We start from the raw sequence: 72089 nt of genomic DNA, 5'->3' as shown, positions 1-72089 counted from the left end.
AACATATACATGTGTAGTTAAGTTGTCAGCACAAATTGCAGATTTGGGAAAGATTACGACTGTTTAGATAAGCTGGATTTAACACCGATTTGAATAGTCTTCTAGTTATATATCGGGATGCCTACTTACTGTGAGAGGAAATCCCGATGTGATGTAAAACTTAGAGGTTTACCATGTTTGTGAAATTCACAAGCAGGAGCCTATGAAAGTCTCCATCTATGCACAGAGACTTGGGACGTCATACACATCTAAGTACGTTTTAAATTACACAACTAGACATATGGTCCTTAACGATTACGAAATATGTACCTGAAATTAAAGGCCCTGGACAGGTGTTTGAGAAGATATTCACAAAATCCGGAATAGGTGAAAGTGCCGTTGATGACTTTCTTTTCACATGTGGCCCACTGTAACAGAGAAGACATAGATGTGCATTAAGCCTTGTAGTGGTGATAATGTTTGCAATATCAGTGACTTTGAACGTATATTTAACGCGGCACTCGGACAATTTCTTCAATTTGACGTTGATTTGTGAATAATTGAGTCAGACAGTCCAGTTATAGGCATCAAGAACATCGATCTGATCATCTGACATGCATCAACAAGGTCAGTGAATGCGACAGGTTATACTGAAGGAAGGACTGAAACTAAATGGACATTACAACATTAAACATTAACATCACTGTAGCCTATTTTGGCAGTTGCTAGAACGTGATGCTTACACTGAGAACAGCTGCCCTTAAGACTCTACCATTCAATCCAAGTTCTGTATTCGGGAAGACCCGTGTAATGGTGTCTTCTGTAGGAGTCTGTGATACCTGTTGCAGTTTTCTCGATTCTTTCTCCCACATCAACGTATAAACCGAGGAGGTGATCTAAGAACAATGAAAAATGGTGTCTTTGAATGCAGAACAGATTTGCCCAGTTTAATCAGTATGTAATACTCTGAATTCTGAGTTGAAAACTGAATACAGAGATTTAAGCAAACTGACCTAAAGTTAAGTCCCAAAAGAGCTGCGAAATTATATAAAATTACATAAATGCATCCCTGATGGTGTTTCCCGGATAATTATGTAACAGTGTAAATACTGAAACAGTCTAAACCAATGTGTAAATGAAGAATGAACCTTCTCTTCCGTGTGATTGATGCCTATATTTCCTAGGGACGTTACAGCCACGTTGTCCAGGAGGATGTCGTCAAGCAACAGGTCACCAGCATTCCCTCCGTCCGTCAACACAACCAGCCATTTAGATATATGTCGGAGTAACGAACCCCATCCATAGCAACGGTCAAGGTGCTGAGCCTATAATGAATCACAGACTTCATCAACTGAGTATTCAGTTTTGATGGCCTATTGTCATTGCCCCACTCTTAAAGTCATTACATGAATGCTAGTGATGGGATGTAAGTACACTCTTCAAAAAAAGTAGGGGAATCTGAACTTTGAAGTCTGGTAGAAAGAAAACCCTTGCATCTTGCATCTTGCATCTCTGCATGGTCAGGGTTTTCAAGGTCAAATCACACACTACTGACTGAAAATTGTAAACCTGAAATTTTCATGTCATACTCCAGTCGCCTAACAAAGAGCATAACTGAACGAACAGCTTTGCTTTCAATGAAATCCATGCGGTGATGCATTCTCAAAACATCCGTTATTATTGTATCAACATTTATTCAATCCTATATACCTCCCAGTTTCGACAATCGTACATGAAAGTACAGTTCCCCTACTTTTTTAAGAGTATATATGATCATAATGGTTGAATGCAGTCAAGAGAGTTTGTCCTGACACAATCATCACATGCGGGCTTTTAACTGATGAGGGAATGAGTTGTTGTTGCTGTTATTGTTGCTGTTGTTGCAGCTGCTGTTATTGTTATTATGGTTGACATTGCTGTTGCAGCCGATGCTGTCACTGTTGTTGGGGCGTTGGTGATCTACCTTATCTGATTCTTTGGTTAACGTTCACGTTTCAACCTAGGTATCAACGCTCAACAGAAACACATACCTGGGCTAGTATCACATTGACCCCATCAACATCCGTGAAAACCAAGAAGTTAAATGCACCCACATTTGTTGGCCTTTTCCCATCTTCTCTAACGATCTTCATCCGATAAGCTATTGTGCTTTGAAAAGCTTCAAAGTTCACCATAGTGGACATTCCTTTTTCTGAAAGGGATCTGGTAATGATATCCATTCTGTAGTCTGGAATACATATCAACAGAATTTAGTTGTAAGACTTCCCATGTAAGTTAGTTCTTAATAATCACTCATATTTGTATGATGGGCATTTTTTATGATAACTTATACTTAAAAGTTGCAGTAAAGCAAGATTTTTATACCCTTGGCTGACGTCTATAAATAATTACTTTATTACATTTTTTAAGAGGATTTACTTCCTCACCTCCTTCCTTTTTCTGGACAACCGTTAATGGGTACATTCCGATGTGCAGCTGGAAGTCGGAGAACACCTCTGAGCGTGCAAAAATAACAGTATATTATGAAATATGATCTGGAGCATCTGCATGTATCCGCAAATGTGTGTAAGAAGGAACTAACAGTATCTGACTTTGACGTTGTAGTGTGTGTATATACATATATGCGTATGTGTGTGTGTGTGTGTGTGTGTGTGTGTGTGTGTGTGTGTGTGTGTGTGTGTGTGTGTGTGTGTGTGTGTGTGTGTGTGTGTGTGAAGACGAAATGGCAAATCCTTTGGCAGTATTGCAAGTACGACAGTAGTAAGAGAGTCAATATGAACAATTCAAACATTACCTCAAGACGAAACATTCAACTAGATGAATTATATATGGATTGAAAATGAACATAAATGAATACGCACTATCAGAACGAACGACGTTCAATCCGAGGTTGACCAGGATGATAAGGAAATGACCCACCATGGTTTCAGCAATCATACCCATGGCGTCACTTAGGCGTTGTTCCTCGGCAATGTCCTTTACAACAATCCAATACCAAGAAGGCAAAGACATCTATCACTGACGTGACACTAATGCATCATACACCTCGCTGTGTCAGCACAGCATATGGAAACATCGATCGGGGATTGCCACAGGCTGGACCACGGTGCTGACCTACAAAAAATGAAAATATCACTGATATCAATCCTGTAGATTTCCATATGGACAGTTTACTTTCCGGGCAGATAACGATTATACATTACACACGTAAAGATCAATAACGTAAACACGATTGGTTTCAATTAAAATGTAATTAAAAATATCCTTTTAGTTTTCAGTTTTTGCTGGGTTTGTGGAACTAATGTATATGTATCATAATGCCAAGAAAGGAATGTTCACCTCAGTTGACAAGTTCTGAGATAAATTTGATTCGTCACTAATTCACTTCATGTTGGCTGTATCATTAAATGAAATTAAAAGCCACACAAACAGTGGAAACGTTGAATACATGCAAGGTAATGGAAACGAATGGATTAAGGCATGTTTTGCATATTTTGCATACGTGAGTAAAGCCGACCGACAATGAGTGCTGCGTAAAACTAAACTAAACTCTAAGTGGCAGCCATTAACACTTAACAATAGCAGTGCTCCGTCAATACAATAGCTGGAACACAACACGTCCCTAAAGTCGTATATACATTTGATCGCGTTATGGCATAGCATGGTTCCAGCGGGTAGACTCTTCACTTTACACTGCACATTACTGGTATTTCCGCTTGACATCGTGTGTTACAGGCATGTGTAATAGCCTTGTGCTCTCCGCTCTACCAATGACCTTACAGAGCACACACGGAATTTGACATCGTGTATAACATGCTAGAGTTGCGTAGCCCTGTGTCATCTGCTGTATCAATGACTCCTCACCTTGTATCACACACACCGGATTACGGAGGTCATTCCATAAGTCTTGTAACTTGCGTACTTTTTGTTTACTCAAACGGTGTAAACGTGTGGCATGTTAAACATTACTTACTGGATTAGGTCACACGTATGATGACAAGTTCCAGACACAACAAGCTGCAACACAATCCCATAACAAGGAGATATGCAAAGTAAACAAAATCCATGATCACATGTGTAAAGTGATAGGTACTGATTATTCCACGGTTTGCCTTTAGTCCGTACAGTTTAAAAGGAGTAGGGAATCCGAGGTTAGGAAGGCATTCAGATGCTAGTGAACCATAACCATATGACAAGGTAACCTCCGTTTTCATACGGCTTCAGTTTCTTATCTTGCTAGAAAGTGTCACCAACCAGTGAAGATCCGGGTAAGATGTGGTCCTCAGGAACCCATGCTTGCAGTGAGAGGGGACTTACGGGACTGGGTGGTCAGGCGCTCATACGTTTCACTTTCACTTTTGCGGCGATGGGGTAGCCTAGTGGTTAAAGTGTTCACTCGTCACGCCTAAGACCCGGTCCAAATGGGTGCAATGTGTGAAACTCATTTCTTGCGTGATTTTGCTGGAATATTGCTAAAAGCGGCGTAAAACTAAATTTATTCACCCACTCTTTCACATTTGAAGCATCGATGTGCTCAGAAAAGAAAACAGTATTCCAATCACGTAGATTGATGCTCATGACGTCATGATGTCTGATCCAGACTCGACCATTGTACTGACCAGCGTCTAACATCTGGACAATTGATTTGGGCGTTAAAGAACAGGACCCAGTGTTCCCACGCTTGGTGTAGAAAACCTGTGTATGTAAGTTGTAATTCTGTCCATGATTACTGAATCGTCGTATTTCTAGCTACCGAGAATTCCTGACAACTTCGATCTTCGCGCGTTGGTATTTAAGCAACGGCTTCCATCAAACTTGCCAAACAATGTCTCGTGTCTGAATCACCGGTTCAAACGATCGCTTAGACTATAACGGGTTGCAATAAATGATTGATAAGGCAAGTTGAAGCGTTTAAATACATTTCGACACTCCTTGTATATCAAACATAAATATTCTAATCATGTCCAGCGATTATTACTTTCACTGCATGAAAGAAGATAGAATTCTAGATAATCGATGGTTAAGTTGATAAAATATCTGACTATTTATGGGCCTGACACACTGTTATCGCACATAAACCGCCTTCATGGTGTAACTGACAGCGTCCCTGTGTAGGGGTCTAGTACGGAAGGTCGAAAGTCCGATCCCATGTCCTTGTCACGTAAACCTACCTAAAACCTAAAAGGCACTTCTTGTTACCCTACCTTGTGGTCAGTACTACGTGTATGAAACAGAGTGCTTTGATATTAGCCGGCATAATGTGTCTGGGTTATGTATCCTAGCAAGTAATGAAAACCAAACGAGAAACCAACACACAAACTGACATCAGTGCATACGTTTCACAACATGACCTTGGCGTGACATTAAGGTTTAGAAACACTTCATACCAGTAAACTGACCGCGCATACAAAAAGTAAACCTCTTTTGATTTTACTCCATTACATAATATGAGAAAGCTAACATCTACGTTCCAGTGACCTTATATATACAATTTAAAGCATCAGGTGTTAGCACACTTGAAGTACAAAAGAGGTACATTCTTACATCATGTGTTCCCTGTCTCATGTCAGTTCACTAACGTTCGATTGGAATACACAAACGTGGGCAAATGTAGCATCTGCTTTATGTGGAATAACACTTTCTACAGAATGCTACAACGTAGATTATGTTTATTTTGTGGGGTTGGGTCCCATTTGGGATTCGAACCCACACTATTAGAGTTGGGCAACTAATCGTCCGCACTAATCGTCCGCACACGGCGTCCACCAAAAAAGAAGTCTGACAACTGGTAGCCACAATCGCACAATCTGTTTACCATTATGAATTAATTGCTTGATATTCTCAAAGCTGGTAAAGACTACACATACTTCTATGATAACATTATTGCATGTGGTGAGTTTCCACCAGTGTGTAACAAATGGTTTGAAAACTTCAATGTGTTTTTTTCTTACCTGGAAAGATATATTTCTTCAGTATAGGTATTGCACCAAGGATGTAAAAGTATTAGAATTCCAATTTACGTATGAAACTAGTGAATGAGGATATTTGCTCCTTCTGTAAAGCTCATAGTGAAAGTTCAACACATGTTTTTTTTCCATAATGTAAGCATATCAAAGAATTGTGGTTGAGCGTGGAATTATACTTGAACTTTTTTTTGAATGAAGAAATAAAAGTGGATTCTTCTGTTGGTTTACCAGCCACATTTAAGTTAATTAATCACTTACACTTGTAACGTAAAAGATATGTATCAGTCTTAGGTAGTCTTAAAAGGACAACCCTTTCAGTTCGTACTGTGATAAAAATTGTTCAGATACGTTTTAAGCCTGTTGTAATCTCCCTTACCTTCCATGATTTCAGTGTCATTCGCTCTCAAATACTTTGACAGTGGTTTGTTAAGCGGTCGCCATAAAAATCGTTTTGAAACGTATACTGTCTTAGTACCTGCGTATGTGAGAAAAGTGTCATTGATTGTTCCTCTGTATCTGAGAACTATTGCTTACACACTACTCATTTGTAACCATTGTCTCTGATTACAACTGTGCTTGTATCACAATTTGCTGGAATACAAAAAAAAAGAAACAAGAAAAGAAACTGAGAGATGCGGCTAATGGCATCATGGTTAATGGCTTCACGTATTCATCGCCCTGCTGATATCGTGTAAATATATTGACTGAATTGATACAACTGCAAGTGTTCTGAATTTTTAAGCAGTGACTTAAACCCTCTACAAGATGCATAGAACAATCCTCACCTTCCACAAATGCCTCGCTGCAGCACATCATATCAAAAGATATATTACCATGACTACAATTTGAACAATGATAATTACGAGGGGATGTCAAAACGTTTTGAGCCTCGCCCTGAAAAAGCAAGATTTTGAAATTCATACTGCTTTATTTTTCAACATAGTCCCCTTCCAACTTCACACACTTCTTCCATCTGGTTTGCCAACTGCTGATTCCTGATCTAAAGAACTCCCCTAAAGAACCCCCCACAGCAGCGATAAGCTCATCATCATCCTGAAAGTTCTGGCCACGGATGTGTTTTTTCAGTCGAGGAAAGAGGTGGAAGTCGCTAGGGGCTAGGTCTGGTGAATAGGGAGGGTGAGGTAAAATTTCTTAACCGCACTCGCGCGTAGTTTCCATTGCAGCTCGACTGGTGTGGACTGACACATTGTCCTGTGAAGAAGAATCCCTCGCCGGATCTTTCCTCGCCACTTCTCTTTAATGGACTATCGTACCTGCTTCAGAAGAATAGCATAGTACTCTCCATTCATTGTCGTACCATGAGGCAAGTAGTCGATGTGGATAACACCTTTACTGTCCCAAGAAATAGTTGCCATAACCTTCTTTGGGGATCTGGTCGATTTGAACTTCTTTGTCCTTGGAGAGGTGACATGTTTCCATTCCAATGACTCCTGCTTGCTCTCAGGGTCATAATGATGAAGCCAGGTTTCATCACAGGTTACAATTCTAAAGTGAAAATCTTCTGGGTTGGCATGGTAACGAGTCAGCATCGCGCCACTGATGTTGACCCGAGAAAGCTTCATGTCATCAGAAAGCATTCTTGGGACCCATCTTGCACACACCTTGGACATGTGGAGACTGTCATGGAGTATGCTGTGAATGGATCCGTATGAGAGCCAGGTTGCATCTTCTAACTCGTGCAGGGTGATACAACAATTTCCCATCACTAGTTGATGCACAGTGTGAATGTTTGCTTGGGTGGTACTGGTTGAGGGTCGTCCTGGACGAGGGTCATCATCTAAGCTCTCTCTTCCTCGCTGAAACTCTTTCACCCAACGTTTGATGGTTGCAGCAGAAGGGGAGGACTCCTTGTAAACAGCAGTGAGTCGCTCTTCAACCTGCTTGGCCGTATTGCCCTCCAGGACAAGAAACTTTATTACTGGTCCATATTCAACCTTGTCCATTTTTCACATTCACTAGGGGGTATATCTCTTCTACAAGGCACTGCCATTGAAGAAATGCATCCAGCTATGTGATCCTACTGGGAATATGTAGCTGGGACACTAATATACGTTAGGTGCCCTGCCCATTACTATTTGTCAAGTATAAATATGCAAGGCTCAAAACAAATTTATATCCCCTCGTATATCGACGGTTACATTCAGTACTTTTTAGCGTGCTTTTACGGCCACATCACTGTCAAACCCAGTGATGCTCCGTAGGTGAACGGTACCGCAATGACAAAAGCAACAGTCAGGGGGTGGGGGGAGGGGGTGTATTTGTTTTGGTTTGTTTTCCTTCTTTAGGGCCGCGATCAGTACCTCGGACAAAACTGCATCGTTCGAAAAGATCTAGACTCGTTGACATGGCAGCAACAAAAATACAAATATACAAGACGGAACAACATTCATTTTGCAAAGTTTTTCCTTGTTTATAAAACCATAGATTACAGGATGGGGATGATTACTAATTGATTGGATTTTTTATGTTTGATGATACAATCAACAATAGTCCAGATATAAGGAGGTCTGTAAATAATCGAGTCTGCACCAGACAATCGGGTGATCAACATCATGAGCATCGATCTATGCAACTGGGACACGACGATGTGTCGTCTAAATCAGCAGACCTGATCACCCGATTCCTTCAGTCGTCTCTCACCGGAAACATGGGTTGCGGAAAACTAGTTGTAATCCAGATCTTCGCGGGTGCGGTCAATAACTAACATGTTATGCAAAATCATATACCTCAGTATGCCTGAAGTACCCTTATAACTGGAGATCACCTCTGCTTTATTTTGTAAACCATGATCAGGTTATTCATGGCATAATACTCGTCTTTGCGGCTGATATTTGCAATAAATGTGTTTGGTTACTTTCCCAGATACTTCAGAAAAATTCCGTCAGCAAACTAAACCAGAAATCAGCTATCTATTAAAACATCAGGAAAAAACGAAAACATTCGTCAGGATGCTTCCGAACGCCGTGTTTATCATCAGCAACCCGACAGCGACAACAGGAGGGTTCAAGCAGCCATCAACCATGGAACAAACTATCTTCGCCCTCTACCTGAGTGTGCAATTCAAGTCTATATCACCATTGCTATCAATCAGTGCTATTTCCACTCACGCACACACACGCTCACATTCCTTGCCGTTCCTTTGTCACTAGTTCCCTGCCAGTGTTTTATTGCCCATAGCGAATTTGGTCCTGGTTTCGTTTTGACAATACTTTATAACCCCCAGGTGAATTCATGTTGCGTTTCAAATAGATCACAATATTTAATTACCAATGACAGAATGGGTAAGAAAACACAAAACAACAATATAGACTGACAAACTTAGTGTGACGTAACACTAAACTAACTAACTACTCGCTCGAGAAATACCACTTTTCAAAGAACTCAAACAGATAAATAGTACCTGAACGACAGTCATGTAGTAATATGTATGTATTTATGTGTGTTCAAAAGCAAACTATAAACGTCTGAAAATTTAGTCAAGGTGAAACACATGCACTAAATGTAAAATGCGTTATAGCGAGTGACGCTTATAGAAATGAATAAGTGACATTATTTCATCAATTGTTCGCGGAAATGAGGCATGATCTGCTCTCTAGGTTGCATCCGTCGCAGACACAATCATATGTTTATAGGCCAGGAGGAGACTGATTTTGTGTGACACTATTTGGACAAACATGGATGACGCACAACCACGTCTGACTCTAAAGCAGAGAAGATACCAGGGTATCAAGAAAATATCGATTAAAAAGCCTTTGCTACCTTTAAAAGGTTTAAATGTGTTTTGTATTTGTTTTAAAAATTATGCAAACATGGTAAAATCTTTCTACATAGACCCAAACAACAGCTGACTATAGAGCTAAACGAATGTAGATTAAGTGCTTTCCGGTAGTATGAATCCATCAGGCAACCAGTAGTATATATGCGTATTCATTAACAGGGGACAGAATAATACCAATTAACAAGAGCTAGAGAAAATCAATGACATTGGGGTTATTTGAAGTGTTGATAAAACAAGATACCTGGATCTATATACACACCCACATCTATGTACAGGTCCATTTGGAGCTGTAGCAAGGGATGCATCGGAGACTAGATGAATATCTGTGAACTTTTGATATGGAAGTGCACTGTGTTCTGTGTGTTTTGTGTGTATCTGTGTTCGTCCTAAAGGATTCTGGAACGAACTGCATGTTTCCCTTTGCAGGTAAGTATGCATTTTTATTACGCCATTTTCATTTTCGCGGGAGATGCCCATGTAACGTATTTCATTTGTTCTCTTTCTGCTGATTAGTTAGTCATGTCGTGTCTATCATCAAAACCCGAGGTATAAATTTTCAAACATAAATACACAAGTATTTCCTTTTTTTTCTATTTTCAAGAGTAGTCATCTATACGTTTAAAGTCAAAGTTTGGAGTTTTCGGTTTGGGATGTATTAGTCTGAAGGTTTCGTGGCTATGGCGCCATAGCGTATAAAGACTTTCCACATTCATGAGAAATGTCTGCAAAAATGTTTACCACATCAAGAGAATATTTTCATGACATGCTGATAATACCAGGTTTTCGCGAAAAGATGAGCGTGTCCTGCTCCACCTGCATGCAGAAAACCTAGTGAGTTGTTCAAGTATTACGGCCATCAATGTAAAAGAAGCAGTTCTGAAAAGGGCGCTCGCAAACACTTGGGGAAAACACTCCAACCTTTATCCCCATGGTCCCTAGTATGGTGATCTACCTCCAGCTGATGGTGATCTGTTTTTATGTTATGCTTTGTCCAAATGGTTTTAACTTCACGTGCTTGTTTTAAATTCGAACTGTGATATTCTAGTTGTTGTAATGTCCTTTGACAAGTTTTATAATCTATGCATATTTATCATAATCATCAAATTTGTTCTCGTCACAACATGGCGACAACAATGCTCGTGTGACGTTTAATATTAACTCACTCACTCATTTAAAAGCTTTGAGCTTTCTGAGTCCAGTGGTGCTCCATCGTATGCCATGTCAATACCGGGACAAATGCCACTTTTCTTGGTAAAATTTCTCCCAGTATGACGACGCAAGCATGACAAAGTGTTGACTGACTTTTGAATATTTATTGTCGTTGTCACGCCAAATGAGTGTCAAAAAGTAAATTCTGCATTTAATTTCCCTTCCAGGACAACTTCGTACAATCTTATGTAAATCGATGTATAAAACTTCAGAAGTTTAAAACAGTTGCATGTACTGTGGGAAGATGAACGTCTGACCGACATAGTTCCATAAAACGTCCTGAGTTTGTATTGAATTTTGAAATATTGAAATATGCATAATGAACATTGTCTTGGAAATGATCATACCCAGTGCACGCAGAACAGAGCAGCTGAAATGCAAACGCAACTGAACTTAGATTTTTTTGCAAGAGACAGATCGAATACATGCCGTTCGTTCTTTGAAGCTGTTCATGGCATTGGAACATTGTTTTAACAATTATCCATTCATGGTGTTTACAGAAAACCTGACAGAAGGACCTGGAACATCTCCGCGTACAACATCTTTCTCTGAATTTCAGAAGGAAATCGGGATGTCCCCGGTAATAGTTGTCATGCAAGGAACAGAAGGTAGCATAGATGATTTTACAATATGTACACATGAAGAGTGCGTGAGCATGACCATGCAGGCAAACTCCTTTGTGTCGAAGTTCACGGGGACCTACGTTAATACATCGAGTTAAACAATACACGATAAACAATAATGTCTAAAGAAAGCACACGAAGGGAACAAGCTTTTATTTCGAGACAAAAGCAATCACAATTTGAGAATCGACACATCAAAGTTCGACACAAAGATGTTTGACTGTAATGTACTGATTTGGGCATTCGAATTCGATACTGTGAGTCTTTATCTACACACCTGTATAGAGCACATGCATGACTAATCTTAAAAACATTATTCTTTTATATATCATATATTTAAGATATCTGAATACCTCATGGTAAAACTCAATTATTTCAGACAAAAGCATGGATACAATCGTTCGATGGATTTCACTTAAAGTATTGTCCATCATTTTAAAGTGTGAAGATTTTCCGAAAGTGATTTCAACCATGGTGAACAACATAATGCAAGTCTCGGGATTGCCGACCAGCAAACTGGAACTCAACTTCTTGATTTTCTCGAATGTTGATGGAGTCCGGGACATTTTAAACAAGGTAAACCTAAAGAGGACAAAAGTGTTATATTTCTGGAATATCAAAGGACCAATGCAACTGATATTCCGATATGAAGGTACTTCAACACTTACAACACTTAAACGGAACGTTCAGACCTTCTTGATTGGATGGTTGTGTACATTGAGATTATTTGACTATGTGTGTCTGTCACATACATGTATCATATTTCCTTTGACCTGAAATTCGATATCAAACATAGGTTCAATACCATTACTTCAAATGGGTCTTTCTTAGTTTTTCTCAGCATTTTACTTTAGACTTATAACAGTTTCATAATGATAATACAGGCCATTTATTATCTTATAATATACGGTCGTGGAAATCAAGTTAACATCAAGCGGATGATTTTGACTCCCGTGATGCGAGTAGTACATGAATATCGTCACACCTTGGAACTTGGCATGATGTGTCTTCATAGTCCAATGTATGTATCAGATCATTATCAGATATATCAAATTTGAGCAAACCTGATCATCAGTGGTCTCTTAAGAATATATTTTTTAGGGAAAATGTTGACATGCAAAATCAGAATAATTTGCAAACAACGTTTATCTTAAAAGATATTCCGCGTGTAGTATTTCCGGGCCTTGCATTTAGCAGTCATTCAGCAGCCTTGGTTTCAACTGTATTTCTGTGAGACATTTGTCACATGCACCGTCGCAGTTTTCATATCCGACCCTCACTATATTGAAACAAACTGGTCGTGCCTTTTAGGCTCATCAGACTGACCGACAGTTTGGAGCAGGCTCACTTCTCCGTCACTTCTCGAAATGGTTGATTGTGCTGACCAGTGGAGAGGTTGACTCGCTGATACTCGACGATGTTCTGTTTGACAACGTGGCTGTGACGACTTTACAGGCAATGGAAATGCCACTGGAAATGGTTTGTTTGAAAAGTATTCTCATAAACGTTTGACTTCAAAGTGCTATAGCGCTACGTGTATAGCTGCATTGTCATTTCTTGCGATTTCATAACGTCAACGATTTTGGATAAAACAAATTTGCTAACAATGAAATGGCAAACGACATACAACGAGGTCTAATCCCTTGTTTGGTAGGCTTTGTCCCAGCTCTGTACACTAATGTGGAAGAACACCTCTCGACAACTCCAGAACGTTTCACTGTCACATACTGAACAGATTCTTACTCGAGTCTTTCCAAACGCAAAGCATGGATTGAATGGCAGAGTCTTGAAAGCTGCAGCTCTTCAGGTAAGCAAGATAAAGAGACCATTCGCATATCCTTTAGATTCACACAAAGTGTTGTTTGTGATCACCTTGGTCCCACGATTTACATGTTCTTTTTTCAGTGGGAAACATGTGAAAAACAAATTGTCAATGGAACTTTCACGTATGGAGGTTTTTGTGACTACATGCTGTCGTATCTGTCAAGATCAATGAACTTCAGGTAAATGCTTAACACTTCTCCATGCATGAATATGAAAAAGGCATGCCTTACTTATTTATCGAGGTCTAGCACTTACCCATGGATACTGACAAGTTGTAGTGATGGGTAACACTTTTACTATACATAATAACTTAAATACTGCAGACAAGGTATTAGCACTGATATTAATTTTCATATTTCAGTTACACATACATTGAACCAGAGGACAAATCCTGGGGTGTGCAGCATGAGGATGGCTCGTGGGATGGAATAATAAGAATGCTCATCGACGGGGTATGGTGATAATAGTATGTTAGTGAAGTCCTGAATTAAGTCCCAGACAAATTACAGCATACAATCAGATTTGATAATGGCTAGAAAGAAACAAGCAAGACTTTGATCTCGGTAACGTGGATGTGATTTGGACCTTGAGTGAGCAGTGCTTCAGCACAGTTACTCCTTGGTTAGGTTTGTAATGAGAGTTGCTAGCCCACAATATAATTCACTAGCCCGAAGGTATACTTTCCACTGAGATGCAGATGTATAAAGGATCATGCCATGTTGTTTTCATTTGTGAGGAGGTAATTCAGTGTTTGTTTAGCCATTGGCATATCAAACATCATCCATGCGAGCAGCAAGTGCCTAGTAAGGTGTGACTTTCAAAATGTCATCCATTTTCAACATATTTAGAAAGATGTATTCATTAATTAAGGACATCTGTGTCCAGTGAGCTTCTTGACAGATGAATACAGGGCGCTATATAAATGAAGTTTGTCAAGTTTGAAGACCATGTAACGTCATGTAGTGTTGCTTGTAAAAATGCCTTGCCAAGATTACAGGTCAGTTATCCAATGCTATTTGCTTACAGACAGCTGATTTAAGTCCATTTCTATATACGGTTAACTACAAGACATCTCAGTACGTGACCTTTTCGCACGAAATTACCGCCCTTTCAACCAATATCATCTATAAGAAACAAGACCCCAGCGTGAAATGGACAGTTTTATTGGACTGTTTTCAGTGGCCGACATATGTATGCGGCTTTGTCGTATTTGTTGGAGTCAGTGTGTTGTCTGTCATTTTCAAAGGAGTTGCATCACGGATGCCTATTGAAAGTCATCAGTATACGTCAGTAGGAGCTTTCGTGACATTCGTTGGAGTGCCATTTAAACAAGGTTTGTATGATATATGAAAGCACTAGAAAATTCTTCCAATGCAATGTGTGCAGGAAGTAAGAAAATGTGGTGAAGGGATCTTAGAGACTGAAAATTCATTATATAAAGAGACATTATCACATTTGGAAGATAGAGCTGGACATATTATAGGCACTGACATTTAATTGTTTCAGGGCGCCAAGCAAGCATGATTCCAGTCTGGAAATATGTATCGAAACACAGTTTACTGTAATGCCCCCAGCATACTGAGGATGTATGGTATTCTTGGAGGTATACTCTAGCATAATTTAGGCCATTTGGAGCAATGTTCTTCAGAGCAAGATGAATGTGTCCATGCAACTATCTGAATCCCATATTTTTCTTGTCAAACGTTTTTGAAACTGGATACTTTAAAGAGACAGTTCAGGTTTTACAGGCATTACAGTTTATCTGTGCAGGATCCGCCACATTACCAGCCACAGACTCACAACGTACCTTGCTCTGTTCCTGGTGGTTATTTTGCATCCTCATCACGTCTGTATACTGTGGGAACTTTGTTGCCTACCTGTCTGTTACCAAAGGGAACATCCCTTTCACAGGGTTGGACGACCTGCTGGAAAGCGGATATGACGTGGGTGTTACCAGTGGTGCTTTAATAGAAGCAACAATTAAGGTATGGTAAAACAAAAGTGCCCTTAAAATGAAAAACACCTTGAACCAAACCTTCATAGAAGTGTCTGTTTCCTATTATTTATGTGAATCTTAGTACTCTGTGCATTTTTCCATGACAGTAACCGTCAAAGAAAGTTCAATTTTCGCAGACTATTGGATCAAGGAACAAGTCATACATTTGTTTAATGCACAGGTTTCACCTCCGCAGTATACTGCATTAAAGAACAACTAAACTCAATTTTTGGTACTCTTTTTACCACTGCATATGAAAGATTTCTGGTTAGTCATAAGCGGAACACCATTCTTTTTTCTTTTTTTTTTAAAAAAGTGTGGTTAATTAGTAACAAGCGCATAAAAGTTGCTTAAAAGACAGCTTACGTAACTCCGTCGCCAGAGCCCTACAGTGACATCATAGAAGGAACGATTTTCGGTTAGTTGTATAGAAAATGTGTAGGAAGCTCGTTATTTTGTTGATTTCTCGACGTCACCAAAGACATGCCGAATTGTTGAGTTGCCGTCAATTGATCCTTGGGGTCGGGTGCTGGTGTCACTATGCACAGATTTCCACCGGACCCCGTAGTTTGTGCTTAAAGTGGTTGTTTGTGTGTGCGAAGCATGCGTTGTAGAAGCCTGTGGTATTCACTAAATCGGATGGTTCGATCCCTACCACGCTTCCAGGATAGAAAATTGAGTTTATAAAATCAAGACTTCTTACTACACATTGCTGACCAAAACGATTTTGCATGAATACAAAGCTTTCTTCCTCGAACGCGAGGCTGTGGTCGAAGTACCAATACTATCGTAAGTCATATTATATCGACCCCCGCCTCGATTCCAGGAGTGAAATTGTTATGTTATGAGCAGTGTCATGTAAAATCCTAACGTCCATCAATAAAATACATATTTTACTACCAGTGAAAAGTAATTTTGATTTTGTAAGTCGGTGAAAACAAATTTAAATAGCATTCATTCTCAGACAGGGCGCCGCCATTTTTTAAAATCGTGACGTTACGGATTAAAGTCCATTTGAGTTAATGAGATTATGGTTTGTTTTCATCAAGTTAGAAAATCAAAACTATTTTCTACTAGTAGTTATATATGTATTTGACTCATGACCAATAGGAGTTTGCATGACACAACTTGTAACGTAACATAGGCGAGGTCGGGGTCGAAGTGAAAAAAACTGCGCGATAAATTTCTACACTTGCTAAATTTACTTGGTTTGTAAACGTTCACTCACCAGTATGTAGAGACTTGTCAATGTACGGCTTTATATTTGGTATCATAATCCTAATTACTTTAAACGAGTGATACATAAATCATCTGCAGTGATGTGTCTTTCAACAATCTATTATACGTAATGTACCGTTTCAGGTTTTTCACATTGCTGCATAGTCTCATTGGTCACCCAAGATAGCACACCTGGCAACTAATTGCATAATGTGCGTCATTCTTTTTAAAAAGTCATTCACTTAGCCAATAATGAGTAATCAATCAATGTATTGGTGGTTAATCCTTTGAAAGAGAGGTCTTGTTTTCAGATAGACACATACACGACAGAGTGCATTTAGTATAGATTAGTAAATGTACATACATAAACACTACCTTTTGACAAATCCCCATTCAAATCCGTATAAAAGTAATTAATCAATCACCGTGTAATCGGTTAATCCTTTGATCGATCCAGACACAATAAGTGCCAAATGGGGACCTTTGTCGGGTAATCTAAGTGGCGTTACCACTAATCATACCTGTTATAAATTCATTAACTGAGCATCAAGTGAAAGATGACAAATAACGAGTAGGTTTATACCACCTAACACGGATTACAGCCTATGGACACCAAGTGTTTTTGATAAAATCGTCTATGAAAACTAGGGTTGTAACGCGGAAACTAGACTAAGCAGGAGACAAAACTAAAGGATAGTAGATTGTGAGAACATAGAGCTTTCACTTTTCACAACAGCTGTCGCGATTTCAGGTTTGTACAAACCTGTAAACGAAATAGTTTACCCTCTGAAATGTAGATGAAATCTGCATAGACCCTCATATCTATACCTACTATTAATTCACGGAGACGCTCTCATTGGTTAAAATTTCGTTTGCGGCTGAGAATTGTGCACTGTTGTCAAAAAGGTCGATTTAGGGTAATTAAAGATCGAAATGAGCACTTTTAATGACAGGGTTTCATTTATAACCTTGTCAGTTGGTGATTTTTGCATTTACAGCCCCTGGAGTACATTGTATATGTGATCTTTAAGGAAGTCTTAGATGTTATTCAGAAAAAAATCATAAAGTGTCAAATCTATTTCAGGGTTCCAATCTATCCCTCTACCAACGAATATGGAAAAAAATTAGAGCGCACCAGCCTGAAAACATGTCTCCAACTGAAGATGACCAGTACCACTATGACAGACTGATACAGGGTGATTATGCGCTCATGACAACCTCAGACCGCATCAGACGATACACTGGCAACAGATGTGACATTGCAACAGCGTATATTCCCCATTTTCAGAGATTTGCATCGTTTGTACTTCCTAGAAACTCGCCTCTTGCAGGCCCATTAGCTCGTGAGTAAGTGCTGCATGCTTCCATATATTTGTTTGAGACAAAACACCCGAGGTCGATAGCATGGGTGCAGGCAACATAAAGTCAGGGATATGATGATGATGTTGTTATTGTTTGCACGCTTTACAGAGTCAATGAGAATGTCGTTTTTGTCCTTAAAAGGACACCAAATGGGAAAGTCGTGATTATGTTTGGCACTGCTTACGGGGATATTTAATGGGAAAGTCGTTTTTATCGTTGGCACTCCTTACGGGGGTATTCAGTGGAAATGCTATTATAGTTTTTGAACAGACAGACAATTTCAGGTTCGTGTTTGGTGACCCTGTTTAGCCATCAGCATCAGGGTGTTCCACAAGGACGTATTTTGTCTGGTCTGTCACTTTGTTAAGTATAAATTTAAATAATCTCTCAAAAGTATTGAATGACTCAATAGACGGGTCATTGTTGGTGGATGAGTTTAAAGTTTCGTGTCTTTATATTTATCCTTACAGGGATATTTAGTGGGAATGTCACTTTAACCTTTGGCACACCTTACAAGGATATTCAGTGGAATGTCGCTTTTATCTGTATCTGTATTTATCCTTACAGGGATGTTCAATGGGAATGTCACTATAATCTTTGGCACACCTTACAAGGATATTCAATGGGAATGTCGCTTTTGTCTTTGGCACCGTTTCAAGGGATATTCAATGGGAATGTCGCTTTTGCCTTTGGCACTGTTTAAAGGGATATTCAATGGGAATGTCGCATATTCAGGTGGTATGCTTAGACTTTGGTGCTTCTTAAAAGTTTTGCTTTAGTTCATTCAGCATGAGTTCATTTTATTCGTCCTATACATATTGTATGAAGAAATGAATGCACGCCTTTTGACAGGATGATCTCCCTAGTGGACCGGGGCCTCCCTGCCTACTGGATGGATCTGATGTTTCCACAGAAGAAGCAGTGTTCCTCTTCAAAACCGAGGATATTTAAAGTGGAAAACATGTTATTAGTCCTTGTCGTTTCAGGAATTGCAATAACTATAGGAGCAGTCATTCTTGCGTTGGAAAAATGTGGAGTTTGCCCTTATTAATGAAAAATAATCCTTTGCACTTACCAATGCATCTTGTTCAGATGCAATGTTTAACAATGCTCCCAGGCTTGTACCAACTGCCAGTAATGGTCTCAAAGATCAATGATATTCACGAAAGGATGGGATGTTCTTAGTTTTTATGTATTGTTAAAATGGAATTGGTTGGGCATCATTGTCTGAACCAGTTGGACTTATATCTTTGTGGATGTTTCGTGTATGTGTAGGGGTGGTGGGGTTCTATTCCCCACAGAGGAGCCATTGTAAACCCATTTCTGTTGTCTCTCGACATGAGCGAGCGAGCGAGCGAGTTTAGTTTTACGTCGCACTTAGCAATATTCCAGCTATATATCGACGGTCTGTAAATAATCGAGTCTGGACCAGACAATCCAGTGATCAACAACATGAGCATCGATCTGCGCAATTGGGAACCGATGACATGTGTCAACCAAGCCAGCTAGTCTGACCACCCGATCCCGTTAGTCGCCTCTTACGACAAGCATAGTCACCTTTTATGGCAAGCATGGGTTGCTGAAGGCCTATTCTACCCCGGAACCTTCACGGGTACCCTCTCTCTCGACATGATATAATGTGAACATGGGTAAAAGCGGTGTAAAATAAACTCACTCACTCTTATGTACAGGTATGCCATAAATTGGAAACGGTTTACGACTGACGTTTGGACTATTTTCCTTTCTTTGTTCAGATTGGTTCGTGATTTGAAGGCTAGAGCAAAAACACGGAACATTCCTTCAGAATCTTCTTTCTTCATGGAAGTCCGAATCCAAGACAACTATTTCGAAAATGCTTTCGAGGGCTGTTTAGACAAAACTTTTTAATGTAATTGAAGTGCACTTAGTAGTGAGAATCAAAGTGGATGGGTTATTGTTATTTCTGTATTTTGTATTTTTCTTTCTTTGGTTTTTACATACTTTGCTATGTACTCCTGTTGCTTGGCTTGTTTGGGTTTGTTGTTGTTGTTGATGTTGTTGTTGTTGTTGTTATATTTTGTACGTAGGACCAACAAACTTGACTTACATTTAAATGTTGACTTTTATTCTCTTCGTTTCTTTGCATTGACGGAACTAGCAGATTAACTGTAATACAACGAAATATTTGCGACCAATATCCTTATTGAACACTTCCTATAAAATTGGCTAAACAGCAATAGCTAACAGATTTAAAGGAGTTTTGCCGATCATTAATAATGAAGACCAAAAAGGCTTCATTAAAGGTGAAGTTACTAGACTGATTTACAATCTAATGGAACGCACAGAGACCTATCAGATACCAGGACTGCTTTTATCAGTAGACTTTGTAAAGCATTTGACCCAGTTGATAGAAAGTATTTGATAAAGTTAGTACTGTTTTTTAACTTTGATTCGGACATTATCAGGTGGATTAAGACCTTATATAATATTAGGCATAAAGCTACGTAACAATGCTCAAATTAAGGGACTTACTATCGGTAACATAGAATATATTCAGTCGCATTTGGCTGTTGACACTTCTCTTATGTTAGATGTAGCCGAAAAATGCCTCTATGGAGTTCTGAATATCTTGCGAATATTTGCTCACCTATCTGGTCTAAAGGTGAACGCTGGCAAGACAAAACTTATTTGGACTGGTTCAAAAAAGAGATCACGTTGCAAACTATATAAAGAGTACAAGTTTGATTGGTCTCAAACAGATTTTAGTCGTGTGGGAATTAACTTTAATATTGATGTTCAAAACCACGATTGAAGACAAGTATAGGGACAAAAGGGCGAAAAACACATGAATATTTGGTCAACACGTCCCTTATCTCCCCTTTACTTTCACAGTTAAATCACATATTCTCAGTTCTTCCCAATCCACGGCTCAATAAATTACGAAAAGCATATGTCAGATTTATATGGAATAATAAGCCGTATAAATTAAAAGGATTTTTAAAAACTTAAAAAGTGACAAATTAGTAAAATAGAAAACAATGCTTATGGCAAATAGCTTCACAATACACACTTATTTGACCTTACTTAAATCTTCTTACATAAAACCTACTTCGGCTTAATATCAAAAGTTACTTCAAAAAACGGCAAGGAACAATTTCATGTACATGCCTAAAAATACCCTAGCCATTATTATACATACAATATGAATACTAAACCACTGTTTCCACTGAACCTTTCTGACGACCACACTGTGGAATTAAGGCAAGGGTAGGAAATGGTCATCGAGAAACCAGAGACAGAAGAGACAATATGTATCAAATATACATCTGTGCAACACATAGTTATTTAAATCAAACATATCTGAAGACGCTGTACCATTTCTAGATGCAAAATAAAGGTGACACTGTGCATTACATCTACTGATTTTGATCGGAATGTTAAAATATTGGTTTATATAAATCAAAATATACTAGTATTCTCTAAAAAAAGCAGGGGAGTTTCATTTCTAATATAGAATTGGAAAATTGGGAGATATTTCGGAGTCAATCAATGCTGATATAACGATGAAAGTTTTGAGAGTGAATCAGCTTTTGCACTTTCTTAAGGAAATAGTTTGCTTGTACAGTAATCGTCCTTGAAAGATCATTGGAGCAAGGTGTGAAGTTGGCATGTGTACGATTTCAATTTAAATCAAACACACCAAAACAGGTAGGAACACTGACATACACCTGTATAGGACTAATGTGTTTGCCGTTATGTCAAGTCAGGGTGGAGAGTGATTCTATTTTTACGACGCACTCAGCAATATTCTAGCTATATGGCAGCAATCTGTACATAAGCAAGTCTTGACCAGACAATCCAAAGATCAACAGTATGAGCATCGACTTGCGCAACTGGGAACCGATGACATGTGTCAGCCATGTTAACTTGCCTGACCACCCGATCCCTTTAGTCGCCTTTAAAAAGCACAACCGACTTTTTGGGGCAAGCGTGGGCTGACGAAGACCTGTTTTACCCCGAATCTTCACAGGTCAGTGGTGATGAAGACAAATGGTTGCGCGTTCATAAGATGTGTGTCTTTGTTAACGCTTACACTTCCCATCATAATTGAAAGTTCAGGTTCCAATACGTTCATAAAAGTATATGTGGTCTTAACCCCAGGGTTGCACCTGCTGTCGTTTTCAAGTAACAGTGGACCTCGGACCAGTGGCTTCACTGACTCCATGTACAGCAATGGGTCTGGCTTTAACACATCTGTTCTGAATTTATATGCCATTCACATACGCCGTCCCCACATTTGTCAGATCTTCCTCAACCACAGGTTCCACCCAGATCGCTTCGAGTCCCAGCACGTTTCCGATAGCGAACAAATCAGTGGGAAACTACTACAGTCGAACCCCGTTTACCCGGACGGTTTGATACGCAAGCGTTTTAGGGTCATTTATTGATATTTCGTGAATTTTCAAGACATTCTGTCAAACATCAAGGCAATAAGCTACCTTGGAATATATTTATACATGTACAAATATTGTTATTTCGCTGCATAAATTTATATTTTTATTACAGAGCTTAAAATTACAACTTTGTAGTTTAAAATTTCAAGAAATACAAAGCAAAAATATAGCAACATTTCTGTGTGGTTGGTTGCTTGGTTGGTTGTCTGTTTATCGCTGCTTTCAGCAATATTCAACCTACATGGTGGCGGTCAGTAAATAATCGAGTCTGGACCAGACAATCCAGTGATCAACATACACAGCAAGCCTGAACACACGATCCTAATGGTCGCCTTTTATGAAAAGCATGGTCTACTAAAAACAAATTCTAACCCGGATCTCTGTGTAGAAACTCATGCAGATAATGAGTTGAAAACATTTAATGGGTTACAAAAGTTTACACCTGTCTTAAACAAATGTTTTAGTCCTGAAACATATTATGATCTGTTTGGCTCATTTGGAACGTCTACAATGTGCTTTGGACTTCAAGTATGTGGCGATGTGTATGCTACGGATTGTACAAATGTGCATCTGAAATAATTCAAAAGACTTTTAAACGTCCCGACAATATTACCGTGTAGTTGTATACTGGAAGCTGGGAAAGTACCCTATTTATATCGCCAGATGTAATAAAATTACAAAGCCTACATATTACTGTGTCATTGGTGTTAAAAAAGGAATTACCATATTGAGTTGGGTTTGATTATATGTACCATTCAAAAAGTAGGGGATATTCCATTTTGCAAGCATACCACTGTGCTATATGCTACATATATGCCAATGTATACATATGAGAAAACGTAATACATGTCCATACTGATGAAACATTGTTAAAGGAATGGAATAAATGGTCACATTTCTCTTCATCATGTTTCCTCCTTGGCTTCATCATTTGCACTTTATCAATGTTGTGAACCAGATGAGACGGGGAAGTGCACGACATAACAAAGGATAAACATTATGTAATATATATGACATTTTTGACCAAACAGAGAAATAAAGATTCTTCAAATTTTGTAATTGTTCTATTAGTTTAAGCAGCTTTACAAACATAGTGCAAGACCACATTTTGCATTCTGCGGGACTTGCATATGGTACAAATTCAATCAAACAATCATACAGCCTTTTGTTATGAGTCGAACCTCAGGGTCCCATCCCGTCCAACCCCTCTGCAGTGTTTCAAAGCTTTACATTTCTACAACGTATAGCACCATGAATCTTACTTGTTCCAGAAAGTGGCAAGGTCTCTTGAGAATGGCCGAGGTACCCGTAAAATATTGAAATTCACATAAATAAAATGGTAAAATTGCCATACATGACATCAAGATCTATTTATGTGTTTTTGCTTCAACGTGAGCAGTGGCTATGTGAAACTCTACAGTGGAATATGCCATACCTCCTATACAGCTACTGAGTTCCAACATTCGTAGCACTACTTGTGAAAAAGGGCCCGGTCATTGTCATAACCAGCATGCTGAAGAGTTTAACATTTAACTTCAAATCATAATCTTAAAGTCCATATTTGCCCTGGCCCGTTCCCTCCCACAAGACTACATGCGAGACATGCTAAGAAAGGACACTACTGAGTTGCATACATACCCTGACATACAAATTAATATTGACCGCTGGCTAGCTGTTCTCAAAACATTCATAGCTCTACAAACTTCTTCAGCTCATTCTTAACACATTGGGTGCGATCAAAGTTAAGAATTCTTAGATCTACGAACATATCGAGAATAGTGGTCCTGGTGCTTCAAGTTTCCATTTACCATTCCACAGCCATCGTGACTATCCAGTTTTCAGTACATTTCAGGTATGCAGTTGGTTTTCGCCGTGAATCAACCAAATGAACTGGCAGACTAATGTCATGAAAACCTCATTCTCTCTTGGGCAAAGTTTGTTGCTGCGTCTTCAGTTTCAGCACGGCATTCATAGCATTTTGCCCAGGCCCCAAACATATCTTGGCTCCTAGAGCAGTTGGCCTAGAAGACTTCACTGTAAGACCCATCACTGTCGGAGCCTTCACCATCCTTAGCAGTATCAGCGCCTGCCTCGCTTTGGTTGTCCATTTCCTGTAAGAGGAAGTTGTGAAGAAAAGATTGCTGTCAATAAGATTCCCATTACAATATCAGTTAGCTAACATAATTTGATTTGAGCACATGAGCAAGAACATGAAAAATACGGAGCAATTTAATAATAATCTTTAGAATAAAATTATGAATTGAATTGAAATCCTGAGAATGTTTATTGCTTTTAAATCAGGTGTGCTGTCAACATTAACAGGCTTTCACTGTCCTCAAAACATGCAATAATGTTTCATTCATGGCATACCATGTATCAAAAATGAAAGACATTAATACCTTGAGAAACTTCTCAGGGAAAAAACAGGAAATAATGGCAAAAAGACAGTAGCATTCAAATATATCTGTGAGAGCCGAACTGTGACGAATCTCTTCATGTCACAACTCGCAGAAGAATGATAAGCAAGGGAAATAACTACAACGGAGCAAAGGACACTGCAAAAAAGTTTTTTTCATTGCAATAAATTATCAAAGAATACAGGAAACTGCTGCTGTATCATGATTCGAAAAAATTTACAAAAAAACTGTTGAATCTACAACCAGATACTTTAAAACAAGTTCAGAAATATTATAGAATCTATCTCCAGTAATGTTTTGGGATGTAAAACGTTTACTGATAGCAGTGTTTACTCTCACTACAAAATGTCTGTTTGCCTTAAACAGACATTGCAATTACTTGTCTTTAAGATCTACTACAGATTAATGGCATGTTTCAAAATTGTTTATAGAATAACTTAAAAAATAATTTATCTTCCTAATAAAAAAAAAACAGAACAAGAGGACAGGTATTCCAGTAAAACTAGTAATGTTCAAAAGTACTAGTACAAAAAACATTTTGTATTTGGGTTTACTTCACTCCAAACGAAGCACCACGGAGACCAAACCCGGTCAGATCGGATGGGTATGCACTCAAGTGTGACGAAGACTTTTTATTGGCTGGTCCGTTTGCCAATATGCAGAGAGCTCATTGTGTGCATATAGAGATGATCTGTTTGACTGTCATGTTAGAAGTATGGTGAATAATAAGAAAGAAAGATTCTTTATGGAAAACAACTTCTATTTTTTATGCAAAGTTTCAGTAGAGATTCTTATACCGTTGTCAAGCAAGGGTGATAACACTATAAGAATCCATGCCAAAACGTTGCATCAAATGCAATAAAAGAAGTTGTTGTCCATAAAAATTGTATAGAGAGATGTTGGGTTTTGTAAATACATGGTCTCTGCATTAGCGTTCGATCCAATCACCAAATACTGGGATGGTGAACAACTTCGTGGCTGGAAACTGTTGTTCATCCAAACACAAAGCACGAAACTTGAAACTGACAATCTGAGTTTGCACTGGTTTCCATCCAATCCAGTCATACAGGAAAACTGGATGCTGTTTGTCTGCAACCCACAGACATAATAACATCTCATGTGCACAAGAATCACACCTGCTTGTCTGTTTAATTACATAATGTGACAGAGACAGAACCCAGGTGCACGAGCAATAAATAGCATGATAAGTGTTAAGTTCAAATTGCATCTGGTCAGTGATTGAAGTTGTGCATTGCATATTGTCATTAGCAGACTGGTAGGCAGACACATAGGTGTCAATAAAACACACACTGATCATTGTCTATGACACAGACAGTTTTCCTCAATCAACATGTGTTTTCTACCTTTCAACAGACATGTATTAAAACATTCCAGTTTTCAAGCTGAGCAATTTTCCGCAATGAAATAAGTATTTCTAATGCTACACTTTCTTCAAAACTTGGTTTGCAAATCTGCAGGTATGGGACCAGTGTATATTTATTACTGCAGACCCAAGATGCTTGTCATCATGAGAAACATCCAACTTTGACTGCAGAGATAATCCGTGCAACACATCACTTGCTGTGTTTTTACTGATCATCTTCCTGCTTCAAGGCAAGCAAGCCTAATCTCTGTGCATGCACTATGGTTGCAACACAGCACAGCTGGGGAAACCACTGTTTTCTCCAGTGCTGGCGTGAAATTAATGAATCATTTGAACTCGGATTTTGCAGGGTTTTTTTAATCGCTTTATTTTTCAACTTAATGAGTTGAATTTGCATTTTTTGATTCTTTGTTTATTTTTCAACTTTACAGAGAGACTGTTAATTTGTACCAGGATTAGTGTAATTGTTGAGTGATAAAAATACTCAAAGGCAAATATTTTTCAACTTTACAGAGTTACTGGGCATTGTAAATGCTGCACTGCCAAACTCAAAGAATACATTTCAAAATTATACAATTTACAGTAAAAATGTTGTACAAAATGAGTTTGATTTGCTATCAAAATCAATCATTGAAAAGATTGTCACTAACCACATCACTTTCCTCATCTTCATCAGCAGGAACTGCATCGGCATCATCTTCATCACTGTCATTTGTTGCTACAGAGGCTTGGGATAGGATTTCTTCTCCCTGAGAAGTAAACCATACATTATGTGTTAAATTCTATATCTGAACCACTGGTGAATATACATGCTATATGTCTGTGGTCTAGCAGAACGACACACGGCTAAGCTACCAGATTTTTATTTGTAACGTCTTACAAGGCGTTTGGGAAATATTCTGCTTTAAGTAGTGCTGGCATCAACACCTATACCTGTAGATCCCTGTTCTTGAGGTTACCCATCCAGAACGCTTCCAGGCATTTGTTAACAGTCAACATGGCCTTCACTCTGTAGACAAATGCTTCAAGTCCTCTTTTTAACATTGGCACCTGGTTCGTCAGGGAGACATCACGAATTATCTGCAATACAAAGCGTAGAATCTTTTAATTACAAAGTGAAAACCAATCTGCTTCAAATGCCATGCATACAATGAGTTGGTTTTGTTCCTATTTTCTACATGACAGTGTATGTTACTGAAGCAGCCAGTGTCTTGTTCATTACTGTTACCAGTTACAAGAAGAAGCGTGCCTGACCTTGGAGTGGCTTGACAGATGGTGGAGGGCCCGTGTGCTCATCTGGAAGCTCTTGAGGAGATTCTGGACATCTTCCCTGTTAGTCTTGAACATACAGTCCAGCAGCGGCATGCCCTGTCTGAGGAACACCTCCAGGAACATCCGCCCGTACTGCCAGGAGGAGACGGTTGATTAGGTATACAGTGGAGATGGTGAAAGGCAGGTGAGGGGGGTGGGGGGGTGGGGGGGAGTTTGGTTTTACGCCACTTTTAGCAATATTCCAGCTATATTACGGCGGGGGACACCAGAAAATGGGCCTTATACATTGTACCCATGTGGGGAATCGAACTCGGGTCTTCGGCGTGACGAGCGAACGCTTTAACCACTAGGCTACCCCACCGCCCCAAAAGGCAGGTGATGAAACATAGAGGGTAACAGTCCTCAAATAAGAGTTTTATGCACTTTTCTTCCTTTCGTGAACAATTCAAAATTGTACCATAAATGTCCTGAAATTCTAGGCAGAACTCACAACGTGACCTCTTGTGACCTTGACCTTTATTTGGAAATTGTCGATTGTAAAGTTGAGATACCACTTGTCAAATTTCAATCATAAATACTCAATCCATATCATACCAAGTAAACAACCACATTTACTTCACACCAAAGAATCTTCACTTTAAATGTCAAGGACATTTGAAACCTTTGGCATGGTCATTATTAAGAAGCCTATCAACTCATGAGAATTCGAACATCAAACAGTTACCTTCAAAGCTGTACCCATGTTGGATCTGCCATCGAATGTCTGCAAACAGGTTTACAGCATTAGTTTGTTTGGGTTTTTTTTAATACAAAAGACAAACAATTGATCAAGTGCATAAGCATCAATATAAGCAGTTGGAAAACAATGACATCTGTCAACTAAGTCAGCCAGCCTGATCACCCATCTGATTAGTTACCTCTTCCAAAATGCATGGGTTGCTGAAGGCCAGTTCTAATGCACATCTTCACATCTTTAGACATTAAACAGGCAGCTCTATGATCCTCTAGGTTTTCTTCTTCAGTCACTAAACGGCCCTAATATATTTCATGCTTATCATTGGTGCTATAAGTTCACATTATGGGGGCGGTGATTAGCCTAGTGATGAAAGCCTTCGCTCGAAATGTCAAAGACACGGGTTCAGTTCCCCACATGGGTACAGTGAGTGAGGCCCATTTCTGGTGTGCCCTGCAGTGATTTGGCTGAAATATTGCTAAAAGCACCATTGAGGAAAAGTCACTCACTCTCTCACATTTATTGCAAAACACTGGTTAATTAAGTTATTGGCGATATATCCTGTAACAATAACAACATCTTGACATTGAGATTTCCAGTAGATGACTCCATTTGAAATATCATTGTTTTTTCACATGGGAAACTAGGGAAACTCTGTTTTACCCGTATGAGGTTGACGAAGATGTGCAGGATCTTTACAGCAGAGTTCCACCGCAGCAACCTCTCCACCTTCAGCTGGGGAACATCAACAAAGGTGCACCATTAAACACTCTGACAAACACAGGGGTCATGTGTGAGCCGAACATCCATTTGTCTCTTTTTCCTTCAGCACTCTAATCGTACAATGTCTACTATGCTGCCTTGCTTAACCATCTTTAAATTGCCTTGAATAAACAAGTTTCCAAGTTAACAGTTGAGCTGTAAGACATTTACATGATTCCTCTGAGCCAAGGCTTTTGAAGACATACAGGTCTAGTAAGTTGCACAGTAAGTCCATCACAGCCTTACACAAAAATGCATTGAGTTAATATGTGATGTACCAATTTTAAACCAATGAATCAAGCAATATCCTGATCCAAGCAAACTGTACCAATTACTATATAGACAAATGAACACTCAAATTACAACGTACATAAACATTAATGGTTCTTGCTTGACAAAATGTACCTTAGAACCATCTGCCTCACATACTGCCTCAGTGTCTGGCAGCGTCTTCATCTCACGTCATGTAATATGAATTGGCTATTTAAATCAATAACTTACGTCTCTTGACTCACTGAGTTTCCCAGCTGGGAGTCTCTTGATGGCCTCGATCAGCTCACTGAACAGCACTCGGTAGTACACGGAGAAGGAGTGTCTGAAACAAGACATGATGATGTCAGTAGAACAGAGAACAAGACATTCTCACCTCAGTGGTGCACAGAAAAGTTCTTGCAGCTGCAGGTTAACTTCTGTGAACTTGTCTGAGGGGGGCCCAACAAGATCGTAGCTCACCTTATCTGAAAGCAGTTTTCATATACTGCAGTCCACTTTGAGTGAATTTAGTTTTATGCCGAACTCAGCAATATTCCAGCAATATGGCACCGGTCTGAAAATAATTGAGTCTGGACCAGACAATCCAGTGATAAACAGCATGAGCTTCATTAGGAACCAATGACATGTGTAAAACCAAGTCAACGAGACTGACTACCCGATCCTCTTACGACAAGCATAGTCACCTTTTGAGGCAAGCACGAGTTGCTGAGTCATTCTACCCCAAATGTTCATGGGTCATAGTCCGCTTTAACTAGAACGAGGTTCTCATGTACTTTACCTCACCTTGTCTGGAAGTTGTTCTAATATACTGTAGCTCACCTTGTCTGAAAGTAATGCTCATACATAATGTAGCTCATCTTGACTGGATGTGGGTCTCACAAACTGTAGCTCACCTTGTTAGAGAGGGGTAGGACTTGGAGCATCCATTCTTGTCTGCCTCAATCAGCTCCCGACAACCTCTTGTTAGGTCCTCAATGGCCTCCACTGGATCTGCTGAGTACACCAGGAACATCCTGGAAACAGAAAATATTGTACACTTAATGGTGATCCTTCATCACACATATCCAGGTATCTATATAAAGGGGGCATCAACATTCAGGTTAGATAATAAAAGATATTGTGACATATTTATTGGAATTTACTCCATATCCATGTTTTGTTTTGTCATCTTACTTGATAACTATCTGTAGCTGTTCGTTGTGCTTGGCTCCCTTCTCTCTCTGTCCATCTGACCCTAACCATTCCCTCTTGAGAAACTCCTCAGCGAGGACAGCTGTTTTCAAGTGAAAGAGGTGAGACATTGTTAACGCTACAATACAAAGCCATGTTTATGCATGCCGGAATAACCCTTAATGTTTAATATAAGAATGATACTAACTTGTCAAATCCAAATAAGCAAATAACATATTTTTTCCAACTTTCAAAAAAAATCCTAACATGCACATCAACTTGTCCATTAAGTTCTGCTTGGTTTTCAAAAAAAAAATCCAAACATGCTCACCAACTTTTCCATTAAGTTCTGGCAAGGTTGTCTTCTCCACCAGTGTTGTCAACAGTCTCAGAAGCGTCACTGCCGTAGGGAGATTCGACACTGTAGCAGCAAAGTTCTGACAGTAGTTGAAGGCTCCCCTGTAACAGAGGCTTTGTACAGTCAGGTCAGGTAGACGGGTATACGTAGCTTAGTTTTGAAAGTGTGTTCTTGTCAAGCTTGTAGCAGACCATTTCTGTTTCTTTCCCGGTCTAAACTTTCACTGGGGAAGTTTTGTCCTTGGATATTCTTATCAAAGTTTGGGCCGGGCTAAAGTCCACCCCCACCACCCCTCCATCCATAAATGTTCACCATCCATAACAACTCATCTCTGTCCATGACCTATAAGAAAACTGCTACTTGCATAGTATGCCATTCCTGCCACGAATCATGGCAACCAATCAAATCTCACATAGAAAAATGTGAAATGAGGTCAAACAGTTCCTTTGCAATAATCGATTGTCAATACTATTATCATGATTATAAAATTATCTTGTAAATGATATTTGTTAATGACATGAGAAACTTACTTAATGTGACTTTGGCATTGCCTTGTAAATTAATGGGTGTTTCTAAGAGTAGCCATGTTTGGAATTTTAGAGTTATCTTTCCTTGGAGTGAGTGAGTTTAGTTTCACGCAACACTTATAAGGCAGTAGTCTGTAAATAATTGAGTCTGGACCACACAATCCAGTGATCAACTACATCAGCATCAATCTGCACCACTGATCTTTCCTTTGAATCAGTACAAGACTATATTAATCCCTGTGCCCATTTACACTTAGACAAGGCCCAGTCAAGAACATTGCCACAAGACACGAGGGGTACAAGTTGCCTACCAGTTTCCAAGAATGACATAAGTAGTTCTGAATGACATGTTCACCTCACAAGGTCGTGGATGGAAGACTGTGAGCTGCTGCTGCTGGACTTGATGCGGGACACTAGGACATTCAGCCCATCCTTCAACAGCTGTCGGTTCTCAGTCATCACAAAACCATTCCTGAAAGGAGAACATGCCTCTCATAGCAGCATCTGTATTGGTAAAGCAACATACTACTTCAAACCAACGGGCCAAACTCTTCTAATTAAACAAAACCTGTGGTTATCAGATGATATTTGTGCAAAAGTAATATTCCTAAATACAAAAAGTATTTCATTTTTGGGAATTTATGAAGCGTATGGGGCAAAAGCCAGTCTGAAAGATTTCTTGAAAGTTTAGATTTCATGCCAATAAAAACATAAAATTTACCTTTTGAGTGGGGAAAATTAATTTTTATTCTCTGGCAGATCCATAAAAAAAGAAATAAACCTGGTCTGGCCTAATCATAAAAAATGAAAGTAACTAACACCTTATAAAAGATTGTGGATCCTCTGCATTGCAATCAGTATTGGGCAAAACAAAAACAAAACAAAAAAACCCAAAATATTCTATAGTAAATGTGTAAATGCTGGTATCAAGAAATAAGAATGAACAGTAAAATGACATGTTATTTCTAACTTATTGTGGGCTGATCCCATAGGATTTTCCTAGCCATACATGGGTACCCAGTAGGAATGTAGAGTTGTGGGTTACCATGAGAACAGAGACAGCAGTGCCTGCAGCAGGAGCTTGAAGCAGGATCCCATCAACAGGGCTTCTGGGGAGTTGCTGCCTGGGCCATCCAGCATACCATCATTCTCCGATATAAGGGTCTGCATACATAAACATCATGACTGGAACAGTTACACATGTTCCATTCTGAAATCTGGACACTTGGAATTAAGGATATCAAATTACAATGATCATCAGTTGGGACGGGTCCAATTCCAGAAAAGAAAGGGTCAATAACTACAAATTTTGTACGCTCATGCCTAAAAATGGATGTTGTCATGTGTTTCTGGTAACAACTGGTAGTACAACTCAAACAACACACTTGTTCCCCTCCCAACAGGAGACCTACCCAGGAGAACACACTGGTGCCACTCCCCAAAGTAGACCTACCCAGGAGAAGACACTGGTGCCCCTCCCCACAGTAGACCTACCCAGGAGAAGACACTGGCGCCCCTCCCAACAGGAGACTTACCCAGGAGACGACATTGTTGCCCTTCCCCACAGAAGAACTACCCAGGAGAACATACTTGTGCCTCTCCCCACAGGAGACCTTCCCAGAACACACTGGAGCCCCTCCCCACAGTAGACCTACCCAGGAGAAGACACTGGCGCCCCTCCCAACAGGAGACTTACCCAGGAGACGACATTGTTGCCCTTCCCCACAGAAGAACTACCCAGGAGAACATACTTGTGCCTCTCCCCACAGGAGACCTTCCCAGAACACACTGGAGCCCCTCCCCACAGTAGACCTACCCAGGAGACGACACTGGCGCCCCTCCCAACAGGAGACTTACCCAGGAGACGACATTGTTGCCCCTCCCCACAGAACTACCCAGGAGAACATACTTGTGCCTCTCCCCACAGGAGACCTTCCCAGGAGAACACACTGGAGCCCCTCCCCATAGTAGACCTACCCAGGAGAAGACACTGGTGCCCCTCCCCACAGTAGACCTACCCAGGAGAAGACACTGGCGCCCCTCCCAACAGGAGACTTACCCAGGAGACGACACTGTTGCCCCTCCCCACAGAAGAACTACCCAGGAGAACATACTTGTGCCTCTCCCCACAGGAGACCTTCCCAGGAGAACACACTGGAGCCCCTCCCCATAGTAGACCTACCCAGGAGAAGACACTGGCGCCCCTCCCAACAGGAGACTTACCCAGGAGACGACATTGTTGCCCCTCCCCACAGAAGAACTACCCAGGAGAACATACTTGTGCCTCTCCCCACAGGAGACCTTCCCAGGAGAACACACTGGAGCCCCTCCCCACAGTAGACCTACCCAGGAGAACATACTTGTGCCTCTCCCTACAGGAGACCTTCCCAGGAGAACACACTGGAGCCCCTCCCCATAGAACACTTATCCAAGAGAAGACATTGGTGCCCCTCCCCAAAGAAGAACTACCCAGGAGAACATACCCAGGGTCACTAACTACAAAGTTTGTACGCTCATGCCTAAAAATGGATGTTGTTATGTATATATGGTAACAACTGGCAGCACGACTGAACAACACACTTGTTCCCCTCCCAACAGGAGACCTACCCAGGAGAACACACTGGTTCCCCTCCCCACAAGAGACCTACCCAGCAGAACACACTGGTGCCCCTCCCCACAGGAGACCTACCAAGGAGAACACACTGATGTGCTTCCCCTCAGTAGGACTACCCAGGAGAACATACTGTTGCCCCTCCCTATAGGAGACCTACCTGGAAGAATGCACTAGTTCCCTCCAGGTGCTCACACAGAGGACACAGCAACTGGATCATTTTGGTGGTGATCTCGGTGGATGTGTACTGGTCCAGGTGGGAGAACCCGACACTCTTGTCGGCCTTAGTCTACAACATAAGACAAATAAAGATTAGATTGCAAATGATACCAGATAGTCGCACACTCAGTGATAATTGAACTTTTACAAAAAGTCTTTGGAATGTTCCTGTGTCCCTGTGGAGTCCATTGTCAATTTTCATACAAAGCTGTTTATGTGTATTGCTGTGTACATTATAACAGTCAAGGAAATGATGGTTATGGACATACTCCCGGGATTTACGGGATCAAGCAGGAATTTGCATCCCAGGATTTACGGGATCCAGCAGCAATTTGCATCCCAGCATTTACGGGATCCAGCAGGAATTTGCATCCCAGGATTTACGGGATCCAGCAGGAATTTGCATCCCGGGATTTACGGGATCCAGCAGCAATTTGCATCCCGGCATTTACGGGATCCAGCAGGAATTTGCATCCCGTACAGTAATACATATAAACAGCTCTCATAGCATGATTAGCTGTAGTCAGCTCTTTCCCATCAATATGACAGCATCATAAACCTGTGGTCAATACCCTGAACATCATGGTCCAATTGACTATCAAAGCAGAGATACACACTTTGAGGAAAGTCCTGCGTTTAGCAGCTGACGCCAGTAGTGAGTGGTCCAGTTTTCTTGTCAAGTCCTTCAACAGGAATTCCAACTGCGGTGGCTGGATCTGAAGATTTTCGGTGGCCTGCAACATCACACACAATGTCAGCTACATACGTCAATAACGATCAATATTCAGATGAAGATGTACATATGATGAAAGGAACTTTTGAACCAGCAACAGTGTCGATCTGCACAACCTGCTGTATGATGTGTCAAACAAGTCAGCAAGCCTGACCACACAATCGGCTTAGTCACCTCTCATGACAAGCATTGGTTGTTGAAGATCAATTCTAACCTGGATCTTCATGGGCGTCAATGCAGGTAGGTAACCACTGGTAAACCTGACCATCCAATTCCATCATTCGCTTCTTACAATAAGGGTCACTGAAGAGCAGTTCTAATTGATAGGCGGTAGGAATGATATCTGCCACAGCAATGCCAAAATCAAGTGAAATAAATGTAAAACTGGTCAACATGTACCTTTGTGTTCATCTCGGAGTCAAGTGCTGCCTTGGTAATGAGGCCAGTGTTCAGGATGGTGAACACACTCACATCTAACTCCCTTAAAGGAAAACAAAATAAGCTGTCAGAAGCAGACATAATTCACATTACAATAAAGCTGGACAGGGAAGACAATGGAGGACTTAACTTAATACGTACAGTATACCCTGGTTATAATGCCACCATTTGTCTCGGAGAAAATATGGCATTATATCCAGGGTGGCACTATAACCAGGTAGAATGGTTAGAGGACCTATGCAATCAACAAGGTGCCTGAGCTGATATCTCCTGTATTGAACCTTGAATAATTGGATAGTTCCAGCATCTAGAGGCCAAAGGTGACTTGTTGTTGGTGGTGTCAGGAAGGGTATTGTCCAATCAGGGATAACCAGACTATTTAAAGCATTAATGAGTTCGGACATGTCAAGTAACCAGTTAAGGTATGTATACTACATGCAGCCAATGTAATTGGTATTATAACCAGGGGGAAATGACTATGAAAATGTTTGTTCTGAAAACCTTTGGAAAAAGGAATCGTATCCAGCTTTTGGCATTATAACCAGGGTATAATATAGGCAGGAAATCCATTCTGGCAAAAACATGGCCTTTTATCCAGGCCGGCATTATAACCACGGCACAATGTATATACACTGCGTGCACAGAACCAGATCAGGCTGATGTACTGCACATATGCTGAACTACAAAACAAACACTCAGATTCAAGTTTCAGAGTGTTTAATTTCCAAAGAGGATAAACACAAACTGAGACATGGGAAACAGTTATGATCACTATTATGATTCTTCTTATGAGAGATTCTCAGTAACAAAATCACCTGAACAGATAAGACCAAGCACACTCAAAGAGTAATGTGTGATCACCGTGGACAATGACTAAAGACATTCTTTTCCTGTACATGGAGTGAATCAGTCAGCTAATGAAGCCCATTACTAATAGGGCTCACACACTGAGAAACACCTGCGCAGGTGTGACCCCACTGCCTCTTCCTTGGCCATAGTTCCATGGGGACAACTCTCTGACTAGCAGTACTGCATGTACTCTTGTTCTCAGGTAGCAGTACAGCATGTAGGTGGAAGGACAGACCTGAAATACAGCATGTAGGTGGAAGGACAGACCTGAAATACAGCATGTAGGTGGACAGACTGACCTGAAATACAGCATGCAGGTGGACAGACTGACCTGAAATACTGCATGTAGTTGGACAGACTGACCTGAAATACTGCATGTAGTTGGACAGACTGACCTGAAATACAGCATGCAGGTGGACAGACTGACCTGAAATACTGCATGTAGTTGGACAGACTGACCATCTTCTCCTCCTTGTCCCCTTCCTTCAGCTGGGTCCCTGACTGGCTCGGCTTCTGGGACTCCTGGGAGTATACACTCAGCTTCATCACAATGTTACAACACCATGTCACAATACAAGACTATAAAGTACAGAATGAAAACTCCTGTCATGAAGGTCTTTAAACAAGGACACTGTAACAATGAGTAAGGTGAATAATACATGTCTTTGTGAATCAAACAATCCAGAATGACCAGTTGTGAAAATCAGGACATCAGTCAAACATACAGTGATAATGAGTTCAACATCCAGTCAAGAGTCAGATGTCAATGTCGGATCCTACTTGTTTGCAAACCACCATTGCTGAATACCGGAACATGCCGTACAATGATGTATCATCACAATAAACTCACAGACTGAGTGGAATCTCGGCTGTTTTCATCCATGTCAGCAGAAATATTCTCCTTCTCGGACTGTTTCCTGCAACACATGAATGAATGGCACTCATTTGACACAATGCAGAGTACAAGGGATGAAGACCAATGGGGTATATTCTTTACTGGATCCCGGACATTTATACTTATGAAGTAGCAGAGCAAACAACACCATGTAGAACATGCAAGGCCTATATATTCAGGTTCTGCCAGCTGACTCGCATCTGGGTGCTGTTACAATCATCTTTTACATATGCAGTGACCATAAACTTTCAAACCACAGACCTTCTGATTCAAAGATGGACACCTTGTCTACATGAACATAGAGATTAACCTCGTCAGCAAGCTGATATGGTAAGGATGTCATCTATGGTATGACTCCACACTCTGCTTTGTATACAGCACCTAAGTACGTATGAGCGTGGTTTTCATCCCTTTTAGCAATATTGCAGAGCTGGAAACCAGAAAATGGCCTCCCGACATACTACAGATATGGTGAATAAAACCCAGATGGCATGAGTGATCCGTGACCCGATCCATGACTGTCTGGCCACAGAACTTTTCCTTATACAAACAATTCAAAGATACCTAAGCAGAAGGGTTGAACGTTTCATTCATTTCACAATAAAACCACCTACAAGAACCAGTGTACAACCTTGGTGATGACATGCTGACCGTCTGCTGCTATATCGTATCAACTCCTTGCAGACACCCTTGTTGCAAGTCAGAAAAACACCAATAATAAAACAATTATTTTATAAATAACTTTTATCTTACTTCGATAACTTAGAAGTTACAAAGAACAGTTTGCCTGGACAAATGATTTCCATGCAATTTAAGACAAGCTGTTGGTTTCAAATGTTTATTTCAATGGCACAAGTTTGCAGCAAACAGACTGAACATCATAACATTTTGTGTAATTCTCACTGAGATGTTTTAGTGACATAAAATCATGTCTTACTTCTTTCCTGGCTTTCTCCCTTTCTTCTTGCCGTCTGCTCCACGAGAACCACTACCAGAGGGCTCAACTTGCTGGGTCTCTTCAAGGTCAAAGTTTGCAACTGGAGGTCGGAATCCTGGGGTAACTGTTAATCACATGCCGCATTGAATAAGTTTTCATTTTTATCCTAAATTATAGATGATTGTAAATGTTTTTCCAGGACAGAAAATTAAGTGCCAAGCAAAGAACAGGCATCTGGGAAAATTTTGTACACTAACAGTTTTAGGTATTTTAGCATTGTATATGAAACTATATCATCAAACAAGATACTGAATTGACTTCCTTGACTAGGTCTTGATAAGATTTGACATAAAAGTCCATCTTGTGAAGCTGAAACAATCAGTTATTGGCATAAATAACTGAATTGTGAATTTTAATTTCATTTTGGAACTATAAACAACATTTGCTGTGGATCTGATGTGAAACATCAGCCAATGAGAACCGTTAACTAATCCCCTTCCATCATTCCCCCCATTTCAATATAGGGTACATACAGTCAGTATGACTTCCAAGGAACTGTACGCACCTGCCAGCAATCTCTCCAGGGTGTTCTGCACTTCTGTGATGTTCTGCAACCTGACGATGACCTTGCCCTTCATCTCTGGCAAAGTCTGCGTGGCGAAGCAGTTGGCCAGCTGACCAAGGAAACAAATATTTAGAGTGGACACAGGTTTATCTATTCACACTGTCCTAAACCATTCCAAGCATAACACATGTTAACACTGTCATAACTAAAAGGTACAGTTTCTTTAAGAGGCGTGTACAAATTGGTATGATGAAGAGGAACAAGTTTTATCGATTGACAATTTCTTTATTGGAGTGGACATGTGGGTGTAGATGCGAACACCATTATCATTGCTAGCTTGTCATCACCGAAACATCACATGTACTGCAATAAAGAAGTTGGCAATCCCCATGATCTGTTTCTCCTCTCATCACAAATACAAAAAATAAAATTAGGAACAATAAAGTTTTTGCATAATGAGCACATCATACAGGAATCTTAATGAGCTGTTTTCTTTCAAAGTGTAAGCTGTTTCGTCTTGAAAGTTGTTGTTTGATGTCAGACTGTATATTCACACTAGATGCCAAGTCTGTGGTACAGAATGTATTCAAAATGAGTTCAAAACAAGAATGTAGATCAAATAAGAATGAATGCAGAGAATAAAGAAACAGACGAATTGACTTCATTTGACTTCATTACACACATCTGTGAATGTAGTTGACATAAGTTCTTCTAACAAAGAAGAACTTATTCACAATCTTCTTATGAAATACAACATATACATCAACATTAAACTAGACTAGGAGGAACCAAAAACAACAACTGACATGCGCTGCTCAACACAATTTGTATTCTGTTTGGTATAAAGTTGTTTGGATTTTTAGTATAAGTGAAAAACTGAGAACACTCTTAAATCACAAACAAAAACATTCCACTCCCACCATTTTCTAATGCCTCTAATGTCCTGTTTTAGTGTCTAATTCAGCACAGCCATTGTCCAAATATTTCTAAGAACCCCAAACAATGTAACCACGCCATGAGACTTATTTGTTATTATTTAATCTGCATTCCTAATTTTTATCACTACCACAGAGTACAGTGTCTTGTCAGCTATCTTGTTCCTCTATGTCACTTCCATTAATTACTGTATATGACATTTATGGCCTTTATTGATCATTCCCCTTGGCTGTGCCTGTCATAACGTCAACTGTAGAAGGAAATGCTATTGTTTCCCTATCTGTCCATTGTTAAGTCTTTGCTAGTTCATTGTTGTTAAAACCTGTATATACATGTATGGTCACATCTACACTGAGTGGGGAGTCCAGTATTCCGACTGTGTGGAGACGACCACGAGCAGGATAATGCTGCTCGTAGGAAAAGCCCTGGGGTTGAGCTTGAAGTCCACTGACCTCATTCATGTATACTTGTCATGTCTTGTGGAACCAGCTAAAGAAGTTTGAACTCAACACATTCATCAGCCCTCATCAACATATTGTTCCTCTTAATTTTGATGAGCTAATTCCCCAGTCGATGCACCACCATATGAACACGTTGATAGTCCACCCAAAACATACATCAGAAGATATATCAGGAACCATGGTGACATCACCAAAACAGTGACAGCTGATGCCATGCATGCCAAATATATTACAACGGTAAAGAGCATATGCATCTAGCTGAATTAATAACTGATATGAGCACTATATAACATTTTGGTAATCATGAATATTTTGTGTTCATGTCTACATGTGTACAATAAGCAGTATAACTTTCAGATGTGCCTGAATTAATAAGGTACTTTGATTTCATGATAATGCACTCGCAACAAAGCATTGTTCTGTTTATTTATCCTTCACAGCTTTGACACTGTGTTCTTACCTCACGGAACCAGTTCAGGCTGTGGAACAGTGTTGTACAGATCAAATCCTTCTCCTTGTGAGACAGGGACTCATACTTCTCATACACCTCGTCCTTGACTGTATACAGGGGACAGCCTACCACAAACAGACAGTTGTCAGTACAGACTACAGGTCTTGGAGACCTATTCCATTGACTTACTATGTCTTGACACCTCTTTAACATCCAAAATTCACAAATCGGCTTTACATCACTGACACGATGAGCTTTCCTACTGACCCAGTAATGCGTCGATGCCCTCCAGATCACCATCATTCTGTGCTTTCTCACAGATGTGGACCAGGCGGAAGTGAGGAGACAGGCATGTGGGGTTGGGGCCGCTGGAATAGGAGGTTGTTACCTAGTTACTCACACACCACATCCTTCCTACTTATACACCATGACCTAGTTACTCATACACCACATCCTTTTTATTTGTATGCCATGACCTAGTTACACACCACATCCTTCCTACTTGTACACCATGACCTAGTTATTCATACACCACATCCTTCCTACTTGTACACCATGACCTAGTTACTCACACAGCACATCCTTCCTACTTGTACGCCATGACCTAGTTACTCACACACCACATCCTTCCTACTTGTACGCCATGACCTAGTTACTCACACACCACATCCTTCCTACTTATACACCATGACCTAGTTACACACCACATCCTTCCTACTTGTACACATGACCTAGTTACTCACACACCACATCCTTGCTACTTGTACACATGACCTAGTTACTCACACACCACATCCTTCCTACTTGTACGCCATGACCTAGTTACTCACACACATCCTTCCTACTTATATGCCATGACCCAGTTACTCACACACCACATCCTTCCTACTTATATGCCATGACCTAGTTACTCACACACCACATCCTTCCTACTTGTACGCCATGACCTAGTTACTCACACACCACATCCTTCCTACTTATATGCCATGACCTAGTTACTCACACACCACATCCTCCCTACTTGTATGCCATGACCTAGTTACTCACACACCACATCCTTCCTACTTGTACACCATGACCTAGTTACTCACTCACATCCTTCCTACTTATATGCCATGACCTAGTTACTCACACACCACATCCTTCCTACTTGTATGCCATGACCTAGTTACACACCACATCCTTCCTACTTATACGCCATGACCTAGTTACTCACACACCACATCCTTCCTACTTGTACACCATGACCTAGTTACTCGCACACCACATCCTTCCTACTTATACACCATGACCTAGTTACTCACACACCACATCCTTCCTACTTGTGCTCCATGACCTAGTTACTCACACACCACATCCTTCCTACTTGTACGCCATGACCTAGTTACTCACCACATCCTTCCTACTTATATGCCATGACCTAGTTACTCACACACCACATCCTCCCTACTTGTATGCCATGACCTAGTTACTCACACACCACATCCTTCCTACTTATACACCATGACCTAGTTACACACACACCACATCCTTCCTACTTGTACGCCATGACCTAGTTACTCACACACCACATCCTTCCTACTTGTACGCCATGACCTAGTTACTCACACACCACATCCTTCCTACTTATACGCCATGACCTAGTTACACACCACATCCTTCCTACTTATATCCCATGACCCAGTTACTCATACACCACATCTAGGGATAAGAAACAAGCTTAGGCAAAAGCAAGTTCATATTGTTGTTTCAAATATGTTGAACTGAGCTAGTTTTAAGGAAAACATGAAAACATAAAAATATAAAATATACTACATTTGGTTTCATTCACTGAACAATCATATTCAACATGCCTTCAAGGTTGCAAATAAGAAATGATTTTATCTTGTCACTGCATCTCCCCACCTTGTGCTTTCCTTCGCCTTGGCCTTCTTCTTGTGATTTGCCACAACAAGTGGCAGCAGGTTGATAGCTATGGAACTCTCCGCGTCCTCATTAAGATTATACTTCTCTTGTAGCGGAATCATGTGGTCCCTACAACAATTCCACAAAAGTGGACATGCTGCTTGAAACAAGGGAGGGCAAACTGATGGTTTCAACTCATGAAAAGTGAGAGTGATCTCCCTTTATTTACCTGTAGAGACTCCACATTTCAAAATCTCAAACTGGCAATAAAAATTTTGAGTAAATTTTACCAGTTTTCATTCAAGTTAAAGATATATGGAACGTTCACTCATATGGCATGAAAGTACCACATGACAGCAAGTATTCACATATCAACCTTGACCTCCCTGTATCATAATTGCTGCACAACCATCTATAGTCATGACAGTTGTGTTCCCATGAAGATGCAGGTCAGAAGTGATCTTCATCAACTCATCCCTGTAATAAGAAGCACCTATTTCATATCCTCAGGTCCAGACTCGAGTATTTACAGACTACCTCCATATATCTGTAATACAGCTGCATGTTGCACTAACCAGCAAATGAAGCTGACACTTGTTATCGTGACTCGTATTCACTTACTGCTGAATGAAGCTCTCTTCAACATCCACCACGAAATCATCCTGGAAATCTGCTATCATGTTCTCAGAAATCCAGTTCTGAAAATGGAATGATGCCTCTCAAGTGACAAGCAAAGAATAGTTGTGAAGCACAGGAATTAGGAGTCTAAAATGTGAGCCTATGGCTTATGATCTATGGCCTACAGCTACTGCTTATGTTATCTCATACCAGGTTCATGAACTCATATGCTAATAAAATGTTTTTATTACATTCAATTTATGTGCAACCTGGTTCTGTGTGGTGCAAATTGGTTTTCATGTCTCATGTAAGGTTGCAAGTTAAATAAAGTCAAAGTGTGCCCTGCACGTCCTGATGTATGAACCCAATGATGTGATGATACACATGCCTATAACCTACCACTACTTTGGAGTCGACATTGCCTTTACTGATGACAGACGACAGTTCATCAAGAAACAAGCAGGTGGCCTCAGGGCTTCCGTTGCAACTTGTTCGAACCAGTTGCAGCAGGTGCAACACCTCCTTCAGCTTGTCGTCACTGATGGTGCTCTCAGTCTGGTCAGAGCTGCAACACAAGAGAAACTAACTGACAACTTTGCATGTCAACTCCAAGAATGAGTGAGTAAATACTACTTAAGGCCGCATCAGCAGTTTTTACAGCTATTCAATTCCATGAAATAATTCAGTGGACAAACAAGCTAAAGTCTAAACATTGCTTGTACATCAGGAGTGTTATATTACAAGTTGTTGAGTGGTCACGAGGGTAACATGGGTTGATGTACCCTCAATGTACCCCCGAAGGGGAAGAGGATTATAAAAAAACATCGAAGGTATATCAACATATAGGCCATGAGGGACCAGTGAACAACGTATTTATCTTATCAATCAGCTCAGTGTTAATTTTGAGTTGTTTTAAGCACAGGGTACAAAACTTTTTGTAACCATTGCTAGACTTGGAAGACAAGAAAAACAGGTTTAGAGTTATCTCCCTTCCATCGATTTGCATTTGCAAAACATTGGTAATTTCTGTACATGTGTGATTCAATGTCATTCAGGTAAAGAATTATTGCTATGAAGTACCAAATGAGTTTGGCATTCCCAGCAGGGTACATAGATATGTCACTCGCTTGTAAGCGGGATAAACTGAAAATAATAGAAGAGTGCTCAACCAATCAGAAAGCGACATATATGTCTAAGGTAAGATAATATGTAATGTGATGATAATGCTTCATCAATGACTCACTATTCCTACCAATACTGGTGTTACTAGGCCAAATTTCATTCTCAGCTCCCTAAGGAGTAAACCATGAGCAATGTCCTGTATGGTGCTAGGGTTTCCGTCACAATCTAATGCTGTCATATTTCTGCCAGGGGATCATGACTACCATGATGGTAGAGAAATACTGTAGGCGGGGATGAAGCGCTGTGGTTCAGAATGAAGTACACTTTCATTTACATCAGATGAAAGGTTAAGCACTGTTTGACACGGCAGACATAACCATTACAAAGGATTATCTATAGATCCAGACAAACCAGACAAATCCATGATGCCCACAGCACCCTTGCATTTCTGGTCTAAACCCCACTCTGTGCACACACTTATGGGATGTATGGTGATGATCCTTTAAGTTGTTTGTTACTATTCCTAACTATACTATTACTTAACAAACCAGTGGTTAATAACATGAGCATCAATCCATGCTGGCAACAATACTGGTCACAACAACCAACCAATCCCACTCCATGTACACTTACGGGATGTATGCAATACTTTTGACAACCATGATGGCGCCAATCACTCCCATGCGCTTATACCTGAAATGAACAGGACAAAAGAAAGTTGAAATTAACATGGCCAACACAATCAACCAGCTATTATTGCAAGTAGCCGATTCTCAACACACAACAACTTGCCAGAATCCTGCAAATGTAGGACTGAATCTTCAATTTCCTCTAATATCAAAAACATAGCCATGTTTCCTTGGGTGTGATCAAAACAGTAAATGTCCAAAGCCCACACTACGATGACACTTGACGATAAATATTATATTCGTTGTTTATTGCTTAGCAATATTCATGCCATATGGTGCCAGTCTCTGAGGGCAATCCTGTGATCACTCTTCTAACTCACTTTCCAGAAAGCATTTATATCAGCAACAAGAAGCATCTTGGATTTGCCATGGTTCACTCACTTGAGGCTGCTGTTGTATAACTGTTTCCTGATGATAATATGAAGATCATCCTGAAATTATGGAAAGACCAAAACTGACTCGGAATAATCAAAATCAATCCAGGATAATCAGACTTGAGACTATTCAGAATATATACTGGAGGCTACTTCATTATCATTTCAGGATATACAGACTTGAGAATATATACAGAAGAGTACATCAGTATCAATTCAGGATATAGAGACTTCAGAATATACAGAATACATTCATTATCAGTTCAGGACATGTCAACATGTCATGATCATTGGGATATTTTGGTTGGCTATCAATTCATGATATGTGAACATGACATGATCTTCAGGATATTTTGGTCGGCTATCACTTCCAGATATGTCAGTATGTCATGATCTTAGGGATTTTTTGGTTGGTTTTCAATTCAGGATATGTCAGTATGTCATGATCTTTGGGATATCTTGGTTGGTTATCAGTTCAGGAAATGTCAACATGTCATGTTGTCGGGATATCTTAGTTGGTTATCAATTAGGAGATAACATCATGTGTTGGCCAATTTCCGGGTGTTATTGAGTATTCAAATATTCTTTATAGCCAAAATGGATAGAATTATCATTAAAACGACCGCACATTATCAGAAATGAGCGGGCCACTGTAACTTGATAATGCTTGATGACGGGCCATTATCAAACCCATTATTAGGTAACGTCATAGGTAGCTCAGCTGTTGAAGTTCAATCACCTACAGCTCGTTTGAACATGGGTTCATTATTGACCATATATATGGCTCACACTCGTCACATGTGCTTGAGCCATTATGCACTTTCCTGCCCGTGACAACCATACCAATTGTACCATAAATTACAACATACAGCAATGAAAATATCGACTTGTAGTCTAACGTTGTTGATCACTGAAAACAATGGCAGCTGGTGTATGGGCAAAGGTCAAGGTCAAATGTCGTCACTCTCAATAGTGATGTCATCTGTGTTGTTCTATGACGTATCTCTATTTGTACAATGTGTGTCAGTGACCTCCGTCGTTTGTTGTTGGCAGTAAATGCTTCTAAACCGATGCCGCTGTTTTTATTCTTACTTTATTAAAAATTCTATTCATTTTAGCTATAATAACAGTAACGCTATTTTTCAAGGCATTATCATTTGCAGGAGCCCTCGGTCTTTTCAACTGCCCTCCTTCGTCGGGCAATTAATCAAAGACCTCAGGCTACTGCAAATGGTAATGCCCTGAAAAATAGCGTTACCCTTATAATAACACCCAGAAATTGGCCAACACATGATGTTTATCAACATTGTAAACCAAAACGTAAACCAAAGGGTTTTACTGTCTGCAATCCTTTACATCGAGTAAGGTTACAGCGGTGACGTGTCATCAGCTAGCCATTTCATCTGGTTCCGATGGTAGCATCTGGAGCTGCACATTTGTGACATCATTCTGACTTTACGTCACAATATGATTTGAATGACGTCACCACTGTGGATGACGCAACAAAACAATGGTTTGCGAATACGCAATACGTGCCAATACGCAGCGAATAGTCTTGCAATTTCCGGGAATCAAATCCCATTTGATCATGTTTTTCAACCAATCAGATTACAGAACACAGTGATTTTGGTCTTCAATTCAGGATATGTCAACATGTCATGTTGTCAGGATATCTTGGTTGGTTATCAGTTCAGGATATGTCAACATGTAATGATATCAGAATGTTTTGGTTGGTTATCAATTCAGCATATGTAACAGTTTGAAGATAATGACCTGTATAAGTCCACCATCATCCGGGTTATGGAAAGCCAGACGGCTCAACATGGCATAAAGTTTTCGGATCTGTGTCATTGAACGATTGTCGAAGTAGTCAAGAAATCCCTGAAATTACACAAAAACATGTTTAGACCTTTGTGTACATGTTTACATATACATTTCAACAGCAGGTACACATATAAACACATATTAAGATAATACCAGGTTGTATTTTCAGACATTAAAAGCATACTAACAGTTTACGTTACATACTGTTTTGATGACTTTAGTATGTCAAAGTGACTGAGTGAGACACATTTTGAAATTCACTAACTGTTCAATCTTGTATCTACAGAAACAAATGGTAGTAATAATTCAACCATAAGTGCTCAATGAGCATCTGGCCTAGGAGATTTCTTTGGGAACAGAGCAGTCCAGATTAAAGAGGTTTAATTGTTAAACAAACCCTGTATATTCTAACCTTGACAAAGATGGCGAATGGGGCCATGCTGGAGAGGTGGTGATGTACCAAGTCTGAGAGAATGTCGAGGGAGCTGTCGATCTCACCCGCAAAACCACTGCCAATGTGTGTCACCAGGTTCCCGACAATCTCCTGCAGAGGAAACACACATAGTTCACACATATCATCCTCAATGTTTCTGAAAATGATAAATAATTCATTAAATCTGTTTGATCAGTACTTACAGCTTGGAATGGGTTACCTCCCCTTGGACAACTAAAGTACTCCACAGTTCTGCTTTTCTTCAATCACCAAAAATGATTCCACAGAAATCTATTTTCACACCATTTGTGAATAAATGCAGCTAAACATGGAATTTTTAAAACCTCTTAAGCTCAAGTTGAGGCTACTTGCTTCCTCTTTTCCAGTGTACAGAAGAAATGCGACCTCTGCACATTGCCACAGACAACAGTCTATGATTACCTGTTTACAGTAGCTGTCAAACACAGCAAAGGCATGACGATACATAGCGGAGGCGAAGTAGCTGATGCCTGGCTCTGGAGATCTCAGTAGCACCTCAGCTAGAGACAGTACAGACGGGAAGTACCCTCGCAGGATCTGAGGATGACAGGAAGCAAGTACCATATGCAACATGGGATATTACATCATATGTGTTCAAATCATAACACAGAGTAACATAGATATAAAACAAGTTTTCTACTCAGTTACATCCAGGAAAATATCAAGTGATACTAGGGACGGTTTTAGAAAGCTATAGTAGCACTACGACTGCCATAAGTGTATGTTACAGTACAGAAGGAATAACAGTTGTAGGTCTATGATAGCTTTGCTCCAGTGTCTATTCTAGGATGCGTGATTGCGCAATTCGCGCTAATAATGAGCAAATCGCACCTCATAAAAACAACAGAGCACGAACTGTCGCGCATAGTAATTTGCTCCCTAACTACCTTTCAAAAAACATACGAAAAAAGCTTTATATTGACAAGGAATGACTTTTTAAACCTGAGTCAGCCACAGAGTCAAGTTCGAGTGACAACATGTAGACATAACAGAGTAACCTCCCTTGGTTAAAACCACTATCGGCACTGGGGAAACAAATTTCCATGCATATCAGTATGAAATTAGATATCATTTTTCGATGAAGTTATGATTTGATTAATTAATTGACAACGTTAGACTATGAACTCTAAACATAGTGCTTGTGTACAGCACTTACAAAACACAGTTTCGTCAATCTTTTCGTTTTAGTTTTGTTTTCAAAATCAGACAATATCATCACTTGAAGTTGCAGACGAAAAATGAATACGAAATTCTTATTTACAACGGTTTGTGTTAATTTGGCATGAATAATGCCACGCAAAAGAATGAAAATAGATGACATTTTTGCACAAAAAAACACTGAGAAAGCAACAGTGTCCGCCATGTCTCCCCAGACCAATACATCTATTAAGGAGGCGTATGAATAGAAAGGTGAGCAAAACCACCAAGACTGACCTTGTTCCCTCTGAGCTAACGAGCAATAGTTTCACTGGTGGTGGTTGCAATAACTTTCGTACATCCACACTATTTTGAAAGACCGTAATACAGGTATTCCCCCTAAATTTTCCAAATCCCCCCTCCTTTTTTGTAAGGGGGCGAGAAATCCCCCCTAGACTTTTAGTTCTAGAATAGACACTGTTGCTCCCAGACATTTAACATTACAATAACCCACCTGAGCATGGTCAGTGAAAGCAGACTGCAGCAGAGGTTCAGTAAATGCCCCCAAGCGGATCTTGTTTCTGAAAAGACTCTCTACTGGCTTCTTGCGGTTGGTTGAGTGTAGAATCAGCAGAACAAAGATGTCAATCACCTTGTGATCAGCTGGGTCCTTCAGGTTGTCAATTGCCTGAAATATGCAACAAATGAGCCTGCAATCTCAAACTGAATGTGGTTTGGTACTACACAGAACAGACAGAGTTCACGACTGGGATTTCATTGCTGATACACCCCTGCATCAAAGTATCCTAGCAAATAAGGTGTGAACCAGGAGAACTGCAGTCTGCAGGATCAGTGGTGATCCATACTATGTGGGGACAGTGTCACACATTCAGGTTTTAGGTCATTTTAGTGCCATCTGCAGCAGACTTTTGTCTAAATATCCACTTCAGAGCAGATCCCAATGACTTTCTGACACTGACAAAAAATTCAAATGGGATTGCGGTATCATATGCTTCTTGTGAGAGGCAACCACAACATCCTTGATTACCAGCCCTTGTGACAACCACAGGGCACTGGACACTTAAACTGACCAACACTCAGCACATGCCCTTATTGTATGTGACAATTGAAAATGGAGCCAGTTATTTCTCTGCAAGTGTTTCATTGTACCCCGAGGATAAGCATTTGCTCATGCTGAATAAATACACTATTCACATGTTTACCATCCGACTCTATACTACAAAGGAGACAAGGAGAAATACTCACATCAACCACAGGTTTATAACTCACTGCTGTGCACCTCCAAATAATCCCTGATATACGCAACATATTTCCTCTGCAGCATTACCTTTATCCAAGCTTCAGACACAGCTTTCTGGAAGCGAATCCCGGATTTGATGGCATCCAATGTCAGTGCTTCGTTCCCCTTCTCTACACTGCCATCTGAGGCTGTCCTACAACACAGCATGATCAAGAATGTTTCAAAACTGAGTGTATACTCACCACTCACTAGTCACTCCTTTCACACTGATCCTTGGCCAACCTGTGCAGTTTATATGGTATAACAAATACCTTGAACCATCCACCAACAAGACATCAATTCTCCATCTCTATCAAAATGCAATTTGATTAGATGGCAATCTTTTTACCTTTTCACCACATTCTCATTCAAATCGAGATCAAAAAGGAGCTATGGTGACTGGGGCCAGCATCTATCATAGCATACTGCAGTGTATGAAACACCTACAAAAAGACAGGAAGCCCACAGGGCTGATAACTCAAAAATGTTGCCGGCCCTGTTAACATGTAACCAGCTCTGTATTAAATATGGGAAATTGACACAAGGTGTTTAAAGAAAGTAATTAATGAATTACTTGTAGTGAGATAAACTTAAACATGTGCAAAAGCAAAAGCATTTAATAGAACCATGACATTGTGGTCACTGTTGATTCATCTAGAGTCACTGACATCAGAAAAGAACGGCATTATTCATTGGCTGAAGGAATTTCCTAGACCAGTTACTTGTAGTGTGAGATAAATGGGAGGTTGATCTGTGTTCATTGATCATGAACTATACAGACATCATCTAGTTACCAGAATTGTAAATTATTTATTTGAAATATTTCCTGTAGTCAATGACATGGTCAGATATATACCCTTGGAAAATATATTGGCGCACAGAGCCAGCTACAAAATAAAGCTGTAAGCCCACCATGTAACTAGCAAGCAGTGGGCCACCAGGCGGACACTACTATTTCATACACTGCACAATGGTCTTAACCAGTGCATCATCGCTTGGCTCAGAAGTCACAGTTATCTCCCTTTCACCACATTATCTTTTTCCCCAAAAGTTGACCTTGCTTGTTTTTTATTAATTTGAAACAGTTTTATGAAAACTGTTAGCCAGCATTTCAAAATATATCCTTTTGGATTTAGACTAGTATTACTTGAAATATTTTCTTGGTTGGAACAGGTTTCAATCTTGGATGAAGGTATACCTGCCACATATTGAGTCTTGCTTGATTAAGAAGGCATATCTCACCGTTTCTTAGTCTTGTCCTTCTTGCTGGACTTGCTTTGGGCGGCAGGCAAAGGTTTAAAATCAATGCTTGATCGAATTTCTGTGACAATCTGTTGATAGTCGAAAATATGTATACTAGATGATGAATTCACTCTGCAATATATCGAAAACATTGCGAAAATAGATATGAATAATCATATAAGATATTAAAGAACACCTGAATAATTTGGTGACACATATGCTTCCTCTGAAGAATCCTGTAGTGTGAGTATCTGTACTAAACTACACACATCTGCTGCCTTTAGTGAATCCTGTGGTGTGACTATCTGCACTACACTAAATACGTCTGCTACCTCCAGTGAATCCTGTGGTGTGACTGTCTGGAGCAAAAATTTGACCACCACTGGCAGATCATCCATCTCAACAGAAGACAAAGTCTGCAGAACAGACCCTCGCACCTACAAAAAATAAACACCATTTTGAGAACAGTTATACAGTTACATAATTCAAACAGATTCAAAATACATTTTATAACAGAATTTGCAAGCTGCTTGATTCATGATTCCATCTCAGAGTGGAGCACTGATTTGAATATTTTATGCAATATTCAGAGGGAATCAAATGAAAAGATTAATGTTTGAGAAAAATGCTCCTGCTCTACTAGTGGGGGCTGTAATTACTGGAGTCTCACTCTGCCCAACCAGTGACTGACAGCATGGGCAACAATCCACTCGATCAGGATACAATGACACACAGTCAGTCATAGAACCTGATAACCTTTTCATCTTTCTTTCTAGAACCTTTTCTTCCCTGTATCGCAAGGAGAGTTTTACGTTTGGGAGATTTCGTCATTTCATATTTGTAAGCCATACCTCAGCTAGAAGTTCTGGTTTTAAAGCCAGGTTAGATAAGGCATCAAGAATTGGAACAGTCATCTGGTTGCCTTGTAGAAGAATATCACTGAAAGTATCAACGTTAATCCTTAAGACATCATAATCTTACATCACATTAATCTCACTTATTCACATTCTACACAAGCAACATTTTCAATGTTTTATACGAACATAGAATCTAACAATCTGTGTTTCAATATTTACAGTCAACAACAAGTCAGAACCTCAGTCCTCAAAAGCTCAGACAGTGTGTGAGCTGTAACTGTGATAAACAATGCATACAGATAAATTACAGACTGTAAAGTTATTTAGTATTCTGAGTACTCTGATAAATGCTGAAGCAATGTCTCCATTCAGTAATAAATTAACTTGTCCGCTGGTGAGGAAGTACTTGGAAATATGCAAAATAATCCTACATTTGATATTTTGGACTAAGCTTATTTTACATGTAAATTACTGTTATGAACAGAAATTCTGAAGGTATGAAAATTTTCACTAAATGTCCAGGGAAGAGCTCCTACCTCAGGGCTTTAGCCACATCGCCATGTTCAGTATCCTCTACTACCTCAGGCAGACACAGGATTATCTCCCTTTGTACATCTGGCGAGCTGATGTCTATCATCTCCAACATCTTAGTTGTCAGCTCCTGAAAATGAAAGAAATTGGAGGCAAACTTTAAACAAGAAGACACAGTCATCAATATCCCCTGCAACGGTAAATTACTCCTCATGAATATGTCTCCTAGTTATGATATATATTTTATCCAGAATTCCAAAACTACCAAAAGGCACCAGTGCAACACAGGATCTATGTGCCATGCCAAGATTGGTGAAGAAATAGTGAACAGTTTCAAAGTTGATCTCATGAAAAAGGGCACACCTACCAATTTCAGTCCAAGTCATTATTAAGAATACCCAAACTACCAAAAGGCACTCATACACCATCAGATCTCTCTATGTGCCAAGTTTGGTGAAGAAATATTGAATGGTTTTAAAGTTCTGCTCCAGAAAAGATAAATGTGCATGGACAGACAGGGTGCACTTAAATACACCCCGCAAAACGCATTGCGGGGGATAACAATGAGTGAATAATAAGTACCATATATAAATCAAGATAAAAAATATCTTTGAATAGATTATTTAACATTTTAATTAAAGAAATATGAAACATTCACAATCAGTTTCATTGGAAATCTGAAGTCCTGATAATCCGTGATTTATCTAAGATTCCAAATCACTGACAGCATGAGATAGATTCAAGGAAAATCAGAGTTCATAGTGCCTGCCATTTTCAAAGTTAATGAGTACCCATGTAATACAGAGACAATGCCTCTATCTTACACATGAACCCAACATGCGTAGATCTAGACTGGAGCTAGTTGTACACCTTGTGGCCAAGACCAGAAAGGTTTTTTGTTATATCCCAGGTTGTCATAAGCGTGTGTATTACATAGTTATATCCAGAAGAACTAAGCCATACCTTACAGAAATTCGACTTCTGTCACTTTTCACACTCGCCGTTATGTTTGACTGACAGTCACTCATATTGGCGATGATATATATAAATGCTTACAAGAAATTTGCATGAACTTACATTGAAAACACATCAAATGTCAAAGCACATGGCCGCTCATGGTCAAAAGCGAACAAACATTTCCAATCATTCTAAGCTTGTGAATACAATATTTCACTGTTTCATTCTCACAAAAAACACATCTCTGCGCACTTGAATTTATTTCTCTTCTTGTTTACTGTACAGTCATGACAGCGCAACAAACTGATGAATTCCCAACTATACATGCTAAGGTGGAATTGTATCGGTTTCATGCTCAGAAAAAGGGGACGCACAGACAGACAAACTCCACATGCGCAGAAAAGGTCCAAGGAAGACAACTCCCCACGCTACCAGCTACACTTACATCCAGAAGAACAATGGCATACCTTACAGTTGACAATTCTGTCTAGCCACCGAAACTGACTGAGGAGGACTCTGGGAATGAATATCTTCTCTCCATTCTCAAACACAAAACTGTAACAGGACAGAGTGAATATTATATAGAAGCATACAACTTTGTGGATAAAAAATTCTTGCTTATATTATAGAGCAGCATTTTGTTGAATTCCTACATTGGTATAAAACCTTGTTCTGAGCAATACACAAGATGTTGTTATCCAGTTATACGCCTCGCTCCTTCATCAAACCATGAAGAGATTTTCAAAGATATATGCAGAGTAAAGACTCTTTCAAACCCAGACAACTGAAAACACACTCGTTGCCAAAATCAATTCTACAGAGCTTGGTTAACACCATGTGGGTCAGGAACTGGGCACTACATGCTTACTCATCATCCCCCATGAACAGCGGCAGCTTCTCCAACAGCAGCTTCATCACCTTCGACTGCAACATCAACATCACCTCTTACATTCAGTTTGGGTACTGAACGTATGATTCACTTGTGTTCTCATTGAAACAAATCGTATTTCTCTATGAGTTCATTTCATAATTTGCATACAATACAATCAAATATTCATTCATTTCAGATGTTTAACATTTGGTGTCATTTATTAAAAAGAAATATTCAAATTAAAATATTCTTCATCAATAAAAACATATGAAGAGAAGCTCCCATAAAAGTGACTCAATCCGGTATGAGAATATGGGCTAATGTATAAAACTTATCAAACATACTAACCTGTAAAATATCAATTCCTAAAAGAATCTTAACAATGCTGTCTTGTATAGGGTATCTTGCACTGAAAGCACAAAAAGCATTGTCACTAAAATCAACTATTATCTTCCATAAACTTCCCTCATAATTCAATGACTTGAATAAAGTCATCAATGAAAACATATGCTGTTGTCGAATGGGTAAGTATCAATACCACAGCCTATAATTTGAGGAATCTTGATAAGTATCTATTCCGGCCCACCTGTCACACTCTTTTACTGTGTGTGTCGCCATCACACTCTTGCTCAGTCTGAAAGCAAAACAATTCTTAAGTCAGTCATCAGAAGTTTATCATCTTCACTATGAGTGGTGTTTGTTATTGTTCCTTGTTTAAAACTAGTCACCAATATTCAAGCTACATGACCATAATCTGTAAATAATTGGGTCTGGATCAGAAATCCCATGCATGACATCATGAGCACCAACCTACACAAATACAAAAAGTCAGCAAACATGACCAAGTCAATCACATTTTGTAACAAGAATGTTTGGCTGAAGACAAGTCCTAGTTTTCTAATCCAGTGTTCAAAGGTCCATCATCAGTTGGGAACAGAAAAAATGTGGACTCTCAATAGGACCAAGTGAAATGGAATAGAATAAACTAAAAGCTGCTTAGATCAGAATTCCGGTGACGTGCACGACGTGGGAACTCCATGTGGCAGACAAGACATATACTTCTTTGGTGAAACCAACATGCAGGGGAATAGTGTTAACAATCACAAAATCATAATCAACATGAACCAGGATCTGAACTGACAATCACAGGTTCTGGGTATGACCAAGGGCCAGTACTCAGCACATCCAAACACAGCACTTTAGATGACTGTGCCTCGTACATCCCAAACTTTTACCATGACTATATTCCATATATAGTGATATGGTCGATTGTCTTATGTGTCCATGGTAACAGTTTAATGGCAGTTCATAACTGCACATGTAACATTAGTGTTTCAATAATTCTGTACAAGTTTATGATGTATGCAAACTGGATTTTTCTAAGGCTTCAAATGTTCATTTTACACAAAATTGTAAGGTGAAAAACTTAACATAAATCTATCCAGGCATTTGTTATGGCCAGTCAACTTCAGGTGCATTTTCAAATAGATTATAAACATTTAACAGTAAACTAAGAAAGTCCTGATGTTAAACAGAAAAAATAAAATCAAACACAGACATAGCTTTAAAGGCAGACACAATTTAGGGTCTGTAATACATGTGAGACAGAGTACAGAGATTTCTGTAAGACAATTGCAAGGATCAAATTACGGTTACATTTACAAAGCATTTGAACAATAATTGTGAAAATATCCGATAACTGACCTCTGGGGCTCTTCAATATAAGTCTCGAACCCCTCTAGGAAGTCCTCCACGACCTGAATATAGTGAAACAAGAGTGAGTCTTCAGCTGACAGAGAATACTTCTAGTGTTCCCCCTAGGCACATTTAGGAGGGCGCAGCACCCTGCCTTTTGACTTTGGCACCCTGCCCTTTTTATTTTGCACCCTGCCCTTTTTCGCCTCAATTACAGTCGTTTACTATGACTAGTGTGTATTTTCCAGATTTGAAATGCTTTTTCAAATTCTAATCGTAAAATACAAACTGAAAAGAGTAAAAACAAACTTTAGAATTGAAATTATAAGACAATTTGACTTCTTATACATTTTGTTGTTTTTTCAATAATCCTCACCAACATGCCCTTTGAGGTTATGAAGTGCCCTTTTCCATGAATTTACCCTGCCCTTTCTGAATCCTAGGGGAAACACTCACTTCCAAGCATATCCTAGATTGGATTTTGTTTGCGAGCGGTCAGGTGGACACAGCATGTACTGGCTGTCAAACAGTTATTGCCATATTCTAGCGACATTTCCAAAATTACTCCACCTTTCGTTGAATTAACAAAACTTGTTTTTTTATTTCTATTTACAGTTACATACCGTGAACAACTGTTTTTGTTGTCATTTAATGTTGAGAATAAATGGGTAACATAATAGAATTGTAATTGACAGGAACTGCACACACATGATACTGATGTATTGGCAATAACTGTTACATGTCAATAATTGTTTGCTGATTGCTGGCCTGACTGAAGTCCTAACTACTAAAGAGTGCATTATATATACTCTACAAGAGTGTTACAGAATTACTCAGACCTACCGCTGGGTAGTCATCATGCCTTTTGATGCTCAGCAACAAATCTCTTTGGAACACAGCCTGGTCCACAGCTGGAAAAATATCAACCCCAAAATACTGAAGTGAATATGATTTGAAACCATATACAGATAACTGTTAATAAATTTTCAAGCTCAGTGTCTCCATGATAACATGTCTGTTGGGTTACAATGTCCTGGTCAATATTTAATCACTGTGCCATATTTGGGCATTGCTCCCTCAAGAAGTGCAAACAGAGGTATTTCCACCAAGTCCTCTGACACTCATTCAAAAATCTTGAACTGCACCATCCTTTTAAAGTTCAGTCCTTTTTACCTTATCTTAATGCCCAAATGCAGCCAAATACCTATTTAACATATTAATTCAAAAAGGGTGAGAATGTTTTGTGAGCTGACTTTTTTTAAATGAAAAGTTGGGACTGCAGGACAAATTTATGTTGTTCTTATATCACAAAAGAGGCCCTTCACATACTAAACCCATTAAATTTTACAGATATTTTGAAATTTATCAATCCTGTTAAGAGCAAGGAAATGTTTTCAAGCAGCTGTTACCAAAATTCAAGCACAGTTCAGGGCACCAAACATACATTACATACAGTTTGTATGAGAACTCACTAAGTTCATTGTTAGAATGGCCATCTTTCAGGACAAATCCAGCATTTGCTATCAGCTCTGTGAACACAGATTTCTCTGTGTAAACATCAGTTGATTTCTTCTTCTTGCTTGACTGAACTAAAACATCAAATACATGACTTATAATTTCGTGACACAACAAGCACTATCAGGTATCAGAATGAATCATTGCATACTGAATCATGATGTGCAAAAGTGAATTAATTAATTCATGGAGTTGTCTCGGAGCTGTAAAATTCTAAACTGCTGAAAAGAGCTACAGCTGGTGTTGTGTTTGTTTAAGATAAAGACCTAGTTGCACCAGCCAGTTCCAGTTGCAAACATCAGATGTTTCAACTTAATGCTAATGTACTGCTGGACACATATTAGATGATCCTGCGCACTAAATGCGTTTGTGACAAGAGAGGCGGTACAACGAATTGGGCGAGTACACTTGGCTGCTACAGATAGCTTGACGATTATGCACGTGCAATACATGCTAACTGTGACATGAAATCAACATCGCATATTCCTTCGAATGATAAGACTCCAATTTCAGGCATAAAATACTGATATTCCATGCTAACCTTTAGTTAAGACGAAGACAAATAGATGATTGGGGCATTGACAAGCATTTTAGATATTCAACAATTTTGTTAAAAAAAACCCAGGAAAATGCCATTTGTGAAATGGATCGGTGGTCCTAAACATATTTGCTCAGTATATTGTGTTGATTCAATTCACTGGGATTGTACCTGTTCCCAAATCGAGTGTGCTAAAACAATTCATATGTGAAATGCACAGGGAAAATGAACTTCTCAATATTTATCAGACAACCTGTCTCCCTCTTGTTTCAAGTGGATCGTTCTGTGGGGCGTTCCCAAGTATGCAAATTTGGGTCATTTGTCAGGTCATGGATCATCTTATATGTGTTTACCAGTAGCACCATAGCAACATAGAAACCATAGCAACACAGAATCACAGCAGATCCCTGTTTACAAAATTTAGAAGACAAAATGAGCTGATGCAATTATGCTTATAATGTTAGATTTATTGTCGGTTTATTTCTCATTATTTAGACTGATAACTAGGCTGCACTTTGTATTATTGGGTTGCACCAATATAAGTTACAAAGCACTAAATTGGGCCCTGCTAAAGCATAAAAGATGGTCAGAAAGCTTCAGATTTTACCTGTGGGATCACTGTTTTTCCTTTTTCCTTTCTGCATATTGCTTGTTCTTTAAAGGGCAGACAACTCAAGAAGGCTGAAAGGAGAACCTACAAAATTAGCATAAATGAGTTGGGTTTTGCGACATTCCTGCAATATCATATCAGCTAGCAATAGATAACAGGACACACATCGTGCCCATGCAGGGAATCGAACTCAGGTCTTTGGCGTGACAAGTGAACACTTCATCAGTCCCTAGAATAAATGATCAATTGTGGTAAATTCATGACTGTTATTTACATACTGCATAGGAACTGGGTGAATCAGGTGAACTGAGATAAAAATTATTATGTATACATATTCAATTTGGACGAATCATTCATACAGCTATGTCACACTTCAAGACCAATTTGGTACTATTGAGTTGACAAATGTCAAACAACTGTGAAATTATCTCCCTTGGATACAAGAACTACAACTCATTTGAAGAAACATGATGATTGTGGAATACACAAGATGAATGTTTTGAGCTATTTAAGATTTCTAAACATACCATTTTTTGTGCATGTGCATGGTGGATACAGTTTTTTCAAAAAGGGGGTGCACACTATTGACTATTGACTATCCCTCTGTGTCAGACAACCAATGTAATTCAAGCATATGTGGCAAGACTAGACTGACACAGTTTCCAGAAGAAAGGCTTTGGGTTCCTTATTAGCATATTTTAGGAACTGATTTTTTTTTAAAAATGTCCATTGTTTCACACTAGATGTTTGTCTTTAATGAGACTTTATAAGCATCGAAGATTCACTTAGCCAATCAAAAGCCTTTAGCAATCAGCACTGTGCCAAGCTGCGCCCGGTAGCACGCATTGTTATACTGCCTTGAACTGATCACTGCCTTGTTATACTGCCTTGAACTGATCACTGCCTTGTACTGCCTCGCAATGAAACAAATGCATGACTGACACCATAGGGCTACGTTGTGCTGTCTACCATGGTAGACATATTTGGCCTAAGATCAGCTGCGGGCGCTTTGAATGGTGTGTTAAATCCGCCCTACAGTATCGTGAAAGGAATTATGCTTATGCTACCGGATGTAATATACACTGGCGAACATAAGAGATAGAATGTCATCAAACTTACACTTTATATTACACACGCTGTGTCACTTAAAACTGTCTACTTCACAAGTGTTAATTTCTTATTTCCCGCCATGTTTGTTTACGAAACACTTTGCATAGATTACCCCTAACAACTAATCTTATATGAGCAATTTCGCCAGTCTTCTGTTGGGAAATATCAAGAACTCGTTACTGCACAAGTGAACAAACGTCGAAAATGGCTGCTTACGTTTTTCGTTAGTTGTGGGTGAGGTGTCCTTCATTAGTGAAGGTCGAAAATACGCTTGGATTGTATCAAACCAAAACAGAATCGATTTAGCACATATGGAAATTTATACACTTAAACCGACAAAATATTTACGTAGATAAAATATATTTTTTTCTGTTCAAAGCGCATTTTTCAATAAGAATACACTCTTTGCTAGTAGAAAAAATATTTCCATTGGTGTCATAGTTTAAAAACCTGAATCCTTTCAAATCTAAACTGAAGACATACGTGTACCTTTTCAAGAAAACATACGATGTTCAACTTTTCATTTTCAAGGTGTTCGGAGAGCGCTACTGACCAGTACTTTTGGACTAGAACTTGCGCTGTATAAATGTTTTGGTGATGACGCTGACGATGACGATGACGATGACGATGACGATGATGATGAAATATATCTGCGGAGATAAAACTTACTGAAATCATTTCAGAATCTAAGTGTAGCGTTTGCTCTTCTTGCTGAAGACTTGGGTACGATTCCCTTCGTGGGTGAAGTCCTTTCCTGGTATTCCCCGCAGTGCTGAATGCGGCGTTTTACTAAACTCTCTCACTCGGATTGTCACAGCATCAGTGTTCATAGTAAAAGTATGACTGAAATACATTCCAGAAATTTCTAGCACATTTAAATTATGAATTAATTATGGATTTGTTTTATAGCAGCCTTTGGCTTAGCGAATAACATTTCTTTGTCCGATTGTCCTGTGTTTATTGGGGCACCAAATGAACATTGAATATATTAACATTTCGTCATCACCATTGCTCATATACAGATTAGTTGTTAGGGGTAATCTATAGCAAGTGTTTCTGGGTCATCGTCTTTGTTGTTGTTGTTTAATGCAGCGTTCTTCAATACGTTTGATTGCTTGATTGGTATGCACACATTCATAATTATCGATAATTTGACAGAGGATGATATATTCTCTACGTTAGATTATGACAGTATCACGCAAACGCAAGTATCATCGACTAAGATAAATGGGGGGTTTTCTACTTGGGTTAAAGTATCTTTTTACTAGTACGTATCATCTATTAGTACATGAAAATTATCTTTAGTGGCACTAAAACGTTTCCATACATTTGTCCTGATTGCCCCTCAAGAGGCAACGATCACTGACCTCATTGACCTCGGATTCTCATCAACAATCAGTCAACCAATCAAAGCAATTATTGTTGGAACAACTACAAATGAATGTGTGCATACCAATCAAGCAATCAAACAGGAACAAATGGTGAGAATGTAAAGAACAATGGTGAGAATGATCAGTCAATTACTTTCAAGATCGCTAGTCCAGATTGACGAACAGTGGTCCGTTTGGGCCAGAGAAATTACTAAATCGGCCTGTCCGTTTACATTAGCCAGTTACCTTACGCTGCATTAAACAACAACAATAAAGAATTTGAAAACAGTTTGACATCTTCAGTGCCTTCAAAAAGCCTTTATCTTATATCATTCGTTTAAACGATCAGCGGGTAGTTCCATGGGTATTTTCTGTAGTTTGTGTAACGGCTACTTTATCAATAACCAGATGTTTGACGAGTCTTGACACCGAGGGGTAATTGTCATTACATTGAATCACCCAACCTATGTGTGGTACAGACACTCCAAGAACAACAGATGAACAACAGAGTACACGGAATCGACTATTCAAGCCAATATTCTCATACCATTCAACAGAAGACCTTTAAATCAGTTTTAGAAAATATTAGTTTTGCTGAAAGCAGTATTATCTAAAACTTTCTGGGAAGGACCTCCAGCCAATGATTACGCTTGTGCGATGACCTCACCTTTGAACTTTCAGGTCACAACATGAAATGTCAGCATGGGGGAAGAGGTTCTTGTTCGACTTGAAAATATTTTGAAATGTTATGTAATATTTTTAGCTTTTCGAAGCAAATTGACACCCCGCGCATATATGCTCTCATCATCTCCATACTGCATTGAATGAAAACAACTGCCACGGGGTAAGTTACATTTATTGAGAAAACACTTGTTGGTGGCACACGGTTTCTGAGAGTTTTCTCAGACCTGAGTCATGTGATATTTAAATGTGATTATGTTTTCGTTTGTTTTGTTTTTACGTAGGCCTTTGATTCATTCGTTAGTGGGAAACGTAACTGAGTCATAGCTTTTCCTAGCATGTGATGTCTTTGTAGTTTATATTTACTCAGAGACGTGAAACAAGTGCAAAACGTCAACCAGTAAACTAAACTCATTCAAAAACATTCAACCTTTTCCAGTTTGTAAAAATATTTCTTTATAATTCAGATACTTACTGTTTTCAAAGTTTCCAATTTATGTATGCTTGTCAGTTCAGTCATTGGTATTGACTGTATGAAAATTTGTGTAGATATTCTGTATGGGATGCTTGACAACCAACACAAGAGTCATTTTTCATATTTATGAATGTATGTAGATATTGGATCATCATCATCATCATCATCATCATCATCATCATCATCATCATCATCATCATCACTCACTTATCCAGATGCAAGTTTAGGCTGAAATGTGAAATACCCTCAGGCTTAGATGAATGAAATTAATTCACAAAGCAATTTGCATTTTGGTTGTTGTGTCAAATTTTGTTGTGTAAAAATGTTCATATTGTCAAATGATCACTTTTACAAGTGTACATGTTTAAGATGCTTCCGAGAGAGCATGCCACAAAAGGTGACTATATGCTTGTCATAAGAGGCAACAAACAGGATCAGGTGATCAGACTCGCTGACATGGTTGACACATGTCATCGGTTCTCAGATGTGCAGATCGATGCTCATATGCTGTTGATCACAGGGTTGTCTGGTCCAGGCCCAGTTATTTACAAACCGCTGCCTTATAGCTGGAATATTGCTGAGTGCGGCGTAAAACTTCACTCTCTCACTCACTCACTCACTCACTCACTCACTCACTCACTCCAAGAGAGCAGGCGTTCTCTTCAGCACATTGGATAGATCCATCTGTTTACAACAGTCCACAAATTTATATATACTGATCAATGAAGTCAATAAGTTAGTCCGCTTCACTGTTCCTGAACCACAATATTTTCCATTCTGCCATCCCTTCGTGCAATGCTAAAACCCTGAAGGAAGCATATCTGAAACTCCGACCTAACCTCTGAGCTGTAACGTTCACTGGGACTATACTCCGTCAGTTGTTATCAAAACAAACAAAAATTTTAACGATAGTTACCAAAGTAACTCTTTCCCCAAGTGGCCAACAAAGTTAAAACTATTTTTGTCTTGTTATTTCAAAGGGGAACATTAAGATATACATTCTTGGCATGTTATTTGAAAGATGTTTGACAAAAGGGGGGTCCCAAAATTGGGATTTCCACTGGTTCATGAATCTCAAAGACACTAATTTTCAACAGAAAGGGAATTGTTTGTTTCTATCCAAAATATATATATTCATACCTTAAGCTAGTCTAAGGACAAGTATATGTACTGGTGACCTATTCTAACCCAGAGCCCCACCAGGGAAATTCAAAAATTGTTATCTGGACCATCTTTTTGAAAACATAGTGAGTTGTAGTTCAAGAAAGTGCTTTTCCCTTTCATTGCTGGAATTTATATTTTTTATAAGTTTTAAAAAATTCAACCAGTGAGCATTTGTTAATACATCCCAAATCCCAAGTGTAAATGCAGATTGGACTCGAGATTAACATATCAAGTTATGTCTTTAGCTTCAACACCCGGGATGAATCATCAATCCACTTTCTCAATGTCTGAAGATTATCAGATAAGCCAAGCCCCTCTCAAATGCTGTCTTTACAAGGGTTTGGCTAATACCCATTCCTACAACATGTGTGAGGCCCCTTTATTTGATAGGAGACATGCTGTTTCATGTTTGAGGGCTTGTTTCTATAACAAGGATGTTGTGTTTGTTTTCTGAGTGAGCATGTCTGTAGATCCAGGAGATAATGTGGAGGTAGAATCTGTGTGCTGGATTCTGGACACCGGCTGCAGGGTAGTACAACATGTATCAGTCTGTATGGGATGTGGCTAATATCCAAGAGGACATTCATTATGTGTTGTCAACAGACCTGTTTGAGACTGTTTCAGTAATTTATGTTTCTCTCTTGGTTCTGGTAGAGGTAGTTGTTGAAGTATTCACTTTTCATGCTAAAGGCCTGGGTTTGATTCCCCATATTGTTGCAGTGTGTGAAGCCCATTTCTTGTGTTTCCTTTCATTGTGTTGCTGGAATATTGCTAAAAGCTGTGTAAAAGTATGCTTGTTCACTCACTCACTCACTCACTCACTCACTCACTCACAAACTCACTCAGTTTATGAAACCTTTCACCTTTATCATTTCAGGGATAGTTCATCACTGAATGAAACATAAGAGAATGAAAAGATTTCTTTTTGAATGCCTGCAACCAAATAAGATATATAGCATCCTCCTCTTTTGACAGATACTTACTTCATACCTTAATAACTCAATCATCTCTGATTGGGCGTGAGATAAATGTTGATAATACAATAAGGCGTTGATTACAGCTCAGCCCAACAGAGGCTGTTATATAATATCAGTCCCTGTGGGCAGTGATTAGACTGTTACCGTCTGGCTGTGTAATTGATTCAGACTGCATCGTCAGTGCCTGCTGTAGTGTTATATCTTCATCCATTGACTCCCTTCCTTCAGCGTTATTGGTTAACTGGATGGTAAAGTCACCAAAACTCATCTAAGAGATTTTTTAATTAGATTAGCAATTTTTTTCCATGTGAAAGTGAAGATAATTGGGTTTTTACAAAAATATTTAATTCCTTTTCCCAACAAACCATTCCAGACATTTGTGTACTTCATTTAATGATGGATCAAAATCTGATAATTTAGATTAAAAAGAATTTTATTGACAATAGATTAATGTTCAGGCTAAGTTCTTTTTGTTTTTGAGTTGAACAATTTCTTCTTTTAAAAATCATTCAGGGTAAAAAAATTATCTAAAATTCATTTTAGATTTTTTATGTTTTTTCTCCTCAAGAGGAAAGATGAATATATGATTTATTAATGAAGCTTGTCTCATCAGTCTTGGAGATCAACATTTTGTAGGTACTGTTACATACCAGCTTGCCTGTAAGCCTGTGGCTGCTAGTTTCTTTCTTTCTTTCTTTCTTCACATTCCAAATTCTGTTATTTCCAACATTGTGTTTTCATGTACATTGTGGCGATTGTATGTACATTCTGCGTTTTCTTGCACGAACTATTTTAATCATTTCTGAATTATTTTCAGATCATCATAAATCTAGATTATGAGCAGATTCTGTTGGTAAAAATAGCTTATCTTAGACTACAAATATGTTTATTTTGCTGTGGGAAAACACTTAACATCCCTCACCCTGTCATTCCTCATTTCAGTGCTACAGTCAATATCATTTATGATTTGTTAAATCAACAATTAATCACCCAAATTGCCAGAATATCTTTATGTTTCTATTTAATAGTCGATGTGGGAACATACGCTAAGGGAGATAAGTTTAATGTGTGATGGGACAGAGGTTAAGCTGTGATATGGCGCCACCATGCAGTGTTGGCCAGTGATTGTGGACAGTGGAGGGTGATTGTGGACGGTGTAGGGTGATTGTGGACAGTGCAAGGCTTGTCCCTATCTGTGTCCAGGAGTGAAGACAGCCGGAAATGACCCTGGTCCAGATCTAGAGATTAGCGTCCATCAGGATGTCAATCACCTACTTGGCATGTACCAGAAATTACACTTTGGAAATTAATCTTTGGCAGATACTAAAATGAAGACACTGGCAATTTGTGCCTCATAGAAGTAGGCAGACTAATGCTTAGTCACTGATAATATAGATTGTATTTTACCAGTATATAAATTGTAATACATGTAATTATATATTATCAGTAAAATAAACTGACAGAAACAAATAACCAGTATGATGGAAAAGGAGTGCCAGTAAGATCGGAGATTCAGTCTGACCTGATAAAGATTTAGACTGCCTTCATTTTAGATAGCGTGTTACAGTATCAGCGCTAAAAATATTTAGGAATGGATAGAGTGACTTTTTGTGGTTTTATGTCGCTTTTGGCAATATTCCTCCAATATTCCTATCATGGTGGGGGACACCAGAAATGGGCCTCACACATTGTACCCATATAGGGAGTCAAACCTGGGTCCGTGATGAGCAAATGCTTTAACCACTAAGCTATACAGCCACCCAAACGGTGGTAGAAACTGATGACCATTTAAACTGAAAATGAGTGCAGGTGAGACAGGCGATTCAGAGCCTGTTCTTGATCAAAATCTAGACCTGATTCATTTATATAATGTATTACAGAGAGGATTCACTGAAAAAAAAAACTAACAGAAACAAATACCCAGTCCAAGCGTGTTAAGAGAATCAAAGCCTGATCCCGATGTAAATCTAGACTTGCTTAATTTAGATTATGTATGTATGGCAGGGCGGAAGGGAATATAACACGGTTGAGGGATAGAAGGCAGACCATGGAATGTGGAACTCATTGACATTTGTAGTGGTTTGTCAGAACAATTGACTTTTGTCTTCATCGAGAATAAAAAAGTAGGTGAAGTTGATGTTGTTGTGAAAGGATAAATCTTTAAGTGGAATCAGTCATATTGTTTTCATTATGCCAGAAGCTTGTATTCCCAAACTTTGGTTCACCTGGGTCATCTGATGCAAAATGAACTTTTATGGACATATGATGTATGTAATAATCATGATTATGATTAGACATTGTGATTGAGTTAAAGCTGTCATATAGATGGAAAAAATGCTGAGCATGTTGTTAAACATAAAGCTGTGATATACTTCGTAACTGGAAATATCTTTATAATGCGCCATTTTATTGCAGTGATGGAATTTGAAATATAAATCCCCAAAGACTGACAGAACAAAGACTTCACAATGTCTTCAGCAATATGTATCATGAAATGCAGGCATGGGAGGTATAGAACAGAGATATTTATTTTGCCAACTGCTGTGTAATTCTACAAATCAAAAAGCAGCTGTATCCACCCCCAAGGTACGAGTTAAAATGTGTCTTCATCAGTTTTATTACCTCCCTTTACAGTCCATTCTCGCAGTAGCCAATCGGCTAAGCCGCCATATCAACTTACCTTCCCACTGTCAACAAAGATAGCGGTAGCAGGTGCTAAGGTTTGTTCACAGTGTGACTCGACCTGTGTAGGACTAGGGTAGAATAGACCTTCAGCAACCCATGCTTGCCATAAAAGGCAACTATGCTTGTCATAAGAGGTGACTAACGGGATCCGGTGGTTAGACTCGCTGACTTGGTTGGCACGTTCCCATTTGAGCAGATTGATGCTCATGCTGTTGATCACTGGATTGTCTGGTCCAGGCTCGATATATACAGACCGCCGCCATATAGCTGAAAAATATCTGAGTGTGGCGTAACTAAACTCACTCACTCTCTCACTCACTCAGAGTGTGATTCAGATTTTGGGGAAATCATGCAGGTAAATTGATAAGCCTGAAACTTTGAAATGATATGCAAAAACTCATCCTACCTGTTTCAGGGAACCTCTGCTTGGTTTGTGTTGCCAAGTTTAATCAGTTAGCTAATCTGAAAGGTGAAATTGAGATGTGATTGGTTCTCTCAACTTCACAGCATAGACACCTGGTTGGATGAAAATCTGTATAAGGGAGGTAATACATTTAGACATAGTAGACGCATCCAGGATCTAGTGGAGATCCATCGGAACATATGCCCTTGAGATATCAAGCATGATATTGCTGGAATATTGCTAAAAGTGGCATTGAACTGCACTCACCCACCAACCACCATTTGTTTGGACCCACCAGCAATATGTTAATGTTAATTGTGATGGATTTTCAGCATGACAAACAAACCCATTAGCCACTAACCTTTAACCCTTCCACCCCTGTGTCATTGTGTATCAATACATGACTGTATCATGTCACAAAGTATCGTGGTACACCAAACTTCCAGTGCGTGGTTGCACTGGGCCAGCTGACATCAACTTGGCATTCACTCACTACTGTTGAGAGCCCATGTCCTCCCTCATCGGCGGAGTGAGTGAGTGTTGATTTATGATGCTTTGGGCAATTTCCCGACAATATTACAAAAGAGGATTTCAGAAATGAGCTTCACATATTCTAGCAATATCATTGCTGGACACACCAGAAATGGGCTTCACACTTTGTACTAACATGGAGACTTGAACCCAGTGTTTTAGTGTGACGAGTGAACACTGTAACCACTAACCTCCCCACCACCTCCCTTCTCACAGGCTGAAATATCATCCATTTTTCTGCACTGTATTTTAGCTTGAACATTTTCATGCATGTAGCAAGCCAATTTGTTTCGTGTAGGCCTGATAGATTGCAAAGCTTTAGATTCAAATTGTATTCAGTGCTTGCCAACATTCTCCACAACAATCATCTGTAAGCTCGTATTTGTTTGTTCATAATGGTAGCTGCACCCATGATCTGTATGACAAAGAGAATTGAGATGCAACACATTGGACAATTGATGAATTTTCAGCCCTGCAAACATCCTACTGTATATGTGATAATCAGTTCTGAACTTCAGTTGAGTACGAAAAAAATCAAACAAATATTTCCAATCTATTCTCTGTTTAGAGTTATAAACATTTGCTGTTTGAACATGTTAATTAAAGTTCATTCCTGTAGGTTATTGTATGTACATAAGTAGTTTCCAGTCCAGTCTTCCACAATAGCCACAAACACTGCTTCATTTCAACAAGAAACATACGAAATGCTAAGAAAAATTTGAGACAATGTTTGAGTTCCTTGAAAACTGCAATGAGGGAGTGTGCTGTTGTAAGCATTATCCTCAAATCCTGCCGCAAATAGAAATGGCAAAAAACTGCTTCATGTCGACATAGCTGAATTTAATTTTGGCTGCTCTAGCCCCGGCTTGGCCTGTCATTAAACAGCTAAGGAATAAAACATGCATTGTTAATTCGCTTTGAATTTGGGAGTGCAAATAGTGGTGTTTAGTCAGGAGATTACCACATTAGAATTGGAGGATGAGGGTGTTTTTGGTCTGTGAACCTCCCGTGGAACTCCAACACTGTTTGTTTGTGACTATGTTCTGTGACATGCTGAAAGTCAGTTGGTGTTAGGATGCATACCTATCAATATTTATTCAAGCACTTGAAGACCCAGGACATCCACAAAACTATCCTAATACTTCCGTAAGTCTATGTAGGGTGCATATATGAGGAACTCACCATTATTTTAAAATAATTGAGCTGAGGATTGGCTGGGGATGAGGCCATTATTTAATGTATGGAGAGTTAGGAGGATATTCCTGTTCTTTAATGATACTTTATAAGACTGGGTTTACTATATCTTGATACATTTCCTATATCCTAATGCAGGAGTGTGGTATCAATGCTTCAAAATTATCATGAAAATGTATGATATATTTTAGAAGAGAATATTTGTTAGAAGTGCCCCTCATTTAAAAACAGTGGCAGCAACCACCATCACACTATTGCATGGTCCTGCTTAACATGTATACTGCATGTGAGTGAGTGAGTGAGTGAGTGAGTGAGTGAGTGAGTGAGTGAGGTATTACTTTGCTTTTAGAAATATTCTTGCCACGGCAATAGACACTATGAACTTTACACTTTTTACCTATTTGGGAAATTGAACCCGGATGTTCAGTGTGACAAGCAGATGCTTTAACCACTGGACTACCTGATCACTCTGCTCTGCATGTAATGTACACTGAAACAACTACCTATCATTACCTGGATAGCTTTTGCAACTCTACATTCCTTGTAATTTACCTGTCTGTCTTTTGTTTGTCTGTTTCTGATTTTTAATGCTGCACTCAGCAGTATTCCAGCTATATGGCAGTGGTGTGTAGAGTTCGGATCAGACAGTTCAGTGATCTGTACAGAGGGGATACATTTGAGACCACTGAAACTTATTCATTAAGGATGTGCTAAAAACAATAGAATGGTGCCAAAATGTAATTTAAGGCAGTGTGTAGTAAATGTATTGTAATATTACCAGGAATATGACTATTCTTCTTTGCTCACAGTGCAATCGTCCTTACTTGAAATGAAACTGATCTTCAATGATATTTGAGTTGATACCATCAGTGTTCAGCAGTGTTGAAAAAATATATCTTCAGTATAGAGAGCCTATATTTTAATGGAACGATGTTGGTCACAATTAACTTTGTGTACAAAAATATGGCAGTGGTTTGCTTGCTTTGAATCTTTAAACTCTTTACAGGCCGACATGAGGGGACTGAGATACTGTTGCCTTTGACTAACATCTAGTCTCAGAATTGAACATACTTTATAGAGAAAAGTGTTGAAAAAATAATCTTTAAATTTAATAACAAACTGAAACTGTGGTAATCTAGACTTGCAGCGTTCAAGACTTGCACAGGCTTTGTCTAAGGCCAATACTTGTTTTGCTTTGTGTTTTTTTGTTTATTTGTTTGATTAACATCATACAGCAATATTCATGCTCTGATGACAAGACTGGACCAGACAATACAGTGACTGACATCACAAACATCAATCTACATACAGTGACCCAGTCAGTGAGTCCAACCACCGGAACTTGTTAGTTTCTTCCCATGACAAGTGTAGTTAACTGAAGACCAGGGATCTTTGATGGTTTTCAAGTCCAACAAATCATTGAAGATCAACATGAATTTCTTGAGATAGTACTGTCCTGAAAACTACTCATGATTTCTCCATGTGAGAGAAACATGACCTGAAGTAGGATGGTTATGCATGTTTGTTGTGAGTTTGATGACCTTGCTAGGGTGGAGGTCGAGTTGGGAACAGCTCCCTTGATCCTGGGGCAGACTGACACCATATGGATAAATAAATTGTACTTCGACACTTTAACCTGGAAATAAACATGGCTGAGACCCTAAGCCTGGCATCTACTGCCAGTAAATATGTCTACACAGGAAGTCATTTAAGGCAGAGGTATAAAATACAAGTATATCTTTTTGACACATCCTGGATTGAGTGAGGCAACATGAATAATGATATTTTCACAATTTTTAGATAGTCAGATGTAAGAATACTTCTGATATGTCAGTTGACTTGCGCATTGTGTCAGGAGTAATGTTCTATTTTACACTATAACTTCATTATTCTCCTTTCAACCCAACCTGTTCTGCAATACTAGGGCACTAATTGAAGCATGTTTAAAATTCCTCAAGTTCAAAATGTCCCATCTCTCTGACCTGTGAAAAGAATCTAAGAATTCATGTTCAGTAACTATACTTGGTCAAGGGTCAGGTTTGCATATTTGACTGCAGCTGACACGTCATATCGCAGTTCCATAGATTGATGCTCATGCTGTTTATCACTGGATTGCGTGGGCCATACTCTATTATTTACAGATTGCTGCCATATAGCTAGAATATTGCAGAATCTTACAAATCCATACCACAGGTGCTTCTTTTTGATTTACAAAAAAGAAGAATTTGTGTATATTTTCAGAGCTTAAGCATTAGCATAAAGATGTAATTGCTGTTCCAGTAATAGTGAAGTGGAGTGTGGGGTTACATTGCTTTACCAATATTCTGGCAATCACAGCTGGAAACACTAGAAGTGGGCTTAGCACGGTGTGTACCCAGGTAGGGAGTCAAACCTCTGTCTTTGTCCTAATGACCGAACATTTTAGCCACTAGGCAATATATTTTGTGCGATGATCGATTGAAGTACTGGTGCTGATCCCACAGAATGAACTCTTCTCTCTGCACACCATTAAACCACAGACAAATCCAGCTTTGACTGACATACCCCTCCCACAGAATTATGTCCTCTGTCCAAAACCGTCACACCTGAAATGCACCCTGCTATCACTGACATACCCCACCCACAAGATTAACCCTTGTGTCCTCACCATCACTTACAGACACCCCCTTGCTGTAATTGACACCCTGAGGATTAACCCCTCTGTCCACACCCAATCAACCCACAAACAGACCTTCCTTATAATGACTGACCCACAGCATACTGTGACTGAGTTCGATTTTCTTCCGCTTGTAGCAAGAATCCAATATCGCTACAGGGATTCCAGAAATGCTGGGGTTCACAC

The 72089-nt window shown here is 39.4% G+C and overlaps 1 protein-coding gene across 1 annotated transcript; it reads right to left on the bottom strand.

The window, feature by feature from the left end:
* Positions 1–22489: 22489 nt before the first annotated feature.
* On the bottom strand, positions 22490–59872 carry LOC137296374 (Fanconi anemia group D2 protein-like). The gene is made up of 44 exons (XM_067828156.1): positions 59777–59872; positions 58655–58728; positions 57467–57583; positions 56838–56905; positions 56004–56056; positions 54886–54933; positions 54648–54708; positions 54297–54352; positions 53896–53983; positions 52477–52601; positions 51935–52022; positions 51416–51520; positions 51084–51172; positions 49890–49995; positions 49056–49229; positions 47807–47941; positions 47345–47476; positions 46882–46989; positions 45116–45165; positions 44679–44738; positions 43323–43488; positions 42927–43003; positions 42306–42434; positions 40668–40768; positions 40410–40525; positions 38553–38661; positions 37988–38111; positions 37006–37072; positions 36583–36677; positions 35268–35349; positions 34753–34869; positions 34077–34205; positions 32351–32469; positions 31661–31777; positions 30752–30879; positions 30424–30523; positions 30144–30263; positions 29479–29572; positions 28879–28950; positions 28207–28245; positions 27465–27614; positions 27144–27290; positions 26861–26959; positions 22490–24520 (listed from the first exon to the last, which is right to left on the bottom strand). The coding sequence occupies exons 2-44, from the start codon at positions 58689–58691 to the stop codon at positions 24431–24433; spliced, it is 4287 nt and encodes a 1428-aa protein (XP_067684257.1). The 5' UTR covers positions 58692–58728; positions 59777–59872; the 3' UTR covers positions 22490–24430.
* Between the last annotated feature and the right edge of the window lie 12217 nt (positions 59873–72089).

The sequence above is a fragment of the Haliotis asinina genome, chromosome 9 (genome assembly GCF_037392515.1).
Source record: "Haliotis asinina isolate JCU_RB_2024 chromosome 9, JCU_Hal_asi_v2, whole genome shotgun sequence".
Classification (NCBI taxonomy): Eukaryota; Metazoa; Mollusca; class Gastropoda; order Lepetellida; family Haliotidae; genus Haliotis; species Haliotis asinina.
Note: the sequence above shows the minus strand (reverse complement) of the source record. Positions and strands in the feature narration are given on the sequence as shown.

Bases quoted from the DNA above. Each gene is read 5' to 3' on its own strand.
- LOC137296374 (XM_067828156.1), bottom strand. From the start codon at position 58,691: ATGCAGAAAGGAAAAAGGAAAAACAGTGATCCCACAG. The intron at 34,206-34,752 runs GTGTGTATCTCT...CTTATGTTGTAG, and splicing joins AACGCAGGACTTTCCTCAAA to ACTAAGGCCGACAAGAGTGT. The intron at 30,524-30,751 runs GTGAGCATGTTT...ACTTGAAAACAG, and splicing joins AGAACTTAATGGAAAAGTTG to CTGTCCTCGCTGAGGAGTTT.